Source organism: Heloderma suspectum, chromosome 2 (genome assembly GCF_057233095.1).
Source record: "Heloderma suspectum isolate Gila_16-S chromosome 2, 16-S_ref, whole genome shotgun sequence".
In the NCBI taxonomy this organism is placed as follows: Eukaryota; Metazoa; Chordata; class Lepidosauria; order Squamata; family Helodermatidae; genus Heloderma; species Heloderma suspectum.
In genome coordinates, this window is record NC_139459.1 from 140,432,113 (window position 1) to 140,504,201 (window position 72,089).

General features: G+C 43.8%; 1 protein-coding gene across 2 annotated transcripts; it reads left to right on the plus strand.

Moving 5' to 3' along the window:
- Nucleotides 1–4,482: 4,482 nt before the first annotated feature.
- Nucleotides 4,483–50,788, plus strand: MFHAS1 (multifunctional ROCO family signaling regulator 1). Of its 2 annotated transcripts, XM_084835052.1 has the most exons (5): nt 4,483–8,097; nt 37,307–37,588; nt 38,785–39,207; nt 47,798–50,370; nt 50,468–50,788. In XM_084835052.1, the coding sequence occupies exons 1-2, from the start codon at nt 4,785–4,787 to the stop codon at nt 37,435–37,437; spliced, it is 3,444 nt and encodes a 1,147-aa protein (XP_084691178.1). In that variant the 5' UTR covers nt 4,483–4,784; the 3' UTR covers nt 37,438–37,588; nt 38,785–39,207; nt 47,798–50,370; nt 50,468–50,788. The 2 variants fall into 2 exon arrangements, with proteins under 2 accessions (XP_084691178.1, XP_084691177.1); XM_084835051.1 differs by having other exon boundaries at nt 47,798–50,788.
- Nucleotides 50,789–72,089: the final 21,301 nt, after the last annotated feature.

Below are 72,089 nucleotides of genomic sequence, written 5' to 3' on the forward strand. Positions count from 1 at the left end.
TGGTGTTGGAAGAGTGACAACAGAAGAATAACTCTGGAGGGAGTTTTGGGCAGGAGATGCATGTGCATGAAAAGGTTAACTAGATTTTGCACTCCAAGCCTTCTAGGATAACTCTGGGGGTCAGGGGTTAATAGAATGAACCATTCCACCAGTGGCTACGGAGGAGATAGTAGGCATTGCCTAATGATGGATGAATAATTGGTCTCCCCCACCCCTCGCCTTTTTTTGTATTGCTATGTTCTTTTTTTTGTACTGCTTTGCCTAGAAGAAGGGCACTCTTTTTCTCCCTTCCCTGTGTGATGGAGCTATAGGAAAGCTCCCCCAGTTTTTCTCTCTCTGTGACAACTAGAAGCCATGATTGTGATAAGTTACATTCTTTAAGTAAACTTCAAGTTAAAAGTATTTCTTCTCCAAACTCAATCTTGTGTTCATCAATCTGACTGCTATCACTTGGTTAGTAGGAGCAGTGATAGGGATTCAGCCTGTTTTGAATGGGATAATGCTCCCTTGAAAAACAAGACAGGCACTTTGGGGATGCTCCTGGATCTAGACACTGCTGGATGCGCAGATGGCAGTGGTGGCCAGGAGCGCTTTTGCCCTGCTTAAGTTGGTGTGCCAACTGGGCTCATTTCTGGAGGAAGCAGATCTGGCCTCAGTCATTTGCATTAGTGGGATTGGATTACTGTCACACATTTTGTATGGGTCTGCCTTTGAAAAGCATTTTGAAACTTTAGCTGGTTCATATTGCAGTGGCAAGACTCCTAACCAGAGCCACTTTTTTTAGACCATAGTGACTCCTCCCTTATGCCAACTGACCTAGCTGTCAGTTTGTTTCTGGGTGGAAAGGGAAGTGCTGGTTATCATCTTTGTAAGCCTAAATGGCTTGGACCAGGATCTCTAAAGGGCCATCTCCTCCCCTATGAACCTGCCCGTCTGCTCCAGTTAGTAGGAGAGGGCTTTCTGTATGTCCCACCACTGTCAGAAGTATGCTTGGTGAGAACAAGGTAAAAGGGCCTTCTCTGTTGCAGTGCCCAGGATGCGGAACATCCTGTCCCAGGAGGCCTCTATTGCTCCCTCCCTGTTAGTTTTCTGTCACATTTTGAAGCCTACCTTGTTTTCTGATTTTCCTTTCCTCCCTCTGGAAATTGCAATTTAGTTTTTTTTAATTTGCCATTGTCTTGTTGTTGTTTTTTAAATGCCATTATTTAGTTTTATCGCTTAGGTTAGCCACCTTGAGTGCTTTGTTTTAAGTGGAAAGGTAATGTACAAAACCTGAAGTAAATGCAATAAAATAGTTCAATAAGCTATTTCAAATCTAGGCAACCCAATCCTACATAGAAACATGTGGCTACAGCAAAGCAAACAGTGCCCCTGTGGCCGGCATTGTAATCCAATGCACACTTACATGACAGTGTATGCCATGGAACAGTGAAGCATTGCTGAGTGAACATGCCCAGGAGTGGGCTCTAAAACACTCTACTCTTATTGTGACCCACCCTCCAAGACCCCTCTGCTTATGACCTCCTGATAATGACCTCAAGCCAGGATCATCTGCCCCAGGTGGTCTCACAGTCCCTGTCTCAACTGGATACTATCAGATCAGGGACACCGTAGTTCATTCTGGGGAGGAGCTACTATACTCCAAACCTGGCAGTGGAAGTTCAAATATTTTGGGAGAGGAGTCTGGATAAACTTGCCAACCACCCAAGGCTGTTCACTCTCCTCAAGGTCCTCATAGTGGAGATGGCGAAAGACATAATTTGAAGGAATTTGGTGCTTCTGCAGTATCCAAGGAAGGATACTGCTTCTACATTGCTTTCAGCTTCATTTGAAGGGAAGGACTCCGGGAATAATCTGGCCCTGCTTGGAGATATAAGGACTTTATTGGAAGGTTTGGACTTTTGTTGCTGTCTCTAGAAGCAGGCCAGGTTTTTCAGCCTCCCGCTGAGTCAAGCTCCCTGGATGCCCTTTAGCTCTAATTCAGTTCACCCTCGATTCAGTTCAACCTCCACTCTGCAGCATTTGGTCTGGCTAAAACAGCAGAACAACTTACAAGCAGGCCTGATCGATCCATACTGCCTTGGCTATTCCTCGTGGAGCTTCACAGACTGCTTCTCTGTGATAGGGGTAGGAGGAAGCACAAAGACAGGTTCAGTGCTTCTTGATATTGACACAATACTGTGAGAGCAGATTATTTAGGCATACAACTTGGGGGCATCAGTCCACACCAGCCTTTCTCAACCTGGGTGCTGTCAGATGTTTTTGCCTACTACATCATCCTTGGCCATCGGCCATGCTGGCTGGGGTGGATGGGAGTTAAGAGGCCAAAACATCCGGAGAGATCCTGATTGGGGAAAGCTGGTCCACACAGTGTTGCATTCAAACCTAGAATTCTTGGTTGGTTAGGGTCCTTTCACATAGCGGAGTGTAAACTTTCCCTTTGTAATTGCCTCCCTGACCCGGTTCTCATGACATGGCCAGCTCATTATGGGTTATTTAACCATGATGAGCCACAGTACATCCTGGGTGTTTGTGGCCACCATTTTGAATATGTAACCCTCAACTGGGGCGATCGGGGGTTGCACCGTGCCATGAGAACTCAGCCATTGTGAGTTATTCAAGGGTTAAACAACCTTTGCATAAGCCTCAATTAGTAGTAAGGTTACGTGAGGGTTGTTTAACCTGTGAATAACCCACAATGAGCCATCCATGTTGTGCGAACCAGATCCTTGTCTCTTCCTTGCAGGCCATGAGTAGGAGGAGTGTTAGCTTGTGAGTCTGTTTTAGCATAGCCAATTACACATCACCAGAAAAGAGGACACAGATTTGAATGTGCTAATTTATATGTATTTTAGAAAATTTAGCAAATCTAGAAATAATTACTATTGTTTACATAGAAAAACAGCACACTGCATTATACTGGGGAAGACTGACCAGATGACCTGTGTGCCTGCTCAGTCTGCTGCCCAAGTGCTTGCTACCTGTTGATGGGCGACTTCAGGGCACCTGTTCGCCCTTCTTAGGGTTCTTTATCTTTAAGGCAAGGCTGGAATGGACAGCCCTTCAAATAGAGGGCTGAAGCCAAGGCTCACATTAAGGCCATGCTTTTTGAATTGCTTTATTTTGAAATTTTAGGATGTTTATCCTTTAGAAACATTATGGCTGGTGGTTGGGGAATGGGGGATTCTCTAGTAGGGAGAAGGTCAAACAGATTGTCAAGGAAACTGGCTTCACTGCACTGTTTCTGGACACAATCCATACAGATGTCCAATGGGATTGCAAGCATTTCTGCTCTTTGAGCTTGTTGTTCACGCAGGCAGTACACACTGGTCACTGTGTCATGATTTTGCAGTTGAAGGTATGAACCAAATCATTTCTTAGGAGGTAATCTGAGGTGCTTCAAAAGCTGTCTCTGCTGCCAGAGCTGTGATGGCTCAATCACACCGTGGGTCATCCTCTTATGATATCACAGCCAAGTGACAGGGCAGCCACTGTGGTGTAGTGGTTAGAGTGCTGTGCTATCCTAGCGCCACGGATATGTGGGTTTAAATCCCCACTCCACCATGAAGCTCACTAGTTGATCTCCTTGGGCAGCCACTATCTCTCAGCCTAAACTACCTTACAGGGTTGTTGGGGGGTGGCGTATCTCTCCCTAGCCACTTAATACCTTGCCATCCTTTCTCCCCCCACTTTTTTTTTTTTTTACACTGAAGTGAGATCAGAATCCTAGTTTGGGGAACTTGCGTCTGGGTGTTGAGCAATGAAAGGAGGTGAAGCAGCGAAAGCAGCATAGCAGTGTTTTTGGTTTGTTCCCATTCACTTCAGTGGGGATGGCGGCATTTATCTTTTGTTTGGTGACTGGCATCTGGAATTCTAACACAATCCGAGAAAAGTGAGTTGGAGAAAACCAGAAATTCTACTTTCAGTTCAGTATTGGAGTCTTCTCCTAGGAGGATTATCTCACTCTCAACCTATAAATATTATTGGCTATTTTGCCTCATTGACCGGTACACCACTGAAAAATTCATTTATTCAGGAGGCGAAACAAGCTTCCAACGATATCAGTTTTTGGAGTTTGTTAGTAGAATGTGCTATGTCTCTTAAGAACTGTCTATAGTTCTTGATGAGAACTCTGCTTTACATCATGTGTGTGAATGGATCATCATACATATAAAGACAAAATCTGATGCAAGGCTTTTCAGTACAATCGAGTCAGTTCAGGTCGGTCACCAAGCGTCTGCGAACTCGAGTGACGACGATGAGCCTCGTTTAAGCTGGGCTCATGCACCGCCAGGCTGGGGTCGGGAGGCGTGAGCGGGCCCGGCAGCGGCAACAGGGAAGCGAGGAAGAGGAAAAGCAGCAGCAGCAGCTCTAGGCTGGCGCGCCCTTTCTTCCTCCAAGGGCGGCTCCGGCCGGGCGGGCGTGCATTTACGTGCCGAGGGGCGGCGCTACCGCTGCAGCCACCACCTCCTCTTCCTCCTCAGTCCCAGTGAGAGAATCGACCGGCGCCGCCTCGCTGGGAGCGGCCGCCCAGGAGAAAGGATGCTCCGCCGGGCGCGGCGGCGGCGAAGGCGCAGGAGACGGGACCGCCCTGCGACCCTGCGTTTCCCCAGCCTCGCCTAGCGCCAGAAGCAGCCTCCTCCATGGCGAGCGTGGCGGCGACGTCCCCCGCTAGGTTTGAGCGGCGCGGCCCGGCTTGTAGAAGGACACCCGGGAGCGGCGCGGCCCGGGCCCTTTTTGACTCTCGTCTCCGTGCGCCCTAGGACCGCTGCGGCGGCGGCGCCATGGCCGAGACGGAGCGTCCAGAAGAGGCGGCCCGGCTGTGGAGAGATCCCGCTCTGCGCGCCAGGAAGCTGCGCGGCAACCTCCAGCAGCTGGAACTCGAGCTGGGCTCCTCCCGGGAAGACAGCGGCCCGGAGGCAGAGCCGGAGCCGAAGTCCTCGCAACAGCCGCCGCCCTCGCCGCTGGAGACGCTGAACCTGAGCGGGCGCGGCCTGGAGGAGCTGCCCGAGGGATTGTGCGCCGCTGTGGGCAGCAGCCTGAGCGTCCTCTCGATGCGCAGGAACCGGCTCGCCCAGCTGCCCTCGGCCGCCGCCCTTCGGCACCTGGGCCGCCTGGCCGAGCTCGACCTCAGCCACAACCGCTTGCGCTCCCTTCGCGACGACGGCCTGGCGCTGGCGCTCCTGCGGGGGCTTCGCAAACTCAGCCTCAGCCACAACCAGCTGGGGGCCGACGGCGACGGGACACTGCCCGCCGGCTTGGGTGAACTGCGGCAGCTGGAGGAGCTGGACTTGAGCTTCAACCGCCTCCGCCGCCTGCCTGAGGAGGCCCTGGCCCGCCTGCAGCAGCTGCGCACCCTCGACGTGGACCACAACCAGCTGCCCGCCTTCCCTCAGGTGCTGCTGGAGCTGGGCGCGCTGGAGGAGCTGGACTGCTCCGGCAACCGGCTCCTGCAAGCTCTGCCCGAGGGCATCTCCTGTCTTCGGCGCCTGAAAATCCTGTGGCTCAGCGGCACGGGCTTGGCTGCCTTGCCTGAGGACTTGTGCCAGCTGGGGAGTCTAGAGAGCCTCATGTTGGATGGGAATCGCCTGAGAGCCCTGCCAGCTGGCTTTGGCAGCCTGCAGCGCCTCAAGATGCTGAACCTTTCGTCCAACCTGCTGTCTGACTTCCCTGCAGCTGTACTGGCGCTGCCCGGCTTGGAAGAGCTCTACCTCAGCCGCAACCAGCTTACCCTGCTGCCCACTGGACTTTGCCAGCTCTGCCAGCTCCGCACGCTGTGGCTGGACAACAACCGCATCCGCTACCTGCCTGACTCCATTGTCCAGCTCCATCAGCTGGAGGAGCTGGTGCTGCAGGGCAACCAGATTGCCATCCTGCCAGAGGGGTTTGGCCAACTCAGCCGAGTCAGCCTCTGGAAGATCAAAGATAACCCACTGATCCAGCCCCCCTATGAGGTATGTATGAAGGGCATCCCTTACATTGCTGCCTACCAGAAGGAACTGGCCCACTCCCAGCCTGCTTTGAAGCCCCGTCTCAAGCTTGTCCTTATGGGCCTGAAAAATGCAGGCAAAACTCTGCTAAGGAAGTGCCTGATGGAGGAAGAAGAGGAGGAACAGGGGCAGGGAGATTCATCCTCAATTGCAGCCCACAAGGATTCTGGGAAAGCTCGGAACAGGGGGTGCTTCATACAGCCCCCAAGAGATCTGCCCCAGCCTCTGTCCCCAAAAGCACAGGCAAGCCACCGTCCCATTGTTGAGCAGCCAGAGGCTTCCCCTTTGCCAGCGTCATCCCTGAAATGTTCCCATTTCGGATATATCTCCTCTGAGCAGTGGGACATGATCTTCAATCCATCCCCAAAAGCTGCTGGGCAGACCCAGGTAGGACGCTTCGTTGCTGAGCAGCAGAATGAAGCTCCATCATCTCCCTCACCCAAAATAAATGGGGAAGCGCACTTAGGATATTATCCTCCTCCACAGCCCGTTATGCCCCTAGCTTCATATGCAGCAGGGCCGCCAGGCAATAGCAAAGGCATAGAGGTGGCAGACTGGCCGGCAGATGTAGAGAGGGGTCTGACTTTCATTGTCTACGAGCTGGCAGGAGACCCAAGTTACGATGTGATCCAGCCCTTCTTCCTCTCTCCTGGAGCCCTCTATGTCCTAGTGGTGAACCTGAGCACTTATATGCCACAGTGTTTTTATCCTTCTGTGGGACACTTTCTCCACTGGCTGGGGGCAAAGGTGCCACACGCTGTGGTGTGTATGGTAGGTACCCATGCAGACCTGTGTGCTGAGCGGGAGGTGGAGGAGAAGTGCTTAGATATCCACCGTCAGATTGCCCAGCAGGAGAAGTGTGATTACGAGGGCCTCCAGAGTTTGGCCCAGCAGGTGGATGAAGCCCTGGGGCAGGATTTTGACCTGCGCTGCTCCAGTCCCCATGTTGCCTTCTATGGGGTGTCAGACAAAAACCTCCGGCGCAAGAAAGCTCAATTCCAGTATCTGCTCAACCATCGGCCGCAAATCCTCTCTCCAGTGTTGCCTATAAGCTGCTGGGATTGCTGCCAGGTACGCCGTTTGCGAGAGAAGCTCCTTTCAGTAGCAGAGCACAGAGACATCTTTCCCAACTTGCATCGGGTGCTGCCAAGATCCTGGCAGGTGCTGGAGGAGTTGCACTTCCAACCAGAGGCTCAGCAGCTGTGGCTCAGCTGGTGGGACTCTGCTCGGCTTGGCCTGCAGGCAGGACTGACTGAGGACCGTCTCCAGAGTGCCCTTTCCTATTTGCACGAGAGTGGCAAGCTGCTGTACTTTGAGGAGCACCTGACCCTGCGAGAATACGTTTTCCACAACTTGCCCAGACTCATTGACATTCTCAATGTCTTTTGCCAGCGGGATGCCACAGTGTTGCTCCAGAAACTGCTCAGCAATTCCCACATAGATGAGCTGAAGGCTGCTCAGCTCCACCACTATGTGGAAGGATTCTTGCTCCATGGACTTCTCCCTGCCCATGTTATTCGTCTGCTTCTAAGGCCCCACATCCAGAGCAGAGAGGACCTGCAGCTCATTCTGGAGTTGTTAGAAAAGATGGGACTCTGCTACTGTGTCAATAAGCCCAAATCCAAACCCTTGAATGGGGCTACTGCATGGTACAAGTTCCCCTGCTATGTGAAGAACGAGATGCCTCATGCAGAGGCATGGATCAATGGTACCAACCTGGGTGGACAGTCCTTTGTTGCCGAACAGCTGCAGATTGAATACAGCTTCCCTTTCATCTTTCCACCTGGGTTGTTCGCCCGCTACAGTGTCCAGATTAACAGCCATGTGGTTCAGCGATCTGATGGGAAATATCAAATCTATGCGTATAGGGGAAAGGTGCCTGTAGTAGTATGTTACAAGCCTGCCAAAGGCACCCAGCAACCAGATACTTTGTCTATTGCTAGTCATGCATCCCTACCAAATATATGGACAGCCTGGCAAGCCATAACCCCGTTAGTGGAAGAACTGAATGTACTGCTTCAAGAATGGCCAGGCCTGTACTATACTGTGCATGTCCTCTGTTCCAAGTGCCTTAAAAGAGGGTCACCCCACCCGCATACCTTTCCAGGTAAGAAACTTTAAATACTTGATTCTGGTGTTCAAGCATAGCATGTGTGTGTCACTGGGTGAATCTAGCTTACTGTTTGTCAAGTGGTCACTTGCAGCAGTGTGTATGTAATCACCTTCTAATCTGGTTGGTAGGTGGTTACAGACAACCATTTTACCACATATCTGCACCAGATGTGTGGTAAATTCCCATTTGCCATATGACAGGATGATACAGCTGATACTATACTGGCAAACTGACTACTGCAAGGTGAGAAAGCATCCCCCAGGAGTAATAAGGAATTTTAGGACTTCCCTGTTCTCCAGGTTTCTGATCAGGTGTGGAAATGTGGTCAAATTCTCCTTACCACTTGGCAGAACAATATGTAAGATCATACTAGATGACTCCACTTGATGTGTAGTAAAATCCCCCCTATTATGGTGAAGCAGATAAGCCCCTACAGATGTCCATGCTATCTTGGTGTGTAGCTTCATCATCTATGTAATGTCAATCTATGTCCTGTCAAGTGACAACTAGGAGTTTACCAGATACAGATACGTGGTAAGATGTGTGGTAAAATGGCTGTCTGTATCTTCTCCAAATAACTAAAACACTCTGGGCTGTTTTGGTAGCCTCTCTCAACTGGCTTACCAAGAAGCTACATGCACACTGTGGTAATTTATCACCTGGTAAATGATCATTTGTAATAAATTCACCCTTAGCTTTTCAGTAGGCAGCATTGTGTAAGAATTCCTCTTTGTCTTGCTTTGCCTGGAAGCTGTAGCATATGTTGATGTAGTAATTGAAGTAACTGGGATATTCCTTTATTTAGACCTGTAGGTTCCTCTATGTACTTGTGATACCAGCCTTCCCCAACCTGGCGACCTTCAGATGTTTTTGACTACAACACCCATCATCCCCAGACAGCTGGGGATGGTGAGAGTTTAGTCAAACATCTGGAGGGTGCCAGGTTGGTAAAGGCTGTCATACGTAGTTCATGGTTATCCCTTTATTAGATTCATATCCTTTTATTGTTCTCCTTCAGAAAATTTTGCAACTTTCTGTGTCTATGTGCTCTCGCATACATTGCTCTGAATCTTAACAGGCCTGCCAAAATTGCAGCCTATCTGCCATTTGTTCTGGCCAGCCAAATGATTGGCAGTCTCTCCTCACCCCCCTTTGTTGTGGCATGCCTGAGATGGAAAAAGACAAGGGTGACTGGAATGCCGCAATATGTGGCTGGTGGCTTACAAGTTGTACAGGCCTGACAAACAACATGTGAATTTATCCTTAATGCTTTTGAATGCTCATAAAACACAAATGTCTTATGGAGATTTTTCTTAATTAACAGGTTTTAATTGGTTTTCAAGAAGTATAGAAAATGTGCACAAACAACATCTGATAACAGGATTTTCATCAAAATTGCCTGTAAGGGAGAAAAGTTAAAACACTCACTAGGATGTGCAGATTGTGTTTTTCCAGTAAGTTGATGGTAGCTTGAAAGAAGGATTGCTGCCTGTGACATGTATATCCATCCCACTTTCTCCTCTGGTGAACAGGTTTTGTAGATTTTTCTGATATTTGAATAGAAATGTTGACTAGAGGAAATAGACCAGATGCCTTTCTCAACCCTCACTTTAATTCTCTTAGAGAGCAATCCTATGATCCCTGGAGAGCGGCCCAGGGACTGTAGGATTTTTCAGAGTCGCCCTCCTAATCCCTGCCCCTGCCCCTTTGTAGCTGCCGCGGAAAGAACTGTGGCACCTGCTTTCTGAGGTCGCAAAAGTGGCCTTGAAGGACCTTGTAGAGGTCTGAAAGGGAGTATGCCAATGGGTGGGGAGGGGCGAGGCCAGGCCAGGCCAGGTTACAAAGAATCCTATGGCCTCTACAGCCTCAGTCCTGCCAGAGTGCTTCCTCAAGATGGGCTCAGAGGCCGTGCTGGCAGCAGCCTGGCAGAACACTGGATTCTCGGAAGGCTCTGAGTTTGAAAGCTTCCATCTAATGGGGGTGCAACTCATAGGATTGCACCCTTAGACACTGTCTGTCTTTCTTCAGCTGTACACTGGCAATCCCCAAACCAGATACTTGGATGGAGTCCCTCTATCTTTGGCAGGAATGCTCTGAGTTTACATGTCTTCAGAATCTAGAGTTTGGAGGGCTACTTTGGTGGTTCTCTAAACAGATGCTTCACAAGTAACTCACCCTTGATTGCCCACCATCTTCTCTCTGACTGCCAGGACAGTCATGGGTTGTGCTGTGTTCAGATGTGTAACAACAAGAGTGGTGGAGCGAATGGATATAGAACACTGCTGTTAATTCCTCCCATCCTTTGTCTGTTAGTTATTCCCACAAATTCCTCTTTCTGTCGAACCTCAACAACTCAAGTTAAAGAACTGGGGCGGGGGAGCTTTTTTTAATATGAGTGCTAGGTTTGCCGTTTGTATGGTTTTTTCAACAACATCTGTTAACTGATTATTCAGTCATAAGAACCAAGCATGTTAGGGCCTGCTAAGGACTTTAGCATTCTATCAGCAAAGGGTGGGATGTATTCATGGAGTAGCATATTGCCCATCATTGTGTGCGGGGGAAGGCCATTATATCTCTGTGTATACTCTGATACAGATGCACACTGCAGCTCTTCCATGGCATCCCTGAGCACATATAGATGGCCAAACGACTATACCCTTGGCTGAGCTTTCTCACCTTTTGGTACTCTGGTCTTCTGTATCATTCTGCCATGTAGCACACATCAGATGCCAATGTATAGTAGAATGGTCATCTATATGGGCTTCCCATGAGTGCAGTGGGCTGTTCCCCCACCCCGGTGACATTGTCTGCAAGTGCAGCGCTTTATACTTTTCCCAGTAGTAGTCCATGCTAGCCATGATGTAGAAGAAAGTAAAGAATGTGTTTGGAGATGCTATAAGATGGGGGCTAGACCTATCCCTACCCTGGTGACCAGTATTTGAAGTGAGGTTTGGGTTTGGTCTCCTCTCAACTGTGTCCTAGATTTTGCATTGTCCTGTAGAACTCAAAGGCAGCCACTGAGAAGATGGTCAAGCCCACTCTGTACAGACCACCCTGGGTTCTTTCTTTTGGTATGACACAGATTTTTTGACCACTGAAGTATGACACTGAGTCACTGCTCAGGAGAGTTGCAAAGTGCTTGCCACCCCTTTCCCTCAGGTTTCAACTGTGCGAATATGAGAACAAGAGAGAACAAACCACCCAGAAGAGATTACGGCTGTGGTGGTGACACAACTTTTTTCTGTGACAGGGTTTGCACAATCGCTGCAGCCCAGTGGCAGTGTGTGTCGGCAGCCATTTTGAATATTCATCCCGCAGTGGGGGTTACCATGGTTTGTCGAGATGTCTGAACCCAGGAGGCAGGGGTTACTTGAGGGTTAAAGAACCCTCAAATGACCTGTGACCTGTTGTAGGGTTATTTGAGGGTTGTTTAACCCTCCAACAACCCCTGCTGCCCAGGTTTGGATGTCACAACAAATCATGGCAACCTCCCACTGTGGGTTAAATATTGAAAATGGCCATCTGCACACATTGCAACCCACCGTGGTTTAAATGAGCCATGGAGGGCTGTGGTGATCATGTGAACCGGCCCAGTGTGATAGTTGAAGACTTTCTGAGGATTTTTTAAATTAATTGCTTCTCTGTAACTGGTTGATACTTCCCTGCTTTCATAACACAGGCTTGAGTCGGAATGCCAGGATAGTATTTTTGGCAAGCAGACTTTACTCTGGCATAAAATCAAGTCAAACTTCTGACCTTAATAAGCAATGTGTTTATGGGACCTTTCTTTTAGCAATCAAAGTAGTTGGAAGTGTATTTTATAAAGATGGATTGAGAAAAAAATTGAGCAGATTTTACTCCTACTCAAATGGCATATTCATTTTTGACTTGCTAGAAATTTTATTAGGCTGTGGTCCTTTGGCCTGGCTTGTTACTATTACTTGTACATGCTTGGAAGTAAGCTAAATATGAGTAATTTCAGAGGACTCATTGGTCGGGTTCATGATAGACATAAAGCTTGCTTTTGCATCTGTTCATGTGGCAAGCCCCTACTGATTTGCAGGACTAGGATCACACATCAAGTTTTCTGCTGTATAGATTTGTGGGCTGCAGACCTGCGTGGCTCTATCAATGCAGGTATTTTCATAATGAGGCTATGTCCCATGTATTTATTTATTTATTATTAAATTTATTAATCGCCCATCTGGCTGGTCACCCAGCCACTCTGGGCGATGTACAACATACAATAAAACAGTTTAAAACAATAAAATTCTACAATAAAAACATTTTCTAAAATACCCTAACCCACCCCAAATGCCTGCCTGAACAACCATGTTTTTAATGCACGATGGAAGCTCATTAAAGAGGGGGCATGACGGAGTTCCCTAGGGAGGGAGTTCCACAGAGTGGGGGCCACCACAGAAAAGGCCCTCTCCCTCATCCCCACCAGTCTAGCTGTCCTGGCTGATGGGACAGAGAGAAGGCCATCCGAGACTGATCTTGTTAAGCGGCCTGTCTGGTGCTGCTGGAGGCGCTCCTTAAGATAGGCTGGGCCGGAACCATATAGGGTTTTAAAGGTCAAAACCAACACCTTGAATTTGGCCCGGAAAACAACTGGTAACCAGTGCAACTCCTTCAGCACTGGAGTTCCAATGTAATCATTGGAAATTCCTTTGACTGGTAGCTGTACATACCTTTGGTATGGTGTGTTGTAGTTCTCAATAATGTTTGAAAATTGTGAGATTTCAGTGTCCTCAATAGCAGTTTTGTGATTCTGTGCATTTTCACATTAAAATGGAATTTAGTTACATAACTTTAAGGAAATTACAGGTTGCTTTGTATATATCGTTCTATAGATGAGAATAATCACTATACAGGAATGAACCTGCTGTCAGAGAGAGAGCATCCAGTATCTGGTGGGCCTTGTGTGCTTGTCGTAGCTCTTGTTACTTATATAGCACCAGCAGTGTACCTGATGTTTTACAGAGTGGCACAAGCAAAAAAGATAGTTCCTTGCACGCACACAGTTTACAGTCTCAGTTTTGACACTAAAGGAGACGGCAAGGGTAACAAGGGTGTAAAACTAAGAAAATGAAGTTAAACGTGCTTACAGCCCAATGCTGTGCTTCTGTTATCCTAAACTTTATAATATTTTGTTAGGGAAGTCATTTACTCCAGAAATTAGCCAGAAGGAAATGAGCAACTTTTAGTGAGCAAAGTTCCTATTCCTCTTTATAGTTGTTGGAAATGGGTGCTCCCTCTGATTTGCCTTTCTGTTGGTAGCTATAATATCTGCATTCAGGCACTGATAACTTTGCAGCTGACTAGTAAAGAAGATTTTAGTTTTAAGTGTATATATATTATTTTAAAAATGCCAAAACAATGTGGACCACAAGCTGAAATTATTCAAGGACAAGATGAGTCTTCTGAACCCAGAGGATACTGATAAAGGCTCTTCTGTTTTCAGGCCACCTTCATCACTGGATTACTAATAGGGGAATTTCTTCCTAGTAAGAGATTAGAGAAGTCCTAAAAATTATTTTTAAAAGTGCCAAGACTAAGTAGTTCAGCTGGTGAGAGAGACCCTTTGTTTCCTTCAACATTGTAGATCCATGCTTTAAAATCTTCTCTTTCTCCATTTTCTAAACAAGGGAAAAGAAGCACATTTCAAAGTATGGTTAACTACACATTACATGCAGTTGTTCATAAGCCTAGCAGCCTATTAAAAGGAGAGAAAATAAACGAATATTGTTTGTGGAACTTGGAGCGGTCTTAGGTAGAGTTGTGATGGGGTGTTTATGCATAACCTTCTGTTTCCAGATGTGTGTATACCATTGCAAACATGTGACTGGAACCCTGCGGAGGGACAATTGCAGCAGAAAAATGATGGGTGGGGAAAGGGTTTAGTGCCCCCTCCCCTCCGTTTCTCCTATCCAGGCTTTGTTACATGTTTTTTCATGTAACATGTAGTTAACCCATAAGGCCATGTCCTAGGTTTTAAAACATTTCCAAGTTTTATGAGCATACTGGATGATTTTCACAGTACAACATGGTCTTCATTTAAATTTAGTCTTAAAAGTATGGCTTTTTGGAATGTTTAATTATTTGTAGGCTGGCTTGAGTGCTAAATGAATGAAAAGCAGCATAGAAAAATACAAATATAATCTATGCAAATACTTACTCCAAGGCATAATGACTCAAGTTTTAAAAAGTTGAGGGCTGGTGGGAGAAGGGCTAAGACGTTCAGGGGCTTTTAGATGCTGACATGGTTCCCTGAAAAGTATGGTTTGAAAATTGGGAGCCACCCTTGGGAACGCATACTCTTCTCTCAACATTAACCATGGTTCCACACTAGGTGTCTGTTAGTACACAGTTTGCTCATAACCATTGTTTGTGAACTTACTTCAAATCGTGGTTTTAAAGTTGTGTTTTACATAGGTGCACATGTGACTAAACCCTAGTTAAGGCTGACAGGGAAAGGAGGGGGGAAATCACTTCGGGAGGTATTGTGATTTGAAAACCATGGTTTCTGGGGAGCCATTATTATTCTACACTGGGGCATGATGCTATCGAATTCCCTAGAGGAACCAGAGGTAAAATCTTCCTAGAGCCATATGGTTGCATTGATATGGGAAATGCACTGAAAGATTTGTGTAGGGAGTATAAAAGTAGATGGCAAAAATACATGCTTTTTTAGAAAATGGTGAGCAAAAATATGTTTAGTACCTCTGATCAAGAATGAGCCTCTACATTAAAGAGGCCACATGTTGTACTTACTATTCAATGCCATAGGTTTTATGTTGAACTCCACATCCTGGTTTTGGATATGCTTTGTTAATTTACCAGGCAGTTTGTTCCAGGGATGAATGATGCATGTGTGTAAAGAAGCATTCAGAAGATTACCCCACAGTTGGGTTAATCATATTTCAAACATCCTTTTGGGCATACTTTTCAGGGATTCCAAGAGTGGCTTTTTTCGTTTTTCCTAAGTTGCATCTGAATATATTCTAGAGTCTCGACTAAATCTGTAGTGTGCACTGTGAGTTGATAAAGGGTGTGAAGAGTGCTGGTCCTAGATGCATGCTCTGAAAGAGTAGAAAGAACTCACCCTTTTATCTCACCAATTGTCTTGTTATGTGAAGGGAAGTGGGTTAACTCTGACTGGTTAAGTGGTTTTGAGAAAGTTCCGTAAAGTGTGGAATGGTTATTATAATCCTAATCCAATTTAACGACACTGAGAATAGAACTGAGGGTTGATGTTTGTTCCAGATTAATTAGTTTATCCTAAAATCATGTAATCTTGTGAACACCTCCTTTGAAATGTGCAGATCTGTTTCCATTTCAAACCATCTAACACGAGCAGTTCATTTAACGCATACAGAATAGTCATAACTTATGGTTCTGGTGAGACTGCACATTAATGCATGTTTTTTATACAGGAGAATATTCAACAAGTCCTTGTACTTAGATTGCTGTAGTCAGTCCCATTGAAATCAGTGGGTTGTATTTCTGAGCAACATGAATGGGATCTGGCTGTTAGAATGTTTTTATGAGCCTGCAGTTGTGGATACTGAAGCAGCCTACAGCATTGAGTGATAGGTACATTATTAACATTTGTGAAGTTTCAGAATTGGAGCTTTGTTCTCATAATTTGTTGAGACATGCAAACCAACAGAAAAAGGACTGTAGTAGCCTTTGTGAAGCTGCTTGTTTTCTTTGTTGGGTTTTTAATGAGGAACTGCATCTTTATGAGAAGCTACATTTGTTTTCTCCTAAATGAAAGGAGTCAATGGAGTTATTTTGTTTGTATTAACTAGTCCAGCTCATCTTCAGAACTCAAGAATCCATTGCTTTGCAAAGCTGATGATGAAATACAATAAAACTCATTCTCATAGTTAAATGTTTTATAGTTGTTTTTTTCTTGTTTTCTTTCTTGGAGTTTATATAGCCCTATTTTTAATCTTTGGTTTTTAATTGTATGTTATTGTTTTACCTGCTCTGATAGGCTGGTTATTTACTGTAATGAACTATACTACTATTATTCTCTGAAAATGTTTTGCTGCCTCTCGTGGAAGGGGCTTAGTAGAGCAGAAGAGCAAAACCTCCATGGATGGGCCCTATAATTAGCAAGTGCCAGTTTGCGCAAAAGGAGAAATGGCCCAGTGGTATTGAGTGCCACATATATGGTATAGTTGAGAATAAATATGCCTAGGTTAAAGGAGAAGGGGATGGCAGAGGATGAGATGGCTAGATAGCATCGCTGATGCAATGAATATGGACTTGAGCATGCTCTGGGAGAGAGCGCAGGACAGGAAGCCCTGGCGTGCTATGGTCCATGAGGTCACGAAGAGTCGGACACGACTGAACGACTGAACAACAACAACAAATGCCTAGGTTAATGCTGAGCCCATTATGTTAATAATGCTACGTTGAGGGCTAGCTCTGACCCTTTCAGGAAGCTTTACCCAAAATGACTTCTTAGTTTGCAAGGGTCTAATCCAGTTTTGACAAACAGTTTTTTTAAAAAGCACATGGTACAGCCTCCTAGAAGTATGCCACTTCAGAATGCACTTTGCAGATCATGTGATTGGATATTCCTACATCCAAAACAACATTCCCTGCATGTGGTAAACTAGGATGTCAGGAAGGAGCTAGATTAAAAGGTTTTCTAGCTTTTTTAAAAGGTTACATTCAGTATTATTGTATAGTAGTTGATTTTTTTTTAGCATAATGCATAAGCCACACCAATCAACGGCTGTGGCTAAATTTAACTCCTTAACAGTGCAGTCCTTTGCGTTTCTCCCCAGTCCCATTGAGCTCACTGGGACATACTCCCAGGTAAGTGTGTATAGGATTGCAGTCATAGAACTGGTTTTATTTTACACTTTTGATTTTTAAAAATTGTTTATTTAAATGTGACAAGTTGTATGGTACTTCTATTAGCAAGTACTCTTCTAAGGTGAATTCTTTGCAAATCAAAACCTTGGCTACCTTATCAGTAAGGCTTGAGCCAATAGAAGACTCCGCTAAAACAATTCCAGATCCCTGTGCTCCACCCCCTCCTACACTTCCGTAAGTCTCCTTACTAAAACAAAAAACCCAAGAAAGTTGCAAATGTCATCATGTACTTGCATAATTTAGGGCAAAAGCCTATGCATGTTTAGACATGGGTGGATGGAGAATGATGGGAGATGTAGGACTTTTTCTGCTTAAATATGCATAAGATTGTGCTCTTAGTGAGCTTGCGTTGGCTTTCATGCTCCCACAATGTCTAATGAGGAATGTGCTGTGTGACAGAATATGGTGTGTTCCGTTTTGCTGGGTGGAACAATGGCATTGTTGATTATTTGTGAGTTGCAGTAGGAACTAGGGAGATCATCAGGTTCAGTGTTAATTCCTCCATACACATCCCTACAACACTGGTTAAATTTTACAGCTAGGCTACAGCCTGCCCAGCCCGCCCCTTCCGCATTCGTTAAAGCATCTCATTTTCTGGCCTATAATCAAAGACTACAGAAAGTGCCAGGACTAATTAAACAGTATGATATAAATATGAATGTACTTCAAAGATCATGGCATTTAATAGTGTTTAGGAGGCTACTGGTTTTTTCTCTGTTTTTTATTGGCTCTGCGTGTTTTGAAGGACCAGCCAATCTATTCCACTTCCTTAACTCTCCAAAATTAGATATTCCTACTGCAGAGCTTAGATTTTGAGTGTGCAGTGCTTTACAAATATATCTACATGGTTCTTGGATCAGATATTCAACTGTCTTACATGCATTCAATGCAAACAGTCATTAAAACCATCCACATATATTCATTTGTACTCATAATGAAGATCTGTACAGGGCTATTGTGAGTGCTTGCTAAGGTAAAAATACAACATACAAATAAAAAATTTGCACCAAAAAACGTTGGATAGTGTGACCTGCATATGTTATGCAAATTCAGCAAGTGTGTATAATTTCTCTTACTTTGTACAATGTATTCATCTTCTGCTAGTCATGGGGAAGAAACTATACAGGACTCTGAAGCCATGCCCTGACCCAGCCTCTGGAAATTTAGTGTAGCCACCCTTCTGGTTTCTAAGATTTCAAAAGGCATTGCCCACATATTTTCAAGCCTACCTTCACAGCCATAAGAGCTGGAAAATTGCTTTTAAAATGAGAGCTCAGATTCTCAGGAAGCCATCCAATCATATTCCTGGCTTCTTCTGCAATCCTGTAGAATTGCACCATTCACATGGGCCTGAGCATAAAATGCAAAGCCCTGAAGTTGAATTTCACAAGATGCAAAGATGTCCATGTGTTAAAAATTGGGTTATGCTCATCTGTTCCTCCCAAAACGGGTGCAAAGGTGCCTTGGAACTTCCCTTTTAGCATCGCTTCTTTTCCTTTTAGTATCCCTCCAGCATCAAAGAAGCAGAAACATTAACTTTATATTCCCTTATTAACCAGGGGAAAGAAACCTGGGGGTGGATAAGTAATGTAATTTGGGGGTGGGGGCTAGAGTGGGTCCAAGCCATGAGCCCTTGAATCTGAAATAGGAACTTAAGATATCCTGATAGGTAAAGGCTGGAATAGGTATATGCCATTTACTTGTGCCTACCGGCCCTGATGTTGTTGCAAACCAGTTAGAGAACAAGGAGTTCTTGACCCCAGATAACACTGAAATGCTTCAATTTTGTGCAAACTCTGTTTCTACTCTAAGAAGGAATGACAATACGTTTCTATTGTGTGAGCATATTATGACTATATACTGAACTGAGTAGTGAGAATTTTGGAGCATTTGGGATTTGATCACTAATTATTTTAAATTAAATTTAAAATATTAAAACCTATTAATTTAAAATAACTTTTGAATAGATCACAACTACTTCAAAATTCTTACTGTTTGGTTCAGTACATGGCTATAATATACTCACAAAATGTAGCAATGTCACTCCTTCTCACAGCTGCAGAAATAGAATTTGCACAAAATGGAAGCCTGGTGAATCACAACGTGTGGGAGCTCCTTGTCATGGAGAAGTTCTAGCATTAAATCGGAGAAATAGTGGGCCATGCTAATCTGGAAGTTTTCCTTCTAATTAGGAAGACTTTTCTAGCTTGCAAGGAAGCTAATAAGATGCTTGCTGGTAGGTAAACCCCAACATTTTAGCTCTGCATTTACTTATTTGAATGTTCATTTTAGACTATTGTGAAGATACGCTTATCCCCGCAGAGCAGATCCATGGTGCAAAGCAGATTCTATGCTGTTGGAATTATATTTCAGATGGTAATGGGTTACAATTTAAAGTAATAACAGAAATATTAAAGTAATTGTTTTAGGAATGAAAATTAATAAACACAGTTTTTTTAAAAGTAAAATAAAACCTCTTTTATTTTACCTCCTTTTAAAAAAAGTAATATAACCTCGCTCCTATTTCTAACATGCTGGCCTTCTTTCCCTTGAAACTTACTTTCTTGAAATACAAGACCTTATTGGCTAGCATGGCAGGATGGGGAAGTTTTGGAGTGGTTGTAATAGATATGCTGCTATACTAATTATAGAAGGCATTTCATTTCAACATGAGGATTAAACCCAGAGTTTTTACTTATAAAAATACCTTGTATGGTTCAATGTTAAGTGCTCTCTTCTCTGCTTTATCTCATAAGTCTGTGTTAGCTTTAACCACCGTGACATAATTATTACAGTTTGCAGGCAGACTTGTAAAAGGGCCTTTCTAGGTAATGGACTATTGATGTTGGACTATTATTTGGAAGGAAAGTAATTAGTGGTGAACTTGCTTTTGATTTGGTTTCTATATTGTGTAGCTACAGTTGTGTAATGCATGACATCATTAATCCATTTGACATTACCAGTAGATTTGAAACTCCCCTAATTAGTGTTCATTTTAAAAGGAATGTGCTTTGTGTGGTATGCTTCTCTTTCTTGTATACTGTAAATGATAGAACATACAAATGGCTTCAGTGGATGATATATATTTGTTTGTATAACTTTTCAGGAGTGATTCTGTTCATACCTGGCAGGAAAATTAGTTCTTAGGTTAACTTGGGTTATTCAACCCATGCACGTCTAGGTTCGCATGTCATACAACCACTACCAATCGGAGGTGTGGAATTGGCTCATGACCTGGCAAATTGTGTGTTAATTAACCCACGACTTGCTGCTGTTACATGCAAACAGGGCTAGTGTGTAGTGATGTGTGATTTCTCATTGGGAGGTCCATCTAATCCTCTAGCAGTTCGAAAGCAAGAAATTGCAAGTAGATAAATAGGTACCGCTTCGGCGGGAAAGGTAACAGCGTTCTGTGCACCTCGGTGTTCAGTCATGCCGGCCACATGACCATGGAAGCGTCTTTGGACAGCGCTGGCTCTTCGGCTTAGAAACGGGGATGAGCACCGCACCCTAGAGTCGGATACGACTGTTTGGGGACACCTTTACCTTTTTATTGGACTGTACTAAAGTTTGGAGTAAGGTGTCATTTGGCTCCTATGTACATGTAAAAATTAAGTTTGTGTATGCAACAAATGTGTGTGTTCCAGGGCTATGGATAATCATATCTGGATCCAAACCTAAAGTCCCTGTAGTCGTTTTTGGAGCCTGAATGTAGTATGCTGAAAAGTCTGCTCTGTTGATCCGGCAAGGGTAGAAGTCTGTGTGTCTTTGACATTCCAAGGATAGACTGTTGTACTGTGATGTATACAGTATTGCCATTGAAGGCTGTTAAGATGGTGTAATTGATGCCCCTGATTGGGCTGGGTCACCAAAAGCACATTGTTTTAGTGTATTACAAGGTCTGCATTAATTCCCTGTTCATTCTGGACATGATTTAAGACCCTGGATGTGGACCTTACAAAGTCCTGAATATCCTAGAACGTATATAGCAGAGGCTGGCAGCCTGCGGCATAATTCTAAAAGCCATCTGCAGACAATTGGTTCAGACTTCTGGCAAGAAATATCTGTCCCTCCCCTGGCACCTTCCTAGGCAGGGAGGAAGCATGGGGGGTGGGGGAGAGAAGGTGGTGGGAGAAAGGGTGAGAGAAAAGGGGGTGCCCTGCGCACGTTTGGCTCTGGCCTCATCCACAACCATCTTGCAGCTTCCAACAGATGTTACCCCTGAGGAAATTTGGCCCTCAACAGAAAAAAATTCCTTACCCATTGCTATATAGCAAAGAACCCTTCCCCCCTTTTTTCTGTTGTAAGCAGTCTTCTAAAGGCACCTTTTAGACATCAAGTAAGAATTATGAGGGCACATAAGTGTTCTTAGTGGCTGCTACATAGTTCGAAACACATTTTCTCTGGAAGCTAGCCAAAGTCTGATCTGGGCAGTTTCCGGAGATGATGCGAGATATTTTAATTTTAGCTTGCTCTTTTAGTGACAGAAGAGTAAGCAGAAGACCATTGGCATGGATATATAATATAATCAGAATATGTATTTTAAAAGTTGTGATTTTTGTATTCTAAAATTATTGTTGCTCATCCAGTCCCTAAGAGAGAAAGCAGATATGATGTATGAATAGAGAGATAAATATATCACTGAAGGTTAAAATAATAGTTAGTGGACAGAATTTTAAAGGCACAAAATACCAACACAGGTATTTATATTGACATTTATTCAACACTTGGCATTTATATTGCACATTTCCAATATTCAAAACACTTCACATCTATTATTTCAATTCTTCTCTTCACACACAAAAAATGAAGTAGCTCCGAATTATTATTCCTATACTGCAAATAGGCTGAGAGACAGCGGCTTGCTTAAAGTGACATAGGGACTTACTGCTGATGTGTGATTTGAACTTGACAGTCACACACTTAGCCACTGCTAGACTCTACCAAATCTCATTGGCATGTCTACAGTCAATGGATCATCCTTTATCCTTGGGCTGTCAAGGTCTGGTCTAAAGATCTTGGTTGTGTCCCACTCCTGGTCCTTGTAGCCCTGTGTGAGTGAGGGCAGAGGGCTCACAGTGGCAGGCCCTTCCTCTGATCTACAGTTGTTAAATAACCCACAATTTGCTGCTGTTATGTGTGAACTGGACCTATGAGAATGGCTGGCCACCATTCACTCCACCATTGAAAGTAATTTGAAAGAGGCATAGTTTCCCATGGTGAACACACACATTTCCTACGTCCCCTTGTTACCTCTGGTCAATATTTGTACTGAAACAGTAAAAAGCTGCCAGACCTGCTTACAAGAGGCAAAAGTGAGATGAGTGTACACATCATAAGAAGTAATCCTCCTTTGAAGGTTGCATTCAGCTGTCTGGGAGGTAAGGTGAGTAGAAATAGGCTGGAATGGAAGAAATGCATTCTGGAGCAGAGATTCTGGTGTATCTTCCACACAGTGTTTAATTTAGATTACGGAATCCTCTGACTTTACCTGAAGCCACCTCAGAAACATTTTCCATTTTGTAATTCTTGAAAAATACAAATTCACTGATTCACTTTAGTGGGTATTTCTAAGCAAGTACCGCAGCTAGTTCTGTTTAAATTCATTAAAATGGGATTAAGGTAAGAGCGCTCTGCTGGCTTTCTTTGAACTTCCTATGAGTGTCTGACATGAAATGTTATGGGTGTGTTGCACAGAATCCCAGGGTGTTTCATAAAGCATAGTCAGTTGATGTGGTGTGCTGCTCAGACCTGTTCAGCATCACCTTCTTTCACCTTTTTTGTGTTGAGAATGTTCTCTAGAACGAACCCATCACTGTGCTGCAAGGGCCCACACATTTTGGCTGGCCTTGAGAGCTAACCAAAATTGATGGATGCCAGGGCCCTTCCCCTCCCTCAAAGGTCAAGGACTTACCCTCAAAGGGTGGGGGGTTGTCCTTGACCTCACACTGCCCCTCTGAAGAGCAAGGTCAAGAACAATCCCCTGCGCTCCACAAGGATTGTTGAGGCACTCCACATGTTGCAGAAGCACAGTGCCAACCTTGAAGTTGGATAGAAGGAGAAGGAATCATCTCTGCAGCTGTGCTTTGCTGCACCTTCTAGGCCCACAGCCTGTCACTTCTCTGCTTTTGTCTTTTAATACTCACTGTAAATGAGAACAAAGAGTTCTTATCTGCTAGCTTCTTCAAGGAAAGTGATATGCTACCACTGACAGAGGTGTAATTTTACCTATGCTTAAATAACAGTTCCATTATAGTTTAAAGATGTCTGTGTGTGAACATTCAAGGCCCAGAATAGTATCCTTTGCCAGCTCACAACAACTTAAGGGTATGCTTGTCTCTCCACACCCCCTTTCAGTTCTAGTATACAGGCAGAGGTAGATGTGGAAACAATTGCTACTTCACCTGTAATTCACTAATAAAAGTGCATGAGGTAGTATGTAGAATGTTGCCAGTAATTGGAGGATACTTGGCTCTCTGACAGAATTTTGGTTTGCTTTCCATTCTGCTTGAGGTGGATAGAAATGCCAAGGAAGGGATTTTGATGTAGCCCCTGTTAAAACCCATAACTCCCAGCCATACTGGCTATTGACTTGCTGGCTGAGGACAGTAAGGGTTGCAATCCAACACATTTGGAGGGCACCAGGCTGGAGAACGTTGCAATGGAATCTAGTTCCCACTGAAGGCGTAAACCAGCATTTGAGTGGTACCACTTGAGAAAACTACCTTTCTGTGTGCAGAGTATTTTTGTGTATGGTGGAGCAGCCTAGGCAAGCCCCCACCTACAGCCTCAAGTGGTACAGGCCAGTCACTGGTTTACTCCCTCAGTGGGAACCTGGCCTAATTTTCAGAGTATGCCAGACCAATGACTCTTCACACTCTGTTCTAGGGAATCCAGAGTTCCTTAGAAAGTTATCATGGTCCCACTTTGAGTGATAATTTCATCATACTGACTAATACTCTCCAAATGTAGTGCAGACCACAAAACTACACTGGGAGGAGGTGGAGTAAGATTACAATGATTTCAGAGCAGCTCCATTATCTCTACTGTGTATTGAAAAAGCGGAGAGAACATTTAACTGATGGGAAATGTGAATGGCTTTTAAGTGACATAGCAATATTATCAAACACAATTGGCCTGGCCTATAACACTAATGGAGCAAAGCAATGATGTCTGTTTCTGGAACAGAATGGCTACATTTTGTATAGGAGATGTATAGAAGCGGCCGGGGCCACAGTGACTTGGAAATGGGGTGGTGAGTGGAGTGGACCACAGCAGTTCTAGGTAGACAAGGTCAAGGAAGCAGCCATAATTGACAGACAGCATTTGCAGCAAAGCAGCAGTTCTCATGTGTTTCTGGGGGGTAGGTGGGTGGTGCCTTATGTTAGAATATTCTTCCACAAAAACAGAGCAAACCAGAATGTGGGTTGTGGCCGGGGGGGGGGGGCAAGGGGGGGAGGCAACTGTAGAACCCTGGAAGTGGTACAGTCTTGGAAAAGGTATCTGGCATGATTGTGCTGCAGGTTAGAGTGGCTCTCAGGCCAGTAGGCTGTGCAAGGATAGCTAGAGGGGAGTTTCCAGAGGGATAGCCGTGTTTGTTGCAGCAAAAACAACAAAATGTCTACTGAAACCTTGGAGACTAACTAATTTATTATGGCGTAAGCTTTTGTGGATTGGAATCCATTTCATCAGATGCATGAAACGTTATCCACAGTTGGCAGACTCGTATACATGCTTGGGGATGAGGAATTATGAACAGTGAGGTTAGAGGCAATTAGAATGCAAAAAATATTGTGATAATTACCTTAACCAGCGTGTTGATCTATTATTGATACACAGGGCTGCTGCTTTTATAACCTTTAAAGACATGACTGTGCTTTTGGAAGGCCTACCTATGTCAAAGTCTTGTGAAAACGTAATGCAGGACCTGCAGTGCCAGCATCAATCTCTGAGATAATAGCCTTTAGAGCAGTTTCTGATGTATGTTGTCTCTCAGTAGCCATGTGGTGTATTCATGGAGCAAATGTTGACTGTTACCTTGGTGATAAGTCAATTTCAATAACTGGGATTGTTGGATAATAGTTTTGGGAAAGAAAGATCATTCTCTATTGTAGTTGCACCTTCCCTAGTTGAACTGCAATGAAGAAGATCAGGGGAATACTGGAATGAATGCTTATAAGTCCTGGTTTAGTGTAGGGATAAAAGCCAAATGTGGCGGCAGACATGTGTTATCACATGTCTGCCCTGTTCACAAATAAAGTATGTGGGGGGGGGGTAGTTGGGTAGAGTCCATCTTTAATGCAGTAGAGGCTATGCACAGGAGAGAGGTACTGCATATCCCCCCTGTACCAAAATCCCCTCAAACCATTACTCCAACCACCTTTACCTGTTTCCTGGCTCACTTGTAGTTTTGGTTAAGATGCAGGAATCCTTTGAAGTGATAGTGGCTGGAAGTCCTTAGTAATGCTTCTATGTGAGCAAAATTAGCTTCTATAAAAAGGGCATAAAATGGCCTCTTCGATAAATCAATCTTAAAATAACTTTAAAATTTGAGTCTTCTGTTAACATAGCCTTTTGTGTGTGCCCATAATCCTGGTACTGACAGATATTTTCCTGGCTGCATATTTATGAGAGACAGTAGACAACATGGTGTCTGTAGCTTTGAGCACCCAATCTGCATTGCATTCAAAAGCCGTTTTCTTCTTTCTGAGATCCAGTGGTTCTTCCATTTTTATTTAGCATAGTGTCTCTTTGTCATTATTCCTTTTCAGTTCACCTTCAGTGATAACAGGATAGCTGGTGATGCTGCACGCAAGTGACTTCAGTCATAAATGATGTATGTTTGATGATACTTGCTTCAGCTGGCTGAAGCTGAAAGGGTTCAGGGAACATAAAAAGGTTCGCTGACACATTGATTTACATTCCAGATGTTACTTGTTTCAGTGAATGTTGGGGCTAGATTTAGCAAAGCTGATCTGTGAGATTTGAGGAGAGCTGCCTCTTCTGCTGAAAACGTCATTGCTTTTGTTGGCTAAAGCAGTGCTTGTCCTACAATACAGATTCATTTTCAGCTTTCCTCCCTTGTCTGCGTTATGCAGCCGCATTTGTACAAGTTCACAGCTATTTGTATCATTAGGCATAATGAGGTGGGGCCTGCCTCAAGCAGCAGATTTTGGGATACCTTTTAAGGGGCAGTAAATTGTCAGGTATTTATATTATATTTACTACTATGGAGGAGTGGTGTTTTGGGTTTTCTGTCACAAGTGCCGGAATGTCTTGAGCCATTGCTGCGTGCGTTACAGGATGGGCTCCTTCTAACCTGAGTGTAATTTCTGGGTATTAAAAATGTATCTGTAGATTAGGGCAAGATGGAAAGCTAAATTCTGTCTCCCCTATTAAGTAGGCCAAGTCTGCATGGCCTTTTGTTTGTTTGTTTGTTTACAAAGTAATTTATACAAAATGGTAAACATTGTGGAATAATTCTGCTTCTACATCAGAAGAAACAAGGAGCTATGCGAGAGCATTGAAACCACCCTTCCCCTGAATTGCTTGAAATCTTATTCAGACACCAGTCTGACTTCCAGTTTTGACCATGTACTTTGAACCACATTTTTATAACCATAAGAGCTAGAATCTTGCTTTCAAACAAAACTGAAATGCTTAGGAAGATGAATTCTACTGTACCCAATACCACATTCTGCAAAAAAAGAAAAAAAATGCTTGCATGGACCCATGATTTACATAAAGATCTGGGATTATTATTGCTTTAGCCTTATACTCTTAATCTGTACTGCCGGAAATCAACCTTTGTGGAAACAGGGTGGTGGACTCTTGGTCAATTGGTCTTTAACTCTGCAGCCAAGCTTCATAGTGCTACTCTTTATTCTTGCTTATATGGGAATGCCATTACTCCAGTGTTTTCCTCTTGCATAGGTGGGCATGCCATTTTAGGTGCAGCATTGAGTTTATCTTGCCAAAGATTTGGCTGAAGCTTTCTTGTATGGCCCTCATGTTTAGTACCTGTTTTTCCCCCAAGGTTTTTCTTTTTTCATGTGAGGAGCTGGGGTGAAACCAAGGGAGATGGAGCATAGCTCCTCTGACCCTACCCTGACAATCTTACCTTGTTCATCCCAACCCTTTGCTAAGGTGTTCTATTAAGTGGAATAAAAATTATGATATTTGCAAGTAATTGTGCTTGTTTTAAAAAAAGAAGTAAATGTTGGATATTTTATACACTGATGCAGAACTCTTACCCCTTTCCCCTGTCTTTTCTGTATTGATTCTAAAATAATGAGTATTTGTAGAGATCTTATCTAATGCATGGCTGGATTGAGGTCTTTATCTCCATAACATTTATCTGCCTGTGCTGAACCTTTTATGAATCAAAAGTTGTGAGATGAGGTGGGACTGAACAGAAGAAAAAGGCAAGGGATGGGGTGAAAAAAAGTGTAACTTCTTTGCAAATATTTTTTTAAAAACCTAGCATTTTGTCAGATATAATAAAGATGGTTGGATGGATATGGAATGCTGTGTTCTTTTCTGTTTGTTGGATTTTAGTTAGCCGCCCAAGTGCAGAAGAAGTAGGATAGAAATATTATGAGGAAATAAATCGTGGGCAGCTGGACAAGGGAAGTGTGTGAGGGTAGCACCCACACTTCTGCTATGTGACAAAAAAAACCACATGTGGTGTTACACTGGTGCTTCCTGCAGCAAACATCTAAACTGTGGATCACACGCCTATGTCTTTAAACATAGGGCACATACCTCTAGGATAGGTAACTTGCTGTGTTGTTCTTAATCATCTATATGCATCTTTTTGCACAGATACCCTTGGGGTGGGGCTCAGCCTCTCCATATGCTTCAAAAATATATAAAATATTAGTGAAAGTGCTGACATAGTGAATTTCAGCTGTGTTCCAGAGATGGCTTGATATATTGCTTCTGAAGCATAACCATGTTACACTATCAGAGATGTATATGTAACCTAGCCACAGGAACAAGATGATGAACGAATAATTGTTAACATTGTGTGTGCGTGTCTGTTAACAAATGAATGTACAAAGAACATTTCATGGTTTCTGTTTCATCTAAGTACACTAGAAAGAGCATCTTGATTATGTAGCTTTTCTACACCGTCTATAAATTCTCCCCTTTTCATTGATTTTATGTTCCCCATAATTCATTTCTACCCCGTCCTCCTTCTGTGTATGGAATTTTTCATACAATAGAAGCAGCTAAGCTGAAGATTTCTGATAGTCTTGCTCAGTTATCCTTAGTCATCAGCATTGTATGTTTCAGTGATCTTCTAAATCAAGTAGTTACATAATACATTATCAATACTTGGTCATTGTGTGGCCTGGCAATTACAGAAGTCCATCTTAGAGCTTTTCAAACATTTTGTTTTTCCCTTGAAACATGATTTGAGGCAGCAGGATTACCCCAGGCATGTCATTACCCGTGTGTGTGTGTGTGTGTGTGTGTGGTGCAGGAGTGGAGAATCTCAGGACTAGGGGCCAAATTCTGTTCTCCTGGAGTCTCAGTCTGGCCCTCCAGGATTCCCCCAGCTCCCAGAAGGTCATTGAAAAAGTGTTATATGTGAGGTGATGTGGAAGTTCCATTCGAACCAGCTGCAAGAAGCCAGCCATGGATTGACGTGCTCTCGCATTTTGTTTATAATAATATTTCTGAGTTATGTTTCTGAACAAACACCGTTTGGTGCACAGTTAAAAATCAATACAATTGCACACTTGACAATAAAAGCAATACAACCTTGCAATCCCAGGGTTGAGAGAGTAATAGTTTGTTCCAATCAGTGCCTCTGTGTTACTTTAAAAGAAAGCCTTTCCTGGGAATAGAAGAGCTTCTTACTATCTCTTATTTTTATGAAATGGCTTGCAGCCAAGGGGAGGGTTTCCGATGGTGTGTTATATGCCTCAGAAAGAATGTGCTATCCAAACACAGACTGGTTGGAAAAGGTCTAGCCAGTGAGTAAAGCTGAAGGATTTTGAGTGCCCTCTCGCCTTTTTTTCCTACTGCTTTTGGAGCAAAAGGAGTCAGGAGTTCGCTCTGGCAGTGCGACCTGTCCTGACTTTGATCTTCAAAGCATGTCTAATTCCTCATGGGCTCCACTGGGGCTTAATTCAGCAGCCCAGGAAAATTATTTTTTTTCATCTTAGGCCGAGTTTATATAATGCTTGGCACTGATTACTTGGACATGTGTGGGACTTCATACTGTAATTGGGGGAAATGCCCTCAGAGAAACAAGTAAGGGTGCAGCAAACTATTCAGAAGTGTACATGTACAACTAATGATTAACATAGGGCTAGGCTATGTTATGCACATAATTGGAGGAGGTTTGTGGGTAGTCTGTGCTATTCTGCCAAGAAAAATAGGCTTCTGTGATCAGTATAAATTATGCAAATTGTGCAGATCTGCACTATTTCTCTAAATTTGTTTAATTTATTGTGCACTTTAAAAACTCCTTTGCATAAATTATTCTGGTTCTGCATGTCATGGGGAGTGGGGAGGAGCCATGTAGGCACTGCAGCCTTAACCACTGAAAATCTTTGTGCTGAATACTTTTCTAGTTTTTTTAAGATTTGCGTGGGCATTGCCCACACACTTTTTCAAGCGTGTATTTGCATCTGTAAGAGCTAGGAGTGTGTGTGTGTTTGTTTTAATGAAAGCTGAGAGTCTCATGAAACTGAGTTCTGCATCCTATACCACATTTTGTGCTTTTCTTCTACATTCCTGCCACACACAAAGAGGAACATAGGAAGCTGCCTTATACTGAGTAAGACCTTTGGTCCATCTCGCCGAGTATTGTTGGCACTGACTGGCAGCGGCTCTTCAGGGTTTCAGGCAGGAATTTCTCCAGCCCTGCCTGGAGATGCCAGAGATCGAACCTGGGACCTTCTGCATGCAAAGCCATGACCCCTCCACATGGTCCACTCTCTTTGCATTCAGGAAGAATGTCAAGAGACCCAAACATGGGCAACATAGTCATGGTAGTGAATTTATGTTTTTTGGTCTATTATTCATGCCTTGGGTACGTCACAGTTAGACTGTTGCAATGTGCTTCACATGGGGCTACCTTTGAAGAGCATCCTGAAGGTTCAAGTGATGCAAAATGCAGCTAACTGGTGCACAGTATCCTGATTACATCATTGCAGTACTGAAGGATCTGCATTGGTTGCTAGTTGTTTTCTGGACTGAATTCAAGCTGTTGGCTTTAATGTTTACAGCCCTGAACAGCTTCAGGCCTGGGTATCTGAAAGACCGCCTATCTCCATATAAGTCTGCTTGGTTATTAACATCAACAGGAAAGGTCCTTTCGAAGACATGCTCGCTTGCAGAGGTTCACTTGTCAGGCATGCGGGAAGGGCTTTCTCTGGCATTACTCCCAAACTCAGGAACACACTCCCTCTGGAGTTGCAACTGGTCCCTGCTCTCTCTGCATTCAGGAAGGGGATCAAGACACATCTTTTTAGCTTGGCTTTTTAAATTATTGCTATGGTTTTTAAGGTTGCTTTTAGCATTTTATTATGTTTTTATTTGATTTTCTTATGATTTTTTGGGTAAATTGCCTTGGCTGGCTTCAGAAAGGCAGGATAGAAATACCATAAACGAATAGTAATTTTTCTGGGCTTATTTGCAAGGCTACCTTCTCATTTAAGTAACATGAACCAGAACAAAAGAGAAGATGCAAATGCAGAAGAGGATAACATGTTAGGTCTCAGCAGTGGCAAAGACGATATCACATGCAATTTTCTCATGGTATTCCAAAATGGTTAGTTATCTTTTCCTAGTTTTCTTTTATGTCCAAAGTGTGATCCTTACACTTTGACAGGCTGATTTATGATTGCATGCACTTTTAATTGAAAAGGAGAATGTTCCTTATCAAATTCATTCCCACCACCTCTTAGACATCTTAGTGGGACTCCAGTGCACAGGCTGTGCCCAATCTATTGACATTGGTATTAGCTTCCATAGAGCATTTCCATGTTGCTGTGGAATTATTCGGAACTGATAAGATGCAAAACCAACCCACCAAAACCCTGCATAAAGCTTAACTGTTGATTCATAAAATAAAATAAAAAAACACGGAAGCTTAGACAAATGAGTAATTAACTACTGGAGAAAAATTAGGCAGGGGTTGTTATGGAATTTCCATCCTTTGAAATCTTTAACTTGCTGTGTAATGCCTTCTTTAAAACAAATGGTTCAGCTCAGTCAGGAAATCATGGGTTGGATGCAGGAAGTGCAGAGGATGTTTCTCTGACCTCTTATCTTCAGACTCTGACCATCACTGTCCTAATTGCTTTCATTTCTTAATATTCTTTAGAGAATATTAAGAGGAATTCGTTCCTTCTCAAAACAAGTTTGTTTAATAAAGTTTTATCTCCCTATTCCTCTAAAGAGCCCAGGTAGCATGGTGTGTGGTCTCTCTCCCTCCTGCCCCCAACCACACACACACACACACACACACACACACACACCCTTATGCTCATGACAGTCCAAGAGAGATTAGGCTGAGAGGCATTGAGTGGCCCAGGGTTATATGGTGAGATTCATGGCTGAGCAGTGATCTGAACATAAATCCCCTGCTTGAAGTATAACACGTTACCAGCTTAGGCTGCTACGACAGCTACGGCCATTCCTGGACAGGGGTAGCCTGGCCTCAGTGATCCATGCATTGGTAACCTCGCAATCGGACTTCAATGCACCTTATCTGGGGCTTCCCTTGAGGTTGGTTCAGAAGCTGCAGCTAGTGCAAAATGCAGCAACTAGATTACTCATTGGAGCTTCTTACTGTGCACATTTGACTTCTATGCTTAAAGCTCTGCACTGGCTGCCAATTAGCTACTGAGCCATGTTCAAGGTGTTGTTGCTGGTTTATAAGGCCCTAAACAGCTGAGGACCAGGTTATCCGAAATGCTGCCTTCTCCTGTATAGGCCACCATGGTCTCTCTGTTCTGAGCTGGAGGGCTTGCTGACCATCCCGTGGCCTACTGAGGTTCATTTGGCTGTGGTGTAAAGGAGGCCTTTTCAGTTGTGGCACCCACAATGTGGAATGATCTCCCCATTGAGATCAGGCGAGCTTCTGGTGCAGAGTGCTTCTGCCAACAACTGAAAACACACGTGTGCCCAGACATTTCCCTGGTCGCTAGCATTGTCAGCTGCCCCTGGTTATTTTAATGAGTTCGTATTTTTTTTATCCCCCTTCATGGATCACTACCTTGTTGTGGCGAAGGGGCTTGCGTAACTCAGTGAAGCCATAAGCTATGCCGTGCAGGGCCACCCAAGACGGACAGGTCATGGCGGAGGGTTCTGACAAAATGTGGTCCACTGGAGAAGGAAATGGCAACCCACTCCAGTATTCTTGCCAAGAAAATCCCATGGAACGTATCACAAGGCTAAAAGAGATGACGCCGGAAGATGAGCCCCTCAGATCGGAAGGTGTCCAATATACTACTGGGGAAGAGCAGAGGGTATTTCCAAGTAGCGCCAGAAAGAGTGAAGCAGCTGGGCCAAAGCCGAAAGGACACTCAGCTGTGGATGTGTCTGGTGGTGAAAAGAAAATCCGATGCTGTAAAGAACAATATTGTTTAGGAACCTGGAATGTCAGATCAGTGAATCAAGGTAAGCGGGAGGTGGTCAAACATGAGATGGCAAGATTGAACATCGACAGCTTGGGAATCAGCGAACTCAAATGGACAGGCATAGGCGAATTGAATTCAGGTGACCATCGTATCTACTACTGTGGGCAAGAATCCCTTAGAAGAAATGGAGTAGCACTCATAGTCAACAAAAGGGTGGGAAAAGCAGTACTGGGGTACAATCTCAAAAACGATAGAATGATCTCAGTATGAATCCAAGGCAAACCATTCAACATCACAGTTAATTCAAGTATATGCCCCAACCACTGATGCCGAAGAAGCTGAGGTTGATTGGTTCTATGAAGACCTACAACACCTTCTAGAACTAACACCAAAAAAGATGTCCTCTTCATCATAGGGGATTGGAATGCTAAAGTAGGAAGTCAAGGAATAACCAGGATAACAAGCAAGCATGGCCTTGGTGTACAAAATGAAGCAGAACAAAGGCTAATAGAGTTTTGCCAAGAGAACACGCTGATCATAGCAAACACGCTTTTCCAACAGCACAAGAGGCGACTCTACACATGGACATCACCACATGGTCAATATCGAAATCAGATTGATTATGTCCTTTGCAGCCAAAGATGGAGAAGCTCTATACAGTCAGTAAAAACAAGACCTAGAGCTGACTGTGGCTCAGATCATGAGCTGCTTCTTGCAAAATTTCAGCTTAAATGGAAGAATGTAGGGAAAACCACTAAACCGTTGAGGTATGACCTAAATCATATCCCTGATGAATATACAGTGGAGGTGAGGAATAGATTTCAGGGATTAGACCTGATAGACAGAGTGCCTGAGGAACTATGGACGGAGGTCCGTAACATTGTTCAGGAGGCAGCAACTCAGTGCATCCCAAAGAAAAAGAAATGCAAGAAAGCAAAGTGGCTGTCTGATGAGGCTTTACAAGTAGCTGAGAAAAGAAGGGAAGCGAAAAGCAAGGGAGAAAGGGGAAGATATATCCAATTGAATGCAGAATTCCAGAGAATAGCAAGGAGAGACAAGAAGGCCTTCTTACATGAACAGTGCAAAGAAATCGAGGAAAACAACAGAATGGGAAAGACTAGAGATCTCTTCAAGAAAATCAGAGATATCAAGGGAACGTTTTGTGCAAAGACAGGCATGATAAAGGACAAAGAAGGCAGGGACCTAACAGAAGCAGATGAGATTAAGAAGAGGTGGAAAGAATACACAGAAGAACTATACAGGAAAGATCTGAATGTCCCCAATAGCCATGAGAGTGCGGTCACTGAACTTGAGCCGGACATCGTAGAGAGTGAAGTCAAGTGGGCCTTAGGAAGCATTACTAACAACAAAGCTAGTGGAGATGACAGTATTCCAGCTGAGCTATTTAAAATCCTAAAAGACGATGCTGTTAAAGTGCTGCACTCAATATGCCAGCAAATTTGGAACACTCAACAGTGGCCGCAAGACTGGAAAAGGTCAGTTTACATTCCAATTCCAAAGAAGGGCAATGCCAAAGTGTGTTCAAACTACCGTACAATTGCGCTCATTTCACATGCCAGCAAGGTTATGCTCAAAATCCTACAAGCTAGGCTTCAGCAGTATGCGAACCGAGAACTACCGGAAGTACAAGCTGGGTTTCGAAGAGGCAGAGGAACTAGAGATCAAATCGCCAACATTCGCTGGATCATGGAGAAAGCAAGAGAATTCCAGAAAAACGTCTATTTCTGCTTCATTGACTACGCTAAAGCCTTTGATTGTGTGGATCACAACAAACTGTGGCAAATTCTGAAAGAGATGGGAGTACAAGACCACCTTACCTGTCTCCTGAGAAACCTGTACGACGGTCAAGAAGCAACAGTAAGAACCAGACATGGAACAACCGATTGGTTCAAAATTGGGAAAGGAGTATGACAAGGCTGCATATTGTCGCCCTGATCATTTAACTTCTATCCAGAGTACATCATGAGAAACACCAGGTTGGATGAATCACAGGTCGGAATTAAGATTGCCGGGAGAATTACCAACAACCTCAGATACGCAGACGATACCACCCTAATGGCAGAAAGTGAAGAGGATCTAAAGAGCCTCTTGTTGAGGGTGGAAGAGGAGAGTGCAAAAGCTGGTTTGAAACTCAACATTAAAAAAACGAAGATCATGGCATCTGGCCCCATCACTTCCTGGCATATAGAAGGGGAAGAAATGGAAGCAGTGACAGATTTTATTTTCATGGGCTCCAAGATCACGGCAGACGGTGACTGTAGCCATGAAATTAAAAGACGCTTGCTCCTTGGGAGGAAAGCTATGGCAAACCTAGACAGCGTAGTAAGAAGCAGAGACATCACCTTGCCGACAAAGGTCCGGCTAATCAAAGTTATGGTTTTCAGAGTAGTAATGTATGGCTTTGAGAGCTGGACTATAAGGAAGGCTGAGCGCCGAAGAATTGATGCTTTCGAACTGTGGTGCTGGAGAAGACTCTTACGAGTCCCCTGGACTGCAAGGAAGTCAAATCAGTCAATCCTAAAGGAAATCAACCCTGAGTGCTCATTGGAAGGACAGATACTGAAGCTGAAGCTCAAATATTTTGGCCACCTAATGCGAAGAGAAAACTCTCTGGAAAAGACCCTGATGCTGGGAAAGACTGAAGGCAAAAGGAGAAGGGGACGGCAGAGGAGGAGATGGCTAGATAGCATCACTGATGCAATGAATATGGACTTGATGGGTGGAATAGTTAACAAAGGACGAATGTGAGCAAATGCAGTTTCATATACTTGACTTTCATTTCAGTTGGAGATGAGGATTAATAGGTTAGACTAGCCTTCCCCAACATGCTGTCCTCCAGATCTTTTGGGTTACAACTCTCAGCATTCCTGACCATTGGCTGTGGTGGCTTGAGGCTGATGGGAGTTGAAGTCCAAAACATCTGGAGGGTATCAGGTTGGGGAATTAGACTAAAAACTGGTCTTTGTCAATCCTTTTCCTAATAGTTTCAAATGTTGAGATCTTAGTCCTCATCCCCAACTAAAATGAAAACCAAGTACATGAAACTACATTTGTTTGCACTCATCCCTTGTTGACTATTCCTTCCCTGTCCTTGGAACAGGGAGTGAGCTCTCTCTATTTTTCTTTTTCTGCTCTTGGTGGTTTAACTCTGTAAATCACCATCTATGGTTACAGTGCTGTATACATTTTATATTAGCAAATCAGTCTAAATATGAGTCAAAGTCTGAATGTCTTTACAAAAGCAAATGACTGGACGTATTGTATAATATATGTCAGGTAGTAATACCACTCTACTTGATTCAGTTGCCACTCAGCTTGAATATTTGTTTTCATTTTCAGTTATTGTGTGTTAAGAATACAGCGAAACTAAAAAGGATTCAGGGAAGAAGTGAGATGACAAAGGATATGGAATTTTGAAATGTTACGGAAAGCCCTCCGTTATAGGGCATGCTTAGGTTGAGGCATGGAAGTATCAAATTTCTAAAGGAGGGAGATGTCAGCCTCTGTTTGCTAAGCCTGTTTGGGAGAAATTCCTGATCGAACCCCACCTTTTAGGACAAGCCTTTGGTGGGATCCCTTATCCCCACTTCAGCTTAGCTTAGCTTAGCTGAAGTACATTTAGTCATGCACATCCCCTGTTACTATTGCATCTCTTGTTTCTCTCTGCTCTTATCTCCTTACACTGTTGACATTTATTCAGCAACGCTTTGGGATAGGGATCTGCCTCTATTTTTTAATTCTGTAATTGTACTGTAAAAACAACAACAAGATGAAGAAGATACTGTGGTTGCAAGCCTGTTGCAAACAAGAATTTAGGCTGAAAATAAAATATTGGCTTTCTAGGGGCTTTTTTGGCTTTTTCATGAACATTTCTTTATATTTTAAGGGAAGATTGTTTGCATCCAAAGAATGATGCTGTTGCAATGAGTTTCATTATGCTACTAAGCACTAGAGAAGGAGAGGGCAGAAGGTAAATCATGGTCCACCAGTAGACCTCTGGCCATTTCCTGGTGGACCATGTAATGTCTATTGGTTTCTTATATATTTGCAGAGTACGCTGGACTGGGCAGGCCTTGGTTTCACCCGGCAAGGTGCTATAATTACACAAGAATGCAGACTTAGAATCACTTAACCCACAATTAATTTGTATTAAGAATCCTGAGTATATATTGAGACGGGGGATAGAAAGTGTGTGTGTGTGCATGTGGGTTTGTGTGTCAGTTTCCAGCTTTCATTTGTTAATGACAGCTATAATTCAACTCATTTATTCAAGCCTTTGTTGAAAGGCCTCCATGATAAATCTGCCCCGACTCCTAATTGCAAAGTAACTCTGTCTTTCTCTCTTTCTTTGCAGCATTTTTCTTCATTAGACTGGAAGCACGCACATGAATGTGCAACACCCACATAAATATCTCTGGTGTTTGCCTGTAGTGGTGCAAGTGATGGGAGGAGAAAAGCAAATGACAGATGTTAACTTTTCTCAAGGGCAGTTTATAATCATTCAGCCATTCAGTTTATCAAGATGAAAATTGTGTTGGGTGACATTTTTCTGTTATGTCAGGTCTCTTCAAATGGCTAATGATGTCTTCAGTTGTGGTTTCCCCATGTCTAACGGGAAACACATTCTCCTGATGCTAAATGTGTCATTGTCTTCTTAACACCTTCTATCTTGTTTCTCCCAGGAGAATTGCTGAGTCAGCCCAGGCCAGAGGGATTGACTGAGATCATCTGTCCGAAGAATGGTAATGAGCGAGTGAATGTGGCTCTAGTTTATCCCCCTACACCAACAGTGATCAGCCCTTGTTCCAAGTGACCTCTGGAAGACGCCTGCCTTTGCCCCTATATAAGGACACACCAAACACCCCTTAATCAAACATGCCCTTGCTAAGCATTTTTGGAGATGTGCAGCCCAGAAATGGTTCTGATTATTCATGGGCCAGGATATCACAGCTTGGGAAACAAAGGTAGAGTGAAGTTGTTTCTTTTCTGAATGGGGAATATTTGCAATGCTGATATTGTTTTATGCTGCAACACTACAGTGAAGCTAAATTGAGGTGGACCAGAATTTCATGGGGGTTCTTGATTTTCTGTTGTGGAATTTACACCTTAAAAACATTGCGTGCAAATCGAGTACTTCAGCTTCTTGTAGTAGAATATCTGTTTTTGTCAGAATTGCAGATGCTTTGAAATCTTCCTGCAGTTCCCGTTCTGGCCAAACAGTGATTTGGGGGTGGGGTGGGGAAAGAGCCTCACTGAGGAGCAATTCCCAGTTATTAGCACATGATTCCTTTTTGCACACCTTTCTGGGGTGTCATTAGATGCAGATCCCACAGTGTACTGATAACATGTGCATGAAGGGACTGTGGCAATAATATGCAGAATTGAAAGATTGTGGCATTTCAAATTTTGATTAAGAAAGTTATAAATCTGAGCAAACTTTCCAAAAACCTTCCAAAGCAAATTTAGCCATGTTACTTCAGCTATCCATTTATAGTAAACGTTCATTCCCATAATGTATCAAGACATTTAAGGCCAAGGATTAACTGATGGAATTGAAGCTTTTCCCTCAGTCACCAGCTGGAACAATTACTGTTGTCAGTAACAACAAAGTTCCGATGAATGTCCAGTGCTTTGGATGCACTGACACTAAAATTATCCTTGGATGCACTGACCCCTAAAATGATCAATGAATTAAAAAGGAAAACCATAAGTTAATGTATTAATCATTTTCATAATGAGCAATTAGTAAGAACTGACTATGCATATTTGAGTTGGTAATAGTCAAAACCTCCATCAGTTATTCTTTGGACAACCTCCACTGAGATTCATGGAGGATGGGCTTATTAAGTGCATTCACCGTGATGGCCATGTACAGAGGCTGGATATCTCAGAGTATTGTGGGACCATCACCATCGCGCTCTGCATCTGAACTTTTTGGATGTGTTGGAAACTAAATACTATGTTTAATGGACTTTAGTCTGATTCAGCAAGATAGTTCTTATGTTCTCTTGACAAATAAACATGCAGATTCTGCCTAGTTTTTCTTAGTTTTGTTTAGAGTTTATCTTTTTTTGGCAGTGATAAGTTAATGGAATGTATATTTGGAATCATAAGCATTGTGAATTTTGAGACATCTGCCCTATCTTTTTCTAATGTACAGATTAATGGGAGTGGATGTGCTGAAGGCTGTACATTGGGTTGGACACAAATCTGCAGTCTGCCTGAATTGATCCATACCACCAGTTGGAGTTGGAATTGTGTGTTCCCAAGAACTCTCTGCAATGGCTTATGAAGCAGGAAACGCAGCAAAACATGCCCATCCTGACCTACTCGTGAACTTATATACACTACAGTCTGAAGGCTTTGGATGGTTTTAAGTGCTTCACAAGTACCAAAACAAGAGCATTGTTGGCTGGTGGCAATGCACTGGGATTGAGAACTCTATGGACCTGTGTTATGCACTTGTTCTTTGGACCCATTCATGAATGTAAGATTTTTCTCAGTGTGGTCACCATTTAGATGTACCTGAAGAAATATCTGATGAAAAGGAATGGTTGGTAATTCTGTGGTGGTTCCCATGCAGGTAAGCTTTGATTTCATCACAGTGTTGCTCATTGTCATGGGCCCTTAGACAAGGCAACTGTAGTTGGCCTCCCAACAGTTGCAGGCAAGAGACCTACCCTCTTCCAGTGAGACAGCCACTCCCTTCCTCAATCCTGAGTCTCTCAGCCATTTTCTTGAGCACCAGGAAAGCAGTAGGAAATCTGTTTAACAATAATGTTTATTAAATTACTGTACAAAAATTATAAGCAAAAGATAGGCCTTGCCCTCAAGATTACAGTCTAGTAAATTGTGCGTATAACTAAAACCTCACTAGGTGATAACTGAGGAATTGAAAGAATTATTGACATATTGAAGGAAGTATAACATTAAGTATAAATTGTTACAACTTAACAAGCAAAAGCTATTCATCGTTGGAAGGAAAGGATATCTTTAATCTGTATTTTCCTTCTATATTACAATAACACACCAGAAGCAAAATAGCCTCTATAAAATAATTGTGCCTTTCATTTGCAGTCCCACTGATTTGTCCTCACAGTTTAAAATTGTCTAAGGTAGCAATCTGATGGCTGCTAGTCAGTGGCTAGATGGCCATAGGATATCTGGTTTTCCGGGAACCGACCTTCCCCCCCCCTTCCATGCTGCCTCGCAAGCAGTGTGGAACAGCCCTGTGCTCCATGCTTGCAAGAGGAGCGTGGAGCAGCCAAAATGGGGCGTTCTGGGGGGCGTTCCAGGGAGGGGAATGCGGAAATGCTGGTGCAACACATCCTATGTGTCATCCGTCAGCCTCCTCCCCCGCTCCGCCCTCCTGCGACTAGACAGATAAAATTGGCTGTCTAGCCACAAATGCAGGGCAGGAGAAGTGTGGAAGAAATTATCCCCTCCGTGCTCCTCCTGCCCTGCATTGGATAGGCGGTCGCTTCCGAGTTTGGAGGCGGCCGCCTATCTGCATAGGATTGCGCCCTAAATGAACTAAAGGTACTGATTAAAACTTTAGTTAATTAAGCTACCAATTCGATATATTAACCCATGCAATCTTACATAGAATAATTACTGAGTCTTATCTGAAAACAAAACACTTGCTCTGGAACTGGTATAAGCAAAAAAGTTGAATGTGGTGTAGAAAAATCTCTTACTGTAACAAAATAGGTCACATGAAAGGGAAACAAAAATGTCACCTAAGTCTGCTCGGCCTTTTTGTTCGCTGCGCATATGCAGTTTCTTATCTCTCTAGTTGAGTTGCTAGCTTAGTTTGACTGTTAGTCTGGCATAATGTGTTTAGAAACATTTGCTAAGTATAGACAGGAGTGGATCTCTTTTGCCCTGGAGAATAATTTAAATGTAATGTTTAGATCCTGACTCAGAGCCTGGGTAGCAGGTAGTTTGTTTTTTGAAAAAGAACTTTAAAAGAAACTTAAAAAAAAATAAACCGATGCTTGTTATCAAGTCCCTGAAACACAGCAAAGGCAGAATTCCATGCTAATAGCTCTTGTTGAAGAATAACCATGCCATTACTCTGAATATGTACTCACATATTGATGAACCTGTGGCATTTGCCATAAAACTGATAAAATAACACATGGGCCAAAAGTGACTTTCTGTGCCTAAATACAGAAATATAATTGACTAAATCCAAAACAGTAGAAAACCAAGACGCTCATCGCACACAGCAGCAAGTTAAAAAAAAACCACACACAACCCAAACCATAGCAGTATAAAATGTGCAACCCCCATCCCCTTCAAAAGCTCACTGAAACAGAAATATTTTACCCCATTTCCTGAAGAAGGATTACAGACCTTCCCAGGTCTCAGGCGGAGGTGGGAAATACAGTGTTACCTCAAATGATGACCTCAGTAATTGGGCAGGTTCATATTAGAGCAGGCAGTCCTTTAGGTAGGTGGTTGGAGACTTTAAAAATCAAAACAAGCACTTTGAGTTACTCCCAGAAACCAACTAGGACTCAGGAGTTAAGAAAGTTGCCCAGAGACAGGTGTAATATGTTCCTATGTGGCAAGAAGCAGTCAATAACTTTGCCACTACATTCTGGACCAACTGTAATTCTGAACGGTCTTCAAAGGCAGCCCCACATAAAGCACATTACAGTAATCTAATCTGAAGGTCATCAAGACATGCATGACTATAAATGATGGTTATTAATCTCCTTATTACTAAAATTAAAATCCAGATCAACATCAAAAATTTATTAACTCAAACAAATAATCTAGCAGCTGTCCAGAGACCCCTGAGGTTACCGTAGTTCTTTCCATTACATGACAGTTTACTACGTACAAGGAGCTTTATGCATGTGGGAGCATTCAAAAATATGACCTTCCCTCTGTTCCCTGAAGCAATATGATTCTATCTCTTTTTGTACTTACTGACTCAGTTTTCACGTAATGACTGCCCATGAGTTGTTTAAACCATGGGTAGTTGTGATCGCATGGGAGCAAGCAAGCATGCTGCTTCCTGATTGCTCACTTGCTTCCGCTATGCAAGACAACCCAGGAATGTTTCCTAGGTTGTTCACTGTGATGTCTGAACCCAGCATTCTGGGTTGTGGAGGGAGAAACCACCCAGTGTTAATTCATGGCTTGTTAACAGCGAACAACCCTGGAACAGGGTGTTCCTTGGTTGTTTTACAACGTGAAAGCAGGTAGAAACCAATCTCTCGTCTGAATACTACTGCATTCAGAACAGGACTTCCTCCAATGTCTTTGTCTTATCGACTTTGTGTATGTATTTATTTATATGAGGCTTTCCTTTTATAAAATACTTTACATCAAATAAAAAATAGAATTAAAATGAACTAGCATCACAGATATCATCAAATCACAAATACAATATTTAAATAGTTACAGTTTACCAACTTAGGTAAAAGTGAAAGAGGGGTGTCTCTCCTTCCCTCTAAAAAGCCACCAAACTTCTTCAGGGAGGAGGTTCCACAGTTTTGGGGTAATCACAGTATAAGCTCAAGGCTGACTGTCACATCACCCTCTGACCCTGTTGTAAGGAGGGAACAAACAGACAGCCAGGGCTGCTGATCAGATGCCTCAAATTTCAAGTAGGCTAGTACATAACAAATTGTGGCAAGTTCTTGGTGGTCTTGGGGATACCAAGTCATCTTGTCTGCCTCCTGAGGAATCCGTGTAACGACCAAGTAGCATTGGTAAGAACAGACCATGGAACAACGGACTGGTTTAAGATGGGGAAAGGAGTACAGCAGGGTTGTATACTCTCACCCTATCTATTCAACCTGTATGCAGAACACATCATGCGACGTGCTGGGCTTGATGAAGCCAAGGCTGGAGTTAAAATTGCTGGAAGAAACATTAACAGTCTCAGATATGCAAATGATACCACTTTGATGGCTGAAAGTGAGGAGGAGCTGAGGAACCTCATGACGAAGGTGAAAGAAGAAAGTGCAAAAGCTGGGTTGCAGTTAAACCTCAAAAAAACCCAAGATTATGGCAACCAGCTTGATTGATAACTGGCAAATAGAGGGAGAAAACGTGGAGGCAGTGACAGACTTTGTCTTTCTAGGTGCAAAGATTATTGCAGACACTGACTGCAGCCAGGAAATCAGAAGACATTTACTTCTTGGGAGGACAGCAATGACAAATCTTGATAAAATAGTGAAGAACAGAGACATCACACTGACAACAAAGGTCCGCATAGTTAAAGCAATGGTATTCCCCATAGTAGCCTATGGCTGCGAGAGCTGGACCATAAGGAAGGCTGAGCGAAGGAAGATAGATGCTTTTGAACTGTGGTGCTGGAGGAAAATTCTGAGAGTGCCTTGGACTGCGAGATCAAACCAGTCCATGCTCCAGGAAATAAAGCCAGACTGCTCACTTGAGGGAATGATATTAAAGACAAAACTGAAGTACTTTGGCCACATCATGAGAAGACAGGATACCCTGGAGAAGATGCTGATGCTAGGGAAAGTGGAAGGCAAAAGGAAGAGGGGCCGACCAAGGGCAAGGTGGATGGATGATATTCTGGAGGTGATGGACTCGACCTTGGGGGAGCTGGGGGTGGCGACGGCCGACAGGAAGCTCTGGCGCGGGCTGGTCCATGAAGTCACGAAGAGTCGGAAGCGACTGACCGAATAAACAACAAAAAGTACAAAGCAAATAGTTCATGGCAAACTAAAGCTCCTGGGAGAGCTGTGACATCTGAGGAGAATTGGTTTTGCATGAGCCATTTGCTTAGACACCTTAGAGAGCAGTGTGGCCTGCAGTCATCATTAATGTTCAGCTTCTGTGTATCACTTGTGCATTGTATGGCAGTCACTGGAGCCATTTAGAAATTGGCAAAGATCTGTGCTTCTTTTGTCACCAGCATAGGAACCTGTGGGCTTGTCAGAGGTAGGGGGTAGGGTGCCACTCTGGTACAGAAAGGGTAAGCTCAGCTGTCATGAAGGCCACGTGTGGTCAGAGTGTGGCTTGTGTAGATCCTCTGGGTCACAGAGTTTTTACCAGTGGAAAAACTTCCTGGACATGCTGTGGCCAGGGGGCAAGACAAGACTTTGGAGGCTTCCTGACCTCAGAGTCCTCCTGCCTTGGGCAAAGTGCTGCTAGCCTGGGCTGCTTTGGTCTGAACTAAAACGATTAGGTTGTTCTCATGTAAGTACAACCAAGCTAGCTAATGTAGTCGTATGTGGTCATTAAAAGGGTGCTGTCATCAGCATAAAAATAGCCTAAAGTGGAGCAGGGCAAGAGAATATACTCTTCTCCTGTTTACAAAAGCTTCTTCACTGATTGCTTGGAGGAAATGTTGCTGACCACAGGTGATTAGATGAAGTGGTATATTTCTAAGTCTGAGTTGAAAGAGTACTTAGCTTCTACTAGATTGTGCTCTTTGGGCCAAACTTCATATTGTGTTGCAGTCTCATGCGGCAGAGTCCCAAAAGCCCCTTCTCCCTTGCCAAGCCTCTACCTCAGGAAGGGATAATTTGCATAAGATAAGGAAGTGCTTAACCTCCTCACCCCAGCCAGTTGCCCCTCACCCCAAGCATCACCCATTAGCTGCCTGTGAGAAACCCATACTTGAGCCAAGACATGTGCTTGCTGATCCCTGTTACTTCAGTTTGCCATGAACTATTTGCTTTCATATTCAGGTATCTTTCACTGAATGTGCATTCTTTCCCCATGAAACATGTTCAGATTTATACACCTCCTATCTTCAGTTTAATCTTAAGGGAACAGTCTCTTCCTGTATACGTTTTGTTTCCTTGGATGTAAATTTGAAGTCTGACTCCATCTGTTTGCTATCTTCAATATGCTGGGGGGCGGGGGGAGCTGAGTAAATCCCGGCATACCAGAGTTATAACACCACAAAATCTGACTAAGAAGGCCTGGATCAAAATCTGACTAAGAAGGCTGGATATTGATTATAAGCTCCTAAAAGCTCCTTGAGCTTCTTTGGGGAAAGGAAAATGCTTGCTCTGGGCTAGATTCTTTACACATAGGAAATGTTCTTCCATAGCACTCCCTCTGTCCTCTTCTTCCCATTGCTTCGGTCTTTCAGAAGTCTGGGCTCCAGGAACCTGCAAATGATGGTCCATTGTCCTCTTTGCTGTTTTTACTGCTTTACTTGTCCTGTTTAGGACATCTTAAGGCTCCTTGTGTCCATTATTGGTTTTGTTAGGAGCCTGCTTGAATTAGTCGCAATAATGGCTTGGCTCTAATGAGGCTGCTGAGCTATGTGGAAATCCAGGAAATGCTGGTCTCCGAGATAGCATGTGCAGGAGGGGAAACTAGGCTTGACGCTATCTGTTCTTTCCAGTTAATTAGGACAGAATCCAAATGTTTAGATAGAAAAAAGTGTGGCTGGCTGGGAAATACTGGGCGTCACAGGACTTTTTCCATCTAAACATGTAGAGAATTGTGCCCTTAAGGACTTGGAAAGTCCAAGCCTGCCAGATAATGCTAGCAGCAAGCAGAGTTGTGCTCCAGACTATTATCCTGCCACAAATAGGGGGAAGAATATGTAGAAGTTAGGGACGATTTTAAAACTAGAAATGGTCAACCCTCCCACCCCACACTTAGCTTGGATTGCAGTTGGGTTAGCAGTTGCGAATGTTATCTGAGATCCAGGGGGGCAGGATCTTTTTTTGAGAGAGTTCTAAATTGGCCTTTTCACCCTGTGTACGTGTTCTCACATTGCTTCTTGGGAACTGTAGCAGCGGCTTGGTCTGAGCCTTCCTGGAAACGTCCTAGAAAGCCACCCAGGAGCAAGGCTCGAGCTGAAGCAAGTGATGGTCCAGCGGTTTCTTCACACACACTACATTATCTTTATCCCATTTTTTAAAAGATTGGAGATAATGAGTTATCATATTAAAGCACTTGAGTTCCCTCGTGAAAAGAGGAAACCCTGCAATAAGAGGAGCTAGACTACAGTGCCATTTAGTGGCTGTATAATGAAACATAATGGAAGACTGATAAGGGGGGGAGTGCATATAAAGGGAGTCAGTCGTGATCCTGCATTTAAAACAGAAGCAAAATCCCCGTTTTAAATGTGCGATTTTAGGTCCATTTTTAGGTGTAGAGATGCTCCAGTATAATATCCATGCCCTCCCTCAGGAAAGCACATGGGAAAGACCAAGCCATCTTGACTTGAACAAGCCAAGTTTCTGAACAACTGAAACTGAATACTCTCTTAAATGCTAAAATCCAACAAAAAAGCCAAGAGAATACACCCCTAAGCTATAATATACTTACCCCCAAAGTGGCTTGTTCCAGTGTTGGTCAATTCATCGCATACATGAATTAAAGTTAGAGAAGCCCTGTCCAAGTCAAGCAAGGGATCCAGGGATGGAGGTAGGTTGCACTCTGCACAGGTCCTGTTCAATGTAATCCTCCAGAACAGTGTGGTGCAGGTTGGGGTGGGGGGTGGAGTTTGGGATTTTAAAATTTGCCAGTGATAGGGTTAGGCTGCATTTCAATTTTTTTATGATTCCACATGCATGACCATTTGGTTAGCAGGCCACTTTTTTAAGTTGGCTGGTTGGTTTTTCCCAAAGTGTTATAGATCTTTGTTTTACCAATACCTGGACTCATATAATTTGCTTTTGTAAATGTTACATTTACATGATACTTGCACTGCCCTTTGGACATACATCAGGAACAACAATATTATTCTGTTTGTTACACACCCATTTTTAAAAGTTTGAGTTCACTTCAGCAGTGAATATGTGCCAATCACCCTCCAACATAGCAGCTGCATTTTTCAGAACCTAACCTGAAAAATGCAGCCCACACAGGTGCACAATAGGCATAGAAGCTCACAATATTCTTGATTTGAATTGTGAGCAAAAGACCATGTTCCGGGGCAACAGAAATTGCCTTGAAAGGAGCTAGGCCAATTTGCGTTGCAAGCCAGTTATGATCAAACTTCAATGGCATCACTGATTAAAGTGGGAGTGATGCCTTTGAAGAGCAGCCATTGAAAAGCAGTGATGCATATAGGTTCTGCACCTGTCTCACACCTATTTGAAAAAGCTCTTAGCTGAGCTCATGTGCAGGCTGACATGTTTACAGCAACTTCTCACCAAGGTGGTGTCCCCTGGGACCATAGCTAACTACCACGGAAAGGCTGTACATGTAGGAGCAGGAGCATGGACTTAAGAAATGTTTTAGTGGAACACCTACAAGTGCCTGCTGAGTGCATTTCTCTGTGCAGAGAGAGGCACAGAGCCTCTGTATGGAGTAAAACAAAATGGGTGAAACTAGAAACAAAATGGCAAGGGGATGGACCAGAGACTATTTCACGTTGGCATGGTATCTCTAGAAAATCCCCATCAGGGCATAGGTAGATGTTACAATACTTGTGACTAGTCTCATGGAAGCTGAAAGTTTCTGAACATTTGAAATGGAGTATTCTCTTAAATGCTAAAGTGGAAGACAGAGGGGATAATGGAAAGTGACAAGATAATCAAAAGCTATGCGTGGAAAGAGGCAGTTACTAATTTAAACTTATTGTGCCCCATCCTGAAGGCTCAAAATGGGTAACAAAAGTAGACATCCTAAAGCACAGGGTATTAAATCATAAAGAAAATAAAAATAAAGAAAAGTGACATCTCCCAAAGCAAAACAAAATGCTGTTTGATCAAAGTCATTGAAAACCCCATCCTTTTGTGACGTACAGAGCTTGAAACAGTTCTGAGAAATGCTCAGACTTGGACTTCAGCGAGTCTGTAGCACAAGGGAGCTCTGTGAGTGGGCGGACACTGAACTGGAAACTTGCAAAGCCACAAACACTGCACGTGTGACTACAAAAGTTACTAGTTTGCCTGCCCACATATCGCTTTGCAGCACATTGGAGGGCTAGGGAAAAAACACCTCCATTTGTAAAAGCTTCCCTGTGTGTTCACCAGGAGTTGATTTGTACTCTCCTTAGGGGAACAGGCATAGGGCTGTTTTTACAAACAGGAACATGTACTAAGACCAGACCAGACCATGCACCAGGCAGGGATCCCTAATCTCTCTGAGGAGGAACAGTGCGAGGTCTTGTTCTTCAAAAGGAGTGCTCTGCTTTTTATGACAATACTGGTTGAGGAATTTTTGTGATTTGCTACCTGTATGTAAACATCCCTTTGTTCTTTCTTTAGTTTCCCCATAGGAAGAAACTAATGATTCTGTGGCTGTGATGTGCTGCGGAAAAGGATGCAAAATCAAAACTGGAAAATACCTGTTCTTCTGAAGGACACGTTCCCAGAAACCAAACACAGAACTTAACAAACCCAAAACTGAAATGGTTTTTAAAGTAATATAATAAATTGCAGATGGAAAGTAGACTGAAGGATTCACCGTTTGACCCTCAGCCTCGGGATCATTCTCTTGCAAAGAGCCAACAGAATGGGTTGAAAAGCTTCTCAGGGATTATGTTCAGTGTGCAGTGTAAAAGCCACAACTGCAGTCAAGGACAGCAGTATTGGGGGCACTCCGTTTCCAAGTTTGTCAAATGTGAAAGAGGAATCACTGCTGTTCAGTAATTTGTGTTCTGTTTTTTTTAAGTGCTAATATTTATTTTTGTAAGTTTTAATAATCTATGCAGCTTAGACTTAAGTTGGCACTAGGTGCAAAGTTCAACATGGAGATTGTGCTAGACCAGCTGCTGGGTTCTGGTTTTGTTGTCAAAATACTGCATGTTGAAACAGCTGTCACGCATACACACCAAATATAGACTTTGATTTCACCACATCATTTCATGGTAAAAGCCTCGTAAACAAACACCCCACAATTGAAGTAGAATGCGAAAAAAATAATTTCAGATTTCAGGATGCTCCATCTTGCGAGTACAACAGCACAAAGTAGTGGAGAGAGAAGGCAGCTTCAGTCAAAAACTAATTTGTAACATATCCATAAAGCAGTGGATAGCAGTAAAGTAAACCAGGAATTGTTTATTCTTCCTGGACAGTGCTAGGGCCCTCAGAAAATATTGTCAGGGAGCAAACTGGAGCAAGGAGTAGCATAAAGACAGGTGTCCCCCAGTGCTCCAACCACAGTAAGAGTAAAATATGGTAAGACCTGGGAGCCTAAAGAGGGAAATTCAACTATTGGTGATACCATGCCACGAGGACTGGGCTTTTTCAATAGATAGACCCTATTTAGGTTCAGTGTATTACAGTGTATTGAACACAAGCAGGTAAATTCACCTCCTGCTGCAACAGATTTTACCTTCTCAGTTCCATGAGTGTTTTCCCCTTGACTAGAAATCACATTGTCTTATTAATACATTTCTATTATCCTTGGTCCATGTGATTGGTCCATGTTTTGTAGAACACGGCAGATTGGTTTCAAAAGAATAAATTAGTCAGCCCCCAGTTTAAATGTTACTTGAGCAGTGTAGTTGCAGCCATTCAACTGTTGCTCCTATACCATTTTGATCATGTTCATGAATTCTGAATGCATGGCTAGAGCAGATTGTGTGTGGCTATATGTACCACACCTGCCACGATTGAACACATGTAATTGTGTACCATTCTTGCAACACAAACTACCCTAACTGCATGGATGGAAGCTTTTAAAATTCCTGGAACAGTTTGAGAACAGCAACAGGACAGAGGCGACCAGGCTGCTGAGGCCTCCAGTTCTATTTCCCTTGCTGGAAAAAATAGCGGGTACTTTCTATAATATCCACTCTTACATCACATATGAAAATTCTAGCTGAGTTTTAAGGTGTAACTCTTAGACTTGAGATGGGTTTCTACAGGGAAATCTAAACAACAGCCATTAATAAAGGATATGCCATATTTGGAAAGAGGTTGAAAAGGTGGAACATGCAACAGCAAATTTTGTGTCTGATGTTATGAGCAAGCTTTTAAATCCCAGTGACTGTGTGTGTGTGTGTGTGTGTGTGTGTGTTAAAAGAACTGGTATCATCTCTAGAGCAGTCCAGCTGACAACTCTGTGTACGAGGGGGATTAACTGCAGTTTGCTCTTCGTTGGATTTTGTACGAAATTTCATATCTATTGTGGATGTTTAAGTGGAATATTCCCAGAAATGAACTGGCTTTTTAGCACATGTTCCTGATGATTGAGAAGAATTTCACAAGCAGATTTAGATGAAACATCACTTAAATAAAATAGTTTGGGCTTCTGAAATGTATTGTTTAAGTTTGCCTTAAATAGGATCTAATAAGATCTGATCGTTCTGTGGTAAAGTGCCAAACAGCAATGCTAACCAGCAGTGGTTACAGGCTTCAACACTAATGAATGTCTGGCAGGTGCTAATTGAGATGTCTAAGTGTACCTCCATCTTTGACACAACTTTCCAAGTAGCTCTGGGTTATGTAAGAAAGAACGCAAGCTGACTTTATTTTCCCTCTCAAAGCCAAAATGAAAATTTGGGAGCACCTGCGAAAGTCTACCTTTACCAGTGATTGGAGATTGATCCTCCCTTGCTGTCAGTCTAAAAATGAGGACTTTGGTCCTCATCTGTGTTTTCAGGCATCTAACGAAGAGTGCTCAACATCATTGTGTTGTAGGGGCTGAGGGTAAATAGTTGTTGCGGTTGTGTGAGAACATAAAGAGCAAATCCAGTTTTTTTAAACCCTCTTTTCCTATGCAGGATACTTCAGCACAGACACTGCAGACAGTGAGATTTGGCTAGCAGAGTGCCTCCGTGATCCTGTTGGAGTAGCATCAGTGAAAGGCCTCTGCCAGTTCTTCTGGGAAGAGGGTGAGGTTTTGCTCTGCAAAGCACAAGAATCAATCAAGCCATTCCTTTTAACTGCTGGAGAATTGCCCTTGTAATCAGTCACATTTTCTATTCCTAGGTTCTGTGACAGGAAAAGGAGTTTCCTGGATATATACATCACTGTGCTGCCAAAGCAAATGTGTGTTGTTGTTTGTTGTTGTTTTTAACTCCTCAAAAGGTTCACTTCGACTCATCTTTGTGATTCACTCCTGGAAGGCCAGGAAAAAGGGGTGTTGGTGTAACATGGATGCAGTTTTGTTCAGCAGAGGGCATGGGGGCTATACTTATGGCTGTCTGTTAATTCTCCGTATTACAGCACAGGCATTTTTTTTACAAAAAAGAAAAGACGAAAAATTCTCACTGAGACAAAAAACTGAGAATAAAAGTCATCTTAAACCTGAGTCATCTCTTGCTACTCATTTATCTAACAATGATAATTTTGTATTTGTGCATGCATATCTGCTTTTTCCCCCCACCAAAGCCAAAATAAATTCTGGAAGATATGAATCACTCTAAGTGCTTCTCATACTTCCATATACAAAGGTTTAGAAGTAGCATACTAAATCTCCCATGCCCTTGCTTTTGCAGCCAGTTAACATGGGAAGCTCTCCAGAACAGGTTACTTCTCTGATTTCTGATTGCAAAGTTTAAAAAAAATAAAATCTAAAATCATCTTGAAACAGGCCTCCTTTCCCCCTTTTTAAATTTACAATACAAAACATCATCAGCAACAGTAGCATACCACCTTTATTGGGGACCAATTAAAAAGTCATGAAATAGTGAGCAAGCTTTGAACTTCATCAGAATTCTTCTATAGGTTGTAACATTAAGGGGGGAAATGGGGTGGAGGGAGAAACGGATTGGCGTGATGTAGTGGAGAAAGTGTTATGAAGACTTGCAGTGTAATCCTACACGTGCCAACTCAGAATTAATTTCCACTGAGTTCAGTGGGGCTTACTCCTAGGTAAGCGGGTATAGGATTGCAGCTTTAATTAGGTAGACTGTACCTCCCGCAGAAAGATCTAAAGTTGCAGTAGTTTGTGCCAGAGTGAAAAAAGTGACAGCTGCTCAGTATACAAGTAAAAGGTAGCTATCTAGTTGTTTGAAAATATGAAAGCCAGTAGGGATTTGCCTTTAGGATTATGTATACAAAATATGTAATGGTGTCTTTATAGAAGCGCAGCAGACACAGAGCGTTCTACCTTTGCAGTTATGTTTCATGGATAAGTAACAGGAAAGTGCTTGAATTGGTCTCAGTTTCTGTGCAGTAGGCCAGATTATTAGCTATGTATAGAACAGATAGTTGCATATTGAGGAGGGCTGTTGAAGATATGCCTGCATTCTAAATCCCTTCCACGTAAACTAGGAAGTCAAAACTTTCCACTGTCGTCTAGGTGTAGCAATGGGGAAAAAATACAAGCCAAAGAATGAATTTGGGCAAATATCCACATTTCCGAGAGCCAGTGTAGTATAGTGGTGAGAGTGTTGGACTGGGAGCCGGGAGATCTGGGTTCTAGTCCCCACTCGGCCATGGAAGCTCACTGGGTGACTTTGGGCCAGGCACAGACTCTCAGCCCAACCTACCTCACAGGGTTGTTGTGAGGATAAAATGGAGAGGAGGAGGATAATGTAAGCCGCCTTGGGTTCCTTGCAAAAGGGAAAAAGGCGGGCTATAAATGGAATAAATAAATACATTTCAGAACATAGTTTTCAAGGGACTTCTACCAATAAATCTTAGAAGGGTGACTCAACTTAATAATCTGAACAGTTTAGATTTCCCAAACTTTGGGAACTCTCTTGGTTTACATACATTTGGATTCCAAAAAGTACCAAGTACAGCACTGCATCACTGCTATAGACAACCCTGTTAGCTTGGATGTAATAGTATACATTTAAAAAATATAGTGGGAAAGCAATAATTTGAAGATATGCTCTAAAAAGAAGTAAGACTTAGAATATTATCTACAAAATCACTGCACTCCAACATTACAAGTTTTTAGAATATTCCTCACAAGCTTCCTTGTATTTAATCATCCAATTTTAACTGTGGGCCTCACAGGAAGTTTCCATTTCCATATTAGTTTTGGTAATAACCAATAACTGCTAAAAATCAGAGGTCTTTATGAGGTGGTTTTAGCAAATGACACCAGCAATCTCTGTTGCCTAGGCAAAGTTGCTAGGGCAACCAGGAATCCCATTGTTCACAAACTGTCTTTTCAGATTCTAGATTTCAGTCGGTGGAACTGGAAGGTGTTGTTCAGCCTTGGGTTTTATTTCTTGCTTCCTTCTACCACCTAAGAGAGGGTCACCAGCTAGAAAGGGTGTTTCAAGAGAGGAGTGTTTTAGGCCCAATCCACAGGTTTCCTGCTGGGCAGTGATTCCCTGAGCCCCCAGCAAACCCATTAAGAAAGATTGCTCAGCCCAACTGCCCTGCTTTTTCCAGAAATGCTGCTCTCACTTGGAGGAACAGTTACGATAGATCTGGTGTAGCACAGTGCCTATGATCCTGAGTTACAGATTAGGAAGTACCCAGTTCAGGTGTCGCCTCTGCCATGAACTCGCTAGGTAGCTCTGTGCAAGCTATTCCCTCTCAGTCCCGAATCTGCAATAGAAGGATAACGATACCAATCAGCCTGCAGTCTTATTGAAAGAAGGATTACAAGGATAAATATATATGAAGTACGCTGAACATTCAAAAGTCTAGGCTGAGCATTTATTTATTAGTAGCAGTAACTCCTGGCCAGAGAATGCAGGCCCACATGCTGTATTTCTTAGCCTTCCCCAGCTTGGTGCCTTCTAGAGGTATTGGACTACAACTCCCATCATGTCCACCCAGCATGGACACTGCTAAGGCCTGGTGCAATAGACTACTTTAAATTGGGGGCTGCGGACCTGCTCCTGTGTAGTTCTAAATCCCAGATGGTCCACGTAAGTATACACCATCACTTATACAACTTTTTGTAAAGTATATTTATATAGGTTAATTCTGGAGCTGCTGATTTATCTATTGAGACCCAGCTGATCTCAATAGTGGAGGCTTTTTTTCCCTATTTTTTATTGTGAATTTTAACAAAACCGAGAACAATTATCCTTGTATTTCTGGCCCTGACTGTATATAGGCGTAGGGTTGTCAGAGAATTCCACGACGGATCTCGGTGAGGCCGAATGCCTATAATAACAAAAAATACAACAACATATTCTAAAATCCTCAGTTTCAATTATTACAATACTCCAAAAAAAAGAAAAGAAAAAATAGGTTACACACAAACTTCATTGAAAGCAGACCAAATATCCACATACAAGTCCATCTGCAAGTTACGCCTATACAGTCAGGGCCAGAAATATTGGAACAAGGATAACTGTTTTGGCAGTTGGCCTCTATACACCACCACATTGAAGTTGAAAGGAAACACACCCAGATGGGAGCGAAGTCAGGAGTTTCAGCTGTAATTCAAGGGGTTTGACAAAAATGGGGCACTAACCATTCAGAAAGGACAGCCAGTGGCATATATCGTCCCCATCGTTGGTGGCTCATAAGTAATGGAACGAATGGCTGACAAGCAGCTGCATGGCCAGGTGGGGCCTGTTTCCTGAGTACCCCATGACCAAGCAAGCAGATAAAAGGCCTGGAGGTGGTTCTGAGTGTTACATTTGCATGTGGTAGCTGTTCACTGGAACTCCCCACATTAGGTCCAAAGAGGTGTACATGCGAGTGAAGGAGGCCATCATTAGGCTGAGGAAACAAACCCATCAGAGAGAGAGCAAAAACATTGGGAGTGGCCAACACAACAATTTGGAACATCCTGAAAAAGAAGGAATGAACTGGCAAGCTCAGCAACAGCAAAAGGCCTGGAAAACCACAGAAGACAACTAAAGTGGATGACCGCAGAATTCTGCTCAGGGTGAAGAGGAACCCTTTCACAACATCTAGCCAGGTCAAGAACGCTCTTGAGGAGGTAGGCATGTCATTGTCAACATCTACAGTCAAGAGACGGCTTTATGAATGTAAATACAGAGGCTTCACAACAAGGTGCAAACCACTGGTAATGCTCAAGAACAGACAGGCCAGATTAGGCTTTGCTAGCAAACACCTAAAAAAGCCTGTCCAGTTCTGGAATAAGCTTTGGACTGATGAAACCAAGATTAACTTGTACCAGAATGATGGGAAGAGAAAAGTATAGAGAAGGAAAGGAACAGCTCATGATCCAAAGCATACCACATCATCTGTCATAAATGTGGGGGTAGTGTTATGGCATGGGCGTGTATGGCTGCCAATGGAATCGGGTCACTGGTGTTTATTGATGACCTGACTGCTGATAGAAGCAGCAGGATGAATTCTGTATAGGGCTATACTTTCTGCTCAAATTCAGCCGAATGCTGCCAAACTGATAGGACGCCGCTTCATATTGCAGATGGATAATGACCCAAAACATACAGCAAAAGCTACCCAGGAGTTTCCTCAAGGCAAAGAAATGGGGTGTTCTTCAATGGCCAAGCCAGTCACCTGATCTCAACCCAATAGAGCATGTTTTTCACTTCCTGAAGACAAGACTGAAGGCAGAAAGACCCACAAACAAGCAGCAGCTGAAGGCAGCTGCAGTAAAGGCCTGGCAAAGCATCTCGAGGGAGGAAACTCAGCATTTGGTCATGTCCATGGGGCCGCGGTGGCTTAGTGGTTAAGACGCTGAACTGCAGACTGGAAGGTCGGCAGGTCAGCAGTTCGAGACCCGAGTGCTGCGTGACGGAGTGAGCTCCCGTCTTCAGTCCCAGCTTCTGCCAACCTAGCAGTTCGAAAGCAAGAAATTGCAAGTAGATAAATAGGTACTGCCTCAGCGGGAAAGGTAACAGCGTTCCGTGCACCTCGGTGTTCAGTCATGCCGGCCACATGACCATGGAAGCGTCTTCGGACAGCGCTGGCTCTTCGGCTTAGAAACGGGGATGAGCACCACACCCTAGAGTCGGACACGACTGGTTGGGGACACCTTTACCTTTTACCTTTATGGGTTCCAGACTTCAGGCAGTCATTGACTGCAAAGGATTTTCATCCAGGTATTAAAGGCGATCCTTCAGTTTGAAATGATCTTGGTTTGTTCCATTATTTATGAGCCACCAACGATGGGTGTGTGTGTATGCCACTGGCTGTCCTTCCTGAATGGTTAGTGCCCACTTTTGTCACACCCCTTGAATTACAGCTGAAAGTCCTGACTTCGCTCCCATCTGGGTGTGTTTCCTTTCCACTTCAATGTCGTGGTGTACAGAGGCCAACTGCCAAAACAGTTATCCTTGTTCCAATATTTGTGGCCCTGACTGTACCACTCTTTCAAATGTTGCTGATGTTGGTAAGTCTTCAGTCCATTGTGTTATAGGTGATGAGCTTTAATCCTTCTGATATCATAATACCAGTTTTTTTAGCAACCAAAAGGGTGTGAAAAATCCATTTGCGCTGACCATGTGTTAACATTCCAAGAAGCAGGTAAGTAATTTAAGAGAGCATTTACATCAGTAAATATTAAAAGAGCTTTCCAATACAATATTTATCCATATAATAACTTCCCCCCAAAAGGAGGCAACCATTGGGCATTTCCAAAACATATGAATAAGAGAAGCATTGACTACATTACACCTCCAACAATTAGCCAAATTTGACAAGCCTTTATTAAAAAGACGTAGCATCCAATAGACTCGAAACAAAGGTTTTTGCTGAATAAGGCATAACCAAATATCCATTGAAATGTCTGATACAGATGCCAAGGCGGCAGTCCATTGATTAAACAAAACAGGATGTTCCAATTCCCTGTTCCATTCCTGCTGTAAACCACTTGTATCATATTTATTCATTGCTAATAAACATTTGTAGACATGAATTATACGTCAGTATATCTGATCAGCTTCAATAAGTATTTCCAATGGCGATGGAGTCTCCAAAGCAGTAAAAGCAGCAGGACCAAATCTAGATACCAACAAATATTTCAGTTGCAAGCACTGCCATTCCGCTGTAGCAGGCAAATCAAATTGATCTCGCAAAGTTGAAAATAACAAAAAGTCATCATCAACCCCCACTAATTGATCCAGGGTAAAAATAATTTTATCTGTCCAGGTCCGCCATAAAAACGTTTTCTTACCAATTCTTAAATCTGGATTTCCCTATAAAGTCAGTTTAGCATGGGAAAATGGATCAAACTGTAATTGATGTGACATTACACACCGAACTTCTCTAACTGCCAAAATTGTGGGAGGAGCTCTGTCTACCTCAATAGGCTGAGAACTTAATGCTATCCATTTAAAGAGAGGCTCCAGACAAGAAAATTCCAACGCTGACCAAGGTGGAAAATCTAATCTGAGTGGAAAAGACTAACATTTAGTAGAGGTCAGCAAATCAGCCCGACGGTACTTAGATCTGGAAAACCGAACCCGCCTTCGTTAATTGGAAGTTGCATCCTTTTTAAATATATTCTTGATGGAGATAGGGGTCTATGAAACCCCCTTACCTTGCGTCCACTGGGGGGGGAGTTGGGGGGAGGTGATTTGGTCCTCCCCCCCGCAATCCTCCCTGGCCGGCTCCACTCCGCGGCAAGTCCGCAGAGCCACCAGCTGGGGCCAGCCGCTGCCAGACTTCCGGCCACAGCCGGTCTCCGGATGCAAATGGTGTAGCGCATGCCATTTGCGTCCCTCAGCCTTCCATGATGGGCTACGTAAAGCTTTACATAGCCTATCACAGGAAGGGACGCAAATGGCATGCGCTACACCAATTGCGACCCTTCCCCTTCCATGATAGGCTACGTAAAGCTTTACGTAGACTATCACAGAAGGGGAAGGGACGCAAATGGCATCTGCTAGGCCAGACGCCATTCGCGTCCGAAGACTGGCCGCGGATGGACCCGGCTGGAGCCGGCTGGAGCCAGCCTGCCAGGTAGGATCCGGCTGGGTCAGACTTCGCGGGGTGGCAGGGTGGGGTGGTCCGTTCCACCACGGACTCCGGGGGGGTGGATTCTTAGACTCCCCCCCCCCCAGAATCCGTGGCGGAATTCTCCATCCCTAGGTGGAGATGAACCCCCCCCCCCAAATTTATGAAACAAAACATTAAGTTTTTGGAAATATTTGCCAGGTATAAGTATGCTGGAGGGTTATTTTAGAGAGGATTTGGGCTAGCCATGTATTAAATTATTAATTTATCCTTTTATCAGAATTTTCTTATTGAAAACAGCTTGCAACTCAATTACAAATGTAGTCATGAGGAAACAAGATGTGAAAATGACCATTAAAATAATAATGGAGAGGGTGTCTTTGTTTCCCTCCCTTTTTTAATTCTTCAAAATACCCCCAGCCCCACCACCCTTTTCAAATCAGGGGATTTCCCATTTGCTCTAGACCAGGAGGTTTCAAGCTTTCCACCCTTGGAGTGCCCTTTCCACTCCAGCCTGTCTGCTGAGGAACTCTTCTGTAATGAAGAGGATCTCGGGGCTCACTTTAGCGCCCCTTCTGTTCACATGGCACTCTGGAAAGCCCATTAGTTCTGTTGGTCATCCTGTGTGAAAGGAAGGTTCATCCTCGAAAGCACACAACCGTCCTCTGCAGTTGTGTGCAGATCAGGAGTGACAGGCAAGCTGTATTCCAGAGAAGCTTGGCCGCCATTAGACATCTTGGTGAGGAACTCCTTGAAACAGTTTAAAAGTCATCACCATTTGTTTGTTTGTCTCATTTTTATGCTGCTCAATAGCTGAAGCTCTTCGGTCAGTTCACAAAATTAAAACCACAAAAATACAACAGGAAATACAACATAAAATATATAAAAATACAGATTAAAAATACAACCAGGGTAAAACCTAGCAGAAGTGTAGATATTTAAAACACAATAGCAGATTTAAGACTGCAGAGCTAAAAAAACTGGAATGCTAAATATGCCTGGGAAAATAAAAAGATCTTCACCTGGTCCCAGAAAGAGTACAACGTAGGCAGCAGGCAAACTTCTCTACAGAGTTCGTTCCACAACCGGGGTGCCACAGCAGAAAGTGCCACCTGCCTTACCTCTTTTGGAAGGGGCTCCAAAGAGAAGAAGGACCCCTGAAGATTTTAGGGTCTGGGCAGGTACATATGAGAGGAGGTGATCCTTCAGGTAACCTAGCCCCAAGTTGTTCAGGGCTTTGAATGTTAATACCACATTAATATTTAACGTATATCATCCACGTTCCTACCAATTAGAGCTTCTTTGTCAAATCCAGCTTTTTTCTTTTTCATTCCCAGCCCTTTTACGTGAAATGCTGTTGGTTTCCCAGTACTTTGAGATCCGAAGAAGTAGAGTGATAACATGGTGTCCTTGTGTGAATGTACACCATTCCTCAGCTCTTTGATCATTAGACCCTGGCAGTGTGTGTGTGTAGTAATATATATTATATTACTTAATAATATATATGTGGCCTCCTCCATGGGAAGCCTGTGTTCTGTCACTGAGCAATGGACCCACCACAACTGGAGCAGCACCTGCTGTTGAGCTAAAGTAACTGTCTAGTGAGCCCTCTGACAGACCAAAATCGGCCAGAGAACAGGGAACTGAGAGTAGGAGCAAATGGGCAGGCCCCAAAAGGGAGGGAGGAAAGACGCGAGGCCCCCCAGGCATCTATATTTTGGGGACTGATGCTGTTTAGATTGTTCATACGTGACCAGGAGTTAGGATAAGCAGGAAAGCGGCCAAGTTTGCCGACATCCCAACACCGAGTTATTCAAGCTGGTGAAAACTCAAGCAGGCTGCCAAGACCTTTAAAGGGTTCACTCTTTCCAAAGTAGTTGAATAGGCAACAAAATGGCAAATGAGATTCAGTGCAAGGGTGTAAAGTGTGTGGAGAAAAACCTTCTAACCTTACACATACGCTGATGGGATATGAACTGCTGCTTGGGTTTGTGGTGGATGGCTCAATGGAAGCACGAACCTGGTCAGCAGCAGCAGTTAAAATAGCGAATTACTGGTTTGTATTTACTAGGGAATGCATATTGCACTATTGTAAGGCCCCTATACAAATCTATGGTGCAGCCATATGGCATATTGCATACATTTCTGATCACCCCATTGCAAAAAGGACACTGAAGAACTGGAAAAGGTGCAGAGAAGAACTACCAAAATTAATGGGGGGGTCACTTTCTTGTTAATGGCAGAAAGCGAAGAGGATCTAAAGAGCCTCTTGTTGAGGGTGAAAGAGGAGAGTGCAAAAGCTGGTTTGAAACTCAACATTAAAAAAACTAAGATCATGGCATCTGGCCCCATCACTTCCTGGCATATAGAAGGGGAAGAAATGGAAGCAGTGACAGATTTTACTTTCTTGGGCTCCAAGATCACCGCAGACGGTGACTGTAGCCATGACATTAAAAGACGCTTGCTCCTGGGGAGGAAAGCTATGGCCAACCTAGACAGCATAGTAAGAAGCAGAGACATTACCTTGCCGACAAAGGTCCGTCTAATCAAAGCTATGGTTTTCCCAGTAGTAATGTATGGCTGTGAGAGCTGGACTATAAGGAAGGCTGAGCGCCGAAGAATTGATGCTTTCGAACTGTGGTGCTGGAGAAGACTCTTACGAGTCCCCTGGACTGCAAGGAGGTCAAATCAGTCCATCCTAAAGGAAATCAACCCTGAGTGCTCATTGGAAGGACAGATAATGAAGCTGAAACTCCAATATTTTGGCCACCTAATGCGAAGAGAAAACTCCCTGGAAAAGACCCTGATGCTGGGAAAGACTGAAGGCAAAAGGAGAAGGGGACGGCAGAGGATGAGATGGCTAGATAGCATCACGGATGCAATGAATATGAACTTGAGCACGCTCCGGGAGAGAGCGCAGGACAGGAAGGCCTGGCGTGCTATGGTCCATGGGGTCACGAAGAGTCGGACACGACTGAACGACTGAACAACAACAACACTTTCTTGTAGGAGGAAAAGCTACAGTGTTCAGGGTGCGGTGGGGGGTTAGTATAGAAAAAGATGAGTAAGGGAGGACATGATAAAGGTGCTGTAAAATTATGCATGGTGTAAAGAAATTGGAAGTTCTCTTTCTCATTTAATACTAGAATTCAGAGTAATCTGATTAAATTGGTTGGCAGGAGATGCAGGGCAGACAGTAGTAGTTTCTTGTTAATGGAGTTCACTGCCCCGAGATGTGATGTAGGGGTGGTCACCAGCTTAGGTGACTTTAAAAAGGGATTTAGGGTACAGTCCTATGCATGTTTAGACAGAAAACAGCCCTACAACTCCTAGGATTACCCAGCCAAACATGTTGGCTGGGGAATCCTGGGAGCTGTAGGACTTTTTTCTGTCTAAACATGCATAGGATTGTGCCCTTAATCAATTTTTTGAGGAGAAGTTGATCAATGGCTTTATGGACACTCCAGGTTCAGAGGCAGTACAGCTCAGAAAACCAGTTTTGGAGGAACACCAAAGGGGGGGTGCTGCCTTCTTACCTCATTTATGGGCTCCCCACAGGAAGCTGATTAGACACAAGATGTCAGGCTATGTGGGCCATTGGTTGGATCCAGAAGTGTTCCTGTTCTATACTGCTGTGTGTTTTCCTTAGAACATCACCCTCTGTGACATCACCCTCTCTTCGTCCAATGTCGGTTGATCAGAAGTATCCTGTCAGTTGGTCAGTGGTCTTTACTCTGCCACAGGAGCACTTCTTATTATTGGGGGGGTGGGAGGGAGGGGGGGAGAGAGAGAGAGAAAGCTTTTTTGAGATGTAAGTAGGATTTCTTAACAGCTTCTGCATTCTGGTTACCAAATAATTTCCCTCGCTTTCCTGAGCAGTTTCAAGCGCAGCACTGGCCAAATTTGATTTCCTGTGAATGAGAAAGTACTGGAGGTTTGGAGTTTTTGGCCATGCTCACATTATGAGGGGGAAAGGTAGGAGGGCCCTGCAAGCCTCACCTCCTCCCTGATACCCACCAATTTAAACCCCCTCCCTCCACCCCCCTTCATAAGCCACACCACCTCTTCGTCTACACACACATAAATACACCGACTCCTGCCTAACTGCACTGAAATGGGAAAATGTCTCAGAAGCATTATCTTTTGGTGCCTGGTACACAAGAGAATAAAGAAACCCCCTAAACCTGCAGGAACACACTTCCCCCATGTTCTGTCTTGACTTGTGAGAGGTCCCCCGCTGCCCAGTGTCCAATCCTGGGTTCACCCAACATAGAATCCTGCAAGGAAGGAGTTCCAATTAAGTAAAGAGTGGATGGTGCAGGCTGCTGACAGTGATGCAGTGTAGATTATTCCTTTCACTAATACAACTCTGTTTAGCCGGTATAATCTGTCTCCAAACAGTGACAAATATCATTCACTCATCTTTGTCTGGGCTGGAACCTACACTCTTGCTGCCTGCTTAATTGCAGACAGGAATGTGAGGAATTTGTTATTTGCTTTCAGGTCCGCAAGGCAAAGAGGCCAACCAGGCTGAAGCATTTCTTTCTCAGAAGTTTTGCCCCTGCCCTGATCAGGCCTCCAATCCAAAGAGTCACACTCCATCCCTCCTCTGGGATTCAGCCTAACTCTCTCTCTAAACTGCTAATTTCCTCCATGCAGGGTGTTTGGGGGGTGGGGGTGGGGGTTACATTCAAACATAGAACTCTCCCTATACTCACAGCTGCAGCCTAAAGTGCTACAGAACAGGAAATAGTTTTATCATTCTGCTGTTTGTATAAACTGGCCTGAATCATTGCTTGTGAAGGGAGATGAGGTTTGTTGTTTTGTAACACAGAATACCACCAGGGGACATTGATATTTTAATAAAATAAACCAAAGATTGTAGGGATAAATGAGTTCCCCTAGACTTCTTGCCACTGGTACTATTATCTCTGGATTACATTCCTCCCGTAATGTAAATAACATGTTTTATTTCCTATTTATATTCCACAATCAAATGCAGATGCTCTGACAGATTAGCCAAAGTTTTCTCCTCTTCCTGGTGTGCCATCGCCATGGACCACATCACCTTGATGAACACAGAGAAGCAAAAATAACTAGTAGAATTCCTATATGGCGTCATTTCTTGAGACTGACAGTCTACAAATATGATCTTGGCTTTCCTTCCAAGCAGTAGATTTTTGCAGAGTAAAATTACATAGATGTTGGTAGCTAAAATGTTTGGGACTGAAATATGCTTGTCAGGGTTTCCTTGTTTTGTGAGTGAGTCAGACAGCCATTGCTTCCATGGCTACCACAACAAACAAGATTACAGACATTCAGTGGGGCTAGAAGAGAATCCCTACTCAATGATTCCATAGTGGGGGTGCTGAGTGGTAAGTTCACTAGGAACAAAAGGTGAAAAGCCCAAGATGCTTGGCATGGACAGATTTCATTGATACTTTCCTGTGTTACCTGTTCTAATTGAGGAAGTTATGCCAATTTCTTCAGGAGCTCAAGGACATGTTGGATTTGGAGTTGACACATCCATTCGGTGGCTTCCTAGAGGAGGAAAGAAACTTTATATGCCGCTCTCCTTCAAGGTCAATTCCTACCTCCAAAGGTAAGAGGTCTGCTTGTGCCTGAGAAATATTTAGCCCCGAACAAAAACAATGCTTGACTAAAAAGAGCTTTTAACTTATTGCCCTTTCTGAAAAGAATCTTCATGAGAAAGTTATCATTATAGGGTTGTATCCAATGATGGCCACCCACCAGCAGAATAGAGCCCCCAGCACATACTTCAAATTTGTTGTAGAGGGCTGGTGAAGTCCACTTGCACAACATTGGATTTAACCCATTATTGTTATTGTTATTCACTTATAAAGCACCTGGAAAGGTTCCTCCTATGGAAGCACCGAGTCATTGCTGACTCCTAGAGGGACGCCTGCTTTTGCTGGCGTTTTCATGGCAGACTATGTTGGGGTGGTTTGCCATTGCCTTCCTCAGTCGTGACTACCTTTCCCTCGGCAAGCTGGGTACTCATTTTACTGACCTCGGAAGGATGGAAGGCTGAGTCGACCAGAGCCGGCTACCTGGGACCCAGCTTCTGCTGGGATTGAACTCTGGTCGTGGGGGGAGTTTCAGGTGCAATACTGCCGCCTATCATTCTGAAATGCTGTAAAAGATAACAGTCCTTCCCTACAAGCTCAACAACTGAAAGACATGATACAAATGAAAAAGGGAATGGAGAGGAAAGAAGAAAGAGGAAAGCAAGCAAATTCAGGCACCAATTTTTGAAATCATATAATCTCAGCTTTATCATCTGTGGATGGACCTCCTTGCCTCTAAGTACACATACACAACCTGACAGCCTTTAGTTCCCTGGCTGATGGCAGAAGCTTGAGTGTGATTTCCTTCAGATCTGCAGTCCCAGGCAACTGGCTGTTGGAGCTAAGGGTTCTTTATGGCAGGGCAGGGAAGCAAGTTTCCTGCCAGTGCTCCTTCTCTGGCTGATCAATCTGGCCAGGTCGGTCTTCTCCTTGCCATGATGTTCTTCCTGGAAGTCGGCTGTGGCCTCCCAGTCGCCTGTGGCCTCCCAGTCGCCCCTGGTCTCCTGACTAATGGCAAAAGCACTTCACTTCAGCTCTGAAGTCTCAGCGTGACACTTACGTTGTCACTAGAATGTACAGAGGACCACTGCGACAAGGCATTAATTACACTGTAGGCTGAATCCAAATCTCTTACATGTTTGCTTTTTCTGCAGATACTTATACTGCAATCCTGAAGCCAAAAACAGATGTTTTGATAAGCCTTTAGAAGTAAGTGGCACTCTTTCAGAAGAAAAAATATTGCAATGTCACATTTTCTAAAATTCCTTTATTAGAAATATGCTAAGAAGTGTAAGAGGGTTGAGGTGATGCCTTACTAGTAGTTAGTTCTTACCTAGAATCCAGTTCATTGCTTGCCCCCTGGTGGCAAGTGGGAAAAAAACACCAGCAATGCTTACATACCATCTTCACATAGGTTTACATAGAATTATCAGACTGTACTTTTTGCTTTTCACAGCTATTTTGCCTATGTTAACAAAAAAAAATTCTCAGTGTGCATGTGTATACACACACACACACGCCAACTAAGGATAACACTTCATGAATCTGATTAAATGAACTCAACATATACTGTTAATACAGGCTATCTTCTTGCTTTAAGCGTTTTTTGGTATTAAATAGTTAGATTTGGTGCTAAATCCTGCATGTACTGAATTTTAACTAGATAATACACTAGTGACTAGATGGTACACAGTGTTTTAGCTCTGTATGAAATTTCCTGTTCTTAACTCCTGTCTCTTAATTTACCATTTTATTGTTAGCTTGTGCGTGTGACTGAAAACCACTGTGTGTGTGTGTGTGTGTGTGTGTTTTAATGGTCTCATTTACATCAACTTTTTTTAAAGGTTCTTCCCAACACAGGCACAAAGCCAGGGCTTTTGCAGAGTAAACCTCTTTCTCCAAAGAAAATATTTAAAGCAGGTGAGCAGCATTAATATATCAAGCACAGTACCTGCCATCGTCCATTTATTTGATGCAGCTGGTCACTCTAGTTGTCATTTTACTCAAAGATAATATTAATATCTAGCAATCAACAAAATGCATCTATGCATTTGCCTGGGCTCTGAAAGAAGAAATAGGATGCATAGATACATTTTAGCAGCCAATCCATGACCACTTGGAAGGCAAAAAATGGAAAACATCGTATAAACTGTCATGCATGGGGATCTCATCAGAGCAGAGAAACTACATGGCCCTCAGACTCTGATATGATCAACAGAGCAAGCATAGATGGTAAAAATTAAGGGATCTCATCTTGGTGGCTCCTCAAACTAAGGTTTTACTGCCAGTGGACTACCCCATTATGAATTGCTGAAGGCTGTACTCTGTTGCAACAGCTGTCCTCTGCTGTTTTAAAAGCCAAAAGGATTATTGTTCTTCCGGTTAAAGATGAAAAACTACAAAAGGTTATCAAAATATACCTCAGCAGCTGCAGTGTGTGAAATAGCTGTGCGTGTGCAACAGAGACCAAGAAGCATGTACCTTCCATTCAGAAATGTAAACGTAGGGAAGGAACTGAGCCATGATGAATTGAAACTCTAGTGAGTCACACTACCAATGTTTTAACAATTATCCCCAAAAGGAAAAAATTCGGACAAAATAGAGACAGTGACTTGCCAAGCACAGGTAACAAAAAATAGGGGCTATCTCTAGTAAATAGGGACAGCAGGAGCCTATGGAATACGTTTTGCAATACAGTTAACACAGGTCGAACTATTAATATTCCAACTATCATAAATCCTCTTCCATCATGGAAATATCTATAAGTGATAGGATTGCAATCTTTATTTAACTTAGAGCCTTTCTGCATGAGGCTTTTATTCCTCACTCATGGTGGTTTGTGGGTCCTTTACACGATATCGTCATTCTCAAGAGCCTCTCTAGTGCAGTTTTTTTCTTATGAGAAAATCTGGTATTTTTCTGAATGGCGTTATAGAATCCTTTTATTTATTTATTTATTTATTATTAAATTTATTAATCGCCCATCTGGCTGCTCACGCAGCCACTCTGGGCGATGTACAACATACAATAAAAACAGTTTAAAACAATAAAATTCTACAATAAAAACATTTTCTAAAATACCCTAACCCACCCCAAATGCCTGCCTGAACAGCCACGTTTTTAATGCATGACGGAAGCTCATTAAAGAGGGGGCATGACGGAGTTCCCTAGGGAGGAAGTTCCACAGAGTGGGGGTCACGACAGAAAAGGCCCTCTCCCTCATCCCCACCAGTCTAGCTGTCCTGGCTGATGGGACAGAGAGAAGGCCATACACAATCCTTGTGTATTTGTGCAGTTCCACCATACCAGAGTGCCCCCTAGTGGTGGTGTAATGGAACATATAGAAAGGCAGAGAAAGAACCCCCCCCAGAAAAACAATGTGTAAAGGAGCAGGTCTTAATTCCGCAAAGAATCCAGAAGCAGAAGCCTTGGTAAAGGTGCAGGTTAAAACCTCATAGAAAAGCCCTTAGAGGACAATCTAATAGGATTGCCACTCTTTCGATGGAGAGCTCCAAGATCAGAGCCCTCTGCCCATCTAAAACCCTGCAGAAAAGGCAGGTGGAATGACAGAGGGGGAAATGCCCCCTATTCTACCTTAAACCCATTTTCAGCTAGACATCTTCCAAGGTTGTAATAGCAATCTTCCAAAACCTTTGGAAGAGGAGCCACTATAGAGCTTTCCATGACAATTGGGGGGTAGGGGGGATCCTCACTCAGATCTCCCCCCAAGATCATAGCTCGTGGGAAGGGTGTAATTCACACCATCCTATGGTCCCTGCAACACCCTCCCAGGGACCATAGGCTCTGTTGATTGGTGAATAGATCAATGAAAGCTTTAATTAATTGGTTGGTGAGGGCAAATGTCAACAGTAGGGAATTGCGAGTGAAGACCACATCTGTTTAATTTTTTAAGCTATTTCATTCTCGTGTGTTTCATTCTGGAAGTCTTATTGGTCAATAGACAAAACAGTCTGGGAGACTGGGACTGGGAGTACAAGCTGTTCTGGATGGGGTAGCACTCCCTCTGAAAGACCAAGTCCACACTTTGCAGGGCGGGGGGGCTCTTGGGTCCAGCACTGCTCTTGGAAGGTCAGGTGGCTGCAGTGGCCAGGAGTGCCTTTACTCAGTGCCTTTACTCAGCTTCGGCTAGTGTGCCAGCCACACCCCTTCCTGGAGAAGGCGGATTTGGGCGCAGTGATCTATGCTTTAATCACCTCCCATTTCAGTTACTACGACATGCTGTATGTGGAGCTGCCCTTGAAAAGTGTTTGGAAACTACAGCTAGTGCAAAATGCAGTGGCCAGACTGCTGTCTGATGTGCATTTTACAGACCACATAACACCTGTCTTGAATGAAACTCACTGTTTCCAAGCCCAGTTCAAGGTGCTTGTATTCAAATGGTTTGGGCCAGGATATCTGAATGACCACTTCCTCCTCCCATGTTTTATAGTTGTCATCCAAGGCCCTATTGTATGTCCCACTCCCTAGAGAGGTTAAGATGGTTGGTAGACGAGACAGGGCCTTTTCTGTAGCACACCTTGATTATGGAACTCCCTCCCTAGGGAGGCCAGATTGTCCACCTCATTACCATCTTTCAGATGACTGGTGAAGAATGCATTGTCCCGTTGGGCTTTTAACAGATTGTAATGCAGTCTGTTTCGGCTGAAAGAAGATATCCTCTCCTGTTTCTATTTGCCCGTTTTGATGTATTTTGCTTTATTTTTAAATTGGTCCCAAGCGTGGTGTTGGAGGAACCCAGGACAGTGGTTCTGGGTGACTTCAGCTTCCATATTGAGGCTTCTCTGGAGTTCTGGCTCGGGACCCCATGTCCTCCATGACAACCAGGGGGCTGTCTCAGTCTGTCATCGGCCCAACACATGAAGCAGGGCATACCGTTAATTTGGTTTTTGCTGCAAGCTCTGAGATGAGTAGTCTGAAAAGAGGGGGGGGGTGTCCAAGTAACCCCATTGGCATGGTCAGACCATTTCCTGGTGAGATTTGAACTTACAGTATTACTTCCCTCCTGCGGGGGTCAGGGACCCATTTGGATGGTCCACCCCAGGAGACTGATGGGATCCAATGGTTTTCTGAAAGCTCTTCATGATTTTCCATTGGAGAAAGCTGGTGATCCAGCTGAGGCCCTAGTCTCGCTGTGGAACAGTGAGATGCAGAGGGACATTGACTTGATTGCACCTGAGTGCCCTCTCAACGCTGTGGAGCCTGCTCTGCTCCCTGGCATACTAGGTAGCTATGGTCAATGAACAGACTGGACGTCGGCTAGAGCGCAAATGGCGCAGGACTCGAACTGAAGATGACTGAGCATGCTCCAGAGCACACAATCATGCCTATTGTATGGCAGTGCTGCAGCAAAGAAGGCTTACTTTGCTGCCTCTTCAAGTAGCCATCCAGGGACTGTTAAAACTCTCCTCAACAAATGAGGCCCTGGTCCCCTCAAGGACCTGCTGTGACCTTTTTGCATTGCACTTTGAGGGCAAAATTGCTCATCTCCGTAGTGAACTTGACACTGTTAGTGCAGTTCTAGTCGAGGTGTCTCTCGCCACCAGCTGCCCAATTTTGTGGGATCAGTTTCAGTCACTGCAGCCTGATGATGTGGACAAGGTGCTTACAGCAATGCGACTGACCATGTGCCCTCTCAATCCTCCTGGCTAATAAAAGCTAGCTGAGGGTGTATGACTAGGTGGGCCCAGAGTGTGGTGAATGCTTCTCTACAGGAAGGGGTAGTTCCTGCTGTCCTTAAAGAATCATAGAATAGAATAGTAGGGTTGGAAGGGGCCTACAAGGCCATCATAGTAGTACAGAGGTTGTAGTATAACCACTCCTGAAGAAGCCCACTCTGGATCCAATGGTTTTAGACAACTATTGCCCAATTGCAAATGCCCTTCTTAGGGAAGGTACTGGAGTGGGCTGTGGTAGAACAAAGGGAGGGTAAGCCCTGCATGTGGGTTCCTTGTCGACAGCTGGTTGGCCACTGTGTGAACAGAATGCTGGACTAGATGGACCCTTGGTTTGATCCAGCATGACTGTTCTTATGTTCTTAACTGCAGGGACTCTTGAAGGATAATGATTATCTAGACCCATTCCAGTCTGAGTTTTGACCTGGTTATGGGACTGAATCAGCTGTGGTCGCCCGATGGATGACCTTCATCGAGAGAGGGTCGAGGGAGTGCAATCCTGTTAATTCTGCTCAACTTGTCATCGGCTGTTGATACTATCAACCATGGTAGCCTCCTGGATTGACTCTGTGGGATGGGCATTGGAGGCACTGTGTTACAGTGGTTCCGGTCATCCTGCAGAGTTGATTTCAGAGAGTAACATTGGGTGACCATTCCTCGGCCCCTTGGCAATTGAGCTATGAGGTTCCACAAGGTACCATCCTGTCCCCAATGTTATTTAACATCTATATGAAGCCACTGGGAGCGACCATTAGGGTCTTCGAACCAAGTGTCATCAGCATACTGATGACACAAAGCTCTATCTCCCTGTGACATCTGAATCAGGGGAGGATGTGCAAGTCCTGGATCAGTGCCTAGATGTAGTAATGGGCTGGATGAGGGCCAATAAACTGAAACGGAACCCTGGCAAGACAGAAGTCCTGAGGGTGAGTGGTTCCCAGGTCTGGGAGATAGGGTCATTGCCTGTTCTGGATCTGTTCTGCACTCCCTCTGAAACATCAGGTTTGTAGTCTGGGAGTACTCCTAGATCCATCACTGTCGATGGAGGCTCAAAGTGCTTTTTACCAGCTTTGGCTAGTTCGCCAGCTATAGCCTCTCCTGAACAGGGATAGGTTGGCCACAGTGGTACAAACGCCAGTAACCTCAAGACTGGATTACTGCAATGCGCTCTATGTGGGGCTGCCCTTAAGGCTGCTCCAGAAGCTGGAGCTAATGCAGAATGCAGCAGCTCAGCTGTTCTTGGGACCTGTCCCTTTTCAGCATGTAACTTTTTTGCTGAGGGAGCTGGACTTGTTGCCTATTCACTACCGGGCCAGGTTTAAGGTTTGGGTACTAGTGTACAAAGCCCTAATCAACTTGGGATCAGGATACCTGAGGCGGTGCCTTCTCACTTACCAACCTACCCAATCACTGAGGTCATCAGAGGGCATGCTCCTGGTGGTTCCACATGGACCTATGGCCCAAATGGAGTCCACCCGGAGAAGAGCCGTCAGTGTGGTGGCTCCTGTCCTATGGAACTCCGTGCTTCTGGAGGTCAGGCAGGTGCCAATACTGGGTTGTTTTTGGTGCCTCCTGAACACAGCTCTTTTCCTGGAAGCCTTCCTTGGTTAACCAGCCTCGGTTTTATTGGCACTGTGTGTTTTTTTAAGAATAATCGTAATATCGTGTTTCTTCTTTTTATCTTTTGTTCATTTTATCTCTTGTTTACCACTCCGGAATCTGTTTAGATGTGGAGTGGTATACAAATATTTGCAAAAAAAATATTTACTATTGCCTTGAATGCTAATTGGGTGGAGAGGCAATATATAAATATTTCTAATAATAAATAATAAGTAATTAATAAAGTAAGGCTTTTCCTTCTAGACAGACAGTGTAACACTTGCTTTTAAATTGCAAGTTCCTTTAGGGTACAATCCTAGGTCCCCTAGACAGTTTCTGGAGGACATTGGATAATTCTGTTTCTGGGTTCTGAGGTCAGAACCAGGGCTCTGACCTCGGAGCCCAGAAACTGCACTCCCCACCCCCTCCCCCTTGCAGCTTGCATGGTTCTCTCCTCACTGGCAGCATCTCTACACTTGGAAATGAAGCGTGGAGGTGGCAAAAGGGAGTCAGTTCCAGGGGCAGGGAGGGGTCAATAGAAGCTGTCTTCTCCCCCCCCCCACCCGAAGCTGCGCCTAGGTGAAATCGCCCACTTGGGGATAATGCAGGGCATCTGGCGCATGGAGGTGAGGATCACCTCTGTTCTCTGGCTGCCCTGAATTTGATACTTGGCAGCCTCTAGAGGCTGCCGACTATCAAGATAGGATTGCATCCTCTGTATCTCAAAAAGTTTTAATAACATGCAAATGTATTTAAATTTCATAGATGTGTTAAGAGGCAGCTACCTAATCAGTAGACACTCTAAGTTTCCAAATGAGAACCAACTAATTATTTAATTTGTCAACAGATGAAAAGCCAGGGCAGAAAAACCAGCGAGGAACTGCACTGCTCCAAGATGGAGATGGTTCAACTGTTCCAGCTACCAATAATGCATTCCTTACCAATGTAAAGACTACAGACAAAAATAGCAGACACAAAGCTGATGTTTCCAGATCTTCTCTTTGCACCTTACTATAAAATTTCCTAAGGGAATCTTAATGAATTTATGCTAGAATTTTGCAGCCAGCCAGGAAGAACTTAATTACGTTTCCATGCTAAAGGTATTCCGTTAATTAAGAGTACTTCCAGATGAAACGTTTATTGTGCAATCACCTTGCCTTATCCACGGACCTTTACTGGAGGCCTAGATAGTGTTGTCTTCCATAGAATCATAGGATTGGAAGGAGCCTACAAGACTGAGTCCAACCCCCACCCCACCCCCGCTCAGCGGAGGAAGCCTGATTCCCAGGTGGTGCCCCATCCAAGTACTAACCAGGGCTGACCCCGCTTAGCTTCCGAGATCAGATAAGATCGGGCACATCCAGCCCTTTGCTTGTGCCATGTTTCCTCCCAAAAAACCTCTGCATGTGCAAAAACAGAAAGGCTGCACAATGTGTCTTGATTGGTGGTGCTAGGAGCCCACAGTGCCATATTAATAGCATTTTCCTCTGCAAGCTTGTCTAATCCTAGAGTTGGCAGCACGATGCCCCCAAACCTCCCTTGGTGCCCTCTAAGGGCCTGCCATTCCTCAGTTTCAATTTTTGAAAAAAGAATGTAAACGTCGGGCGGCTGGACAACAGCAGAGTCGCCCTCCTTTCTTCTCTTGGACCTTTCCCCTCTGTGCTCAGAGCATTCTTCACAAAAGGAGAGGAGGAGGGTGGGGCGACCAGCAGTCTCCTGTTTTATCCCTTTCCTAACAAGCCCCAGCGAGCGCAGCACCGCCCTTTCCACGTCTTCACTGAGCCACTCCTCTGCTTCCGGGCTGGCAGGCTCTTTAGGAAACAGGGTCCTGGGCGGGGCCTGAGCCCGAACCGGCCGGGCTCTTCCTCTGACTCAGCCTTCCCCAACCTGGTGCCCTCCAGATGAGCTGGACTACAG

Bases quoted from the DNA above. Each gene is read 5' to 3' on its own strand.
- MFHAS1 (XM_084835051.1), top strand. From the start codon at position 4,785: ATGGCCGAGACGGAGCGTCCAGAAGAGGCGGCCCGGCTGTGGAGAGAT. The intron at 8,098-37,306 runs GTAAGAAACTTT...TGTTTCTCCCAG, and splicing joins CCACCCGCATACCTTTCCAG to GAGAATTGCTGAGTCAGCCC.